A 72,089-nucleotide genomic window follows, 5' to 3' on the forward strand; every position below is an offset into this window, starting at 1 on the left:
GGCCGAGTTCAGGAAATGCTCATTTTTTTTTCTTCCATTGAAACTCAAAACTATATCTTTTTAAAAGTGAAATATTCTCTACCCAAATCTACATTTTAAAGTACTTAGAAGATACAGCCCTATTCATTACAGTGACATGGCAGGTGCCCCCCATCCCCCACCAAGCTCTCCCCACTGTGGCAGGACTGAGCTGAAATGAATGGGCATCAGGCACACTTGCTGGCACACTCAAGCAGCTCCATCCGGATGGCAATTCGGACATGCCAGCCCAGAGGGATCAGTCGGATGAAGCGAGAAATGATGGGGGGCCTCAGTAAATTCTGGACTGTAGAACTCCGGTCTGAATTTCCATAGAAGACCTAAACAGAGGGAGGAGGAAATCTGGTCATATAATATCCACACACAAATTGTGTGTCTGGGGGGGGGGTGCATGCATGTGTGGGTGTGCACATGCGTGCATATGTGCCACAGTATGTGTGTACAAGTCAGAATACCACTTTCGGGAGTCCAGTCACTTCTCTCCTGATATGTGGGTTCTAAGTTTTGAACTCAGGTTGCCATGCTTGGTGGCAAGTACCTTTATCTGCTCAGCCATCTCACTGGCCCTAGTCTCATTTTGGACAAAAGAGAATCTTAGAACATGGCTTAACTACAGAAAACCTGCAGCACCCCATAAAAATCTGGCTGGATGATTGCAAACAGCTACATGTTCTGGGGACATTGCACTATCCAAAATGGTAGCCAATAGCCATGTGTGCCCAGTTAAATTTATATGAAGTGAAAGTACATGGAAATTTAGTTTCTCACCCGTGTGTGTGTATGCACACGCACACACACGCGCGGTAGGATGCCAAGGCCTTGTATGTGCCAAATAATCACTCTCCCACGGTACCACATGCCCAGCCCACATCAGCTACATTTAAAGTGGTCAGCAGCTGCACATGATCCGTAGTCAGCATGGCAGCCAGTACAGATACGAGTATTTTTGTCATTACAGAGTTCGATTGGATGGTTGCTAGAATATGCATCTTGTCTCTTCACAAATTTTCCATTTTAATCCTTTGCCCTTTGACAAAAAAAAAAATTGAAAGGGTTCATCCCACACAAGAGAGGTGTTCACGTGTTCCGAAGATATCCAGGATGCACTCGTCAAACCTGCACTTGCCTCTGAAGTTGGAAGGCAAAGCTTAAATGTGTGTTTCTACTGTGTTCCAAGTGACAAGAGCCTTTCAGACTTGGAAGAATATTTTTTACAAACAGACTAAACTAGAGGGAAAATTCTGGAAAGGAGAAGGTGGTGTTGACATAGAGATAAAAGGTTTGCTTAATGTTTTTCAGGAAGCAACATAAAATGTTGTAGGTGCTTGACGCTATTTCTGAATTCTTCATACTCTTTCTAGGGTCACGGTGTTCTGCATTTCATTTCCTCCTGTAACTGTCTCTTTAAAATATTTAACTGCTGCACTTAGCTTTATCTAGCCACAAAATAGGCGGCCCTCATTTGCGGTGATCTTGCCTTTCTTCCTAGCAAGAAGGCCTGAGCTGCCTTCTCTTTAAGCTGTTTGTCCTTCAGCATATTTAAGAATCAGGAGGAAGTGAAGAGGGAGTTGATGGGATATGGCCTGAGACTTTGTGAATGGAGGTGGAGCGCCTCCTTCAGAGTGTCACCAAGGCCTTCACAAGCCCAAGGCTTACAAAAGAATTCTAATGTCAACTGGTAAGGCCAGAGAATGAAATTAGGAGGTGCTGGGGTGTGGCCCAATTGGTAGTGTGCTTGACTAACAAGCACAAAATGCTAGGCTCTGATCCCCAGCACCACATAAACTGTCCATGGTTACACAGCTACAATCCCAGCCCTCAGGAGGTGGATAGGAGCAGGAGGAGCAGAAGTCCAAGGTTATCCTCAGCCATGTGCAAATTAGAGACCAGCTTGGGATGCCTGAAACCTTGTAGTGTGGGATGCCTGAAACCTTGTAGTGTGAGATGCCTGAAACCTTGTGTCAAAAAAAAAAAGCATCAAAATGGTTTTTCCCACTGTGTCAGACTCCTCCGAACTTCAACCTGTGTTTGTCTTACTGTGCAAACTGCCACCATGGACTATAAGGCCTTCTGATTATCAGTCACACACATCTACATAATCCGATTAAATGTCAAAAATAGTCTGAGGAGAACTGGAAGCGGCGGCACACGCCTGTAATCCCAGCATTCAGGATAGTGAAGCGAGAGAATCAGGACTAGCCTGGGCTGCACATTGAGAGGGCAGGAGAGAGATCGGAAATAGCCTGAAGAATTCCTTACTGTTGGGCCGAAAAAAAAGGGGGTGTTAGCATTTCCATTTCCAAACAGCTAGTGAGATAGATAGATAGATGATAGATAGATAGATAGATAGATAGATAGATAGATAGATGATAGATAGATAGATAGATAGATGATATAGATATAGATATATTGCAAAGACAGCCAGGTGCTTAATGCGGTTAGTTCATAGTGAAGATCTAGAACTCAGCCTGCATGGATTAATAGATTAAGTGTGTCTGTACTGACAGCATCTTTTAAATAGCCATTTAGGCAATTAATATTAGTTCATCTTAATATTAGGAATTGCTAATATTTTCAAACTTGTTTTTAGCATGGCTTTTACTGTTCTGTGTATTCACACATGCCTGTGTGTGGCTATGTGCCAGGGAGTGCAGATGTCCTTGGAAGCCAGAAGCACCTGATCCCCTGGAACTGGAGTTACAGAACATTATGATCCGGGTGCTGGGAGCTGGATTCTGCTTCTCTGCAAGAGATTAATATGTATTCTTAACCACTGAGCCATCTCTCGAGCCTCAAAGTGGCTAACTTGCTAGGCTTCCTTTGCAGCTGTCAGTCTCGGTCAGTAGCAAGAAGAGGCCATAACTATGCAAATGAGTGCTAGCAAGTTAAGTCAGGCCCATGAAACCCCACAGTCAATGACCCAGTGAGTTTGGGACAGTCCAGATAGCCAGCGTAGTGTTTTTGAGTGATTATAGGCTGTTACTGAGGACTAGAAAACCACCTCTTTGGCACGAAAGTGCAGCATTCATTTACAAACTGCTAGTAGCCTGGGGTACCTCTGGGAAAGAGAGCAGATCATACAATGGAGATGGAACACAAATGACCCAACATGCAGAGGGGTCAGTCTTAGGACACACACATGGACAGCAGGCTGGGGCAAGTCTCAAGGGATGTGACCTGGAGGTGACTTGGAGTGAGTCCCACTTACCCGATTGTTCCCAGTCTGGTCCTTATAGTAAATCCAGTTCAGGCCTTCATCGGTCCTGTATTGCACACTGTACTTTGTCATCCACTCATCTATGTCACAGCGTCCCTGGGTAAGGATACCCGAAATCACCTTGATCTCCTTCAAATCTATCTGGAGCCACTGGCTACTGTCCTGATACTTGGAAAGCCAAGCACACCTGCCAGGAACACACCAAATTACCAGGAGCCATCCTCTATAAATCTCTACAAAAAGCCAGCAGGTGACAGATTTTTGAGGGACTCCTAGCACCAAGGGGCATCATCCCAACTCGGGGATCCTCAGGGTCTTTCCTTAGGAAAGACTTCCCTGGCATCTTTAGCTGACAAGGTCTTCCTTTCTTTCCCCATTTCCCCAGCAGTGTTCATCCCTTGAGCTGAATGGGTGTGCAGGACTGCACTTCCAGTCTGTCTCCTCCTCGTCACTGTGTGTGTCACCAATGCCAAGGAACTCACCAGTGCCACCATTGTACTTGCAGTCCTTGGCACAGCAAGGCACTCAGCTGGGGTTTGTTGAATAAGTGCTTTATGTGCCATCCGTTTGTGAAACGGACCTAAGTTTTCAAAGCACATCTTTTTATTTATTTATTTATTTTTTTAAAGTATGACTCCACCTGGGCTGCGTGCCCTACTTACCCGAAGCCTTGGCTGTTGAGCCGGGCCTTGTTTGCTGTCCATGAGGAGTACCAGCCAACATACTGCTCCGGGCTGGAGCAGGTGATCTGATCTGGTGTGACCTCTCCTGACTCGAAACCCAGGGGTTTGTGATAGGGGCATTCTGAGGAGGAAAAAACAACACACACTCAAACCCCCACAACTCTAACCAGAGTGGCGGCGTGTATATGTGGAGTTCCAGCTTCTCTGGGCCGCCCTGAGAAAGTTTTGAGATCCCATCTCAAAACTCAAACACAGGAATGAACCCCTTATCCCAGAACTCCAACAGGAAATGGCTTTAAAGAACAAAACGGGAACACTGGCACTTTGCAAGTGGAGGACATTTCGTGTCTCAGCGTGGTACTAGATGCAGCGAGCTGGACCTCCTCCTATTAAGTGTGCGCATGGGATGGCGGTGAACTGAAGTAAATTGTTTGCCATAGAGACATTCACTCAACATCCATAAAAGCGGGTTCTATGGCAACCCCGTGGGGGGTGTGTGAGAAATGCATTGCCTCCCTCATCCGTTTAGAGACCTAAATGCCAAGAGGTGCTCAGCAAAATAGCATACTGAAATGCCAGGCGGCCAGCTTTAGCTCCCTCATTATCACAGGTTGAACTGTGCTGCATACGAACATTAGGGTCTCTAATTGTTCTTGAGCAGCTGATGAAGCCAATTATAGGCGGAAAACAATGGTGAGCAACAGAAATGGCAATTACATACTGAGACTGACTTCCTGCTTGGGAATTGTCATTTTCTCCATGTCTGAAGAAAAATAAAGGACGACTATGACTAGGCAACAGCTGAAGGGGACGACTTCCTTTCAGATGGGGACAGCCAAAGTGGTCCTTAGGGGCTACTTGCCTGCTGCTCCCTTCCCTTTGTAAGTAAGTCCTCACATTAAAACCAGCCTTGGGTTACCTTGCCAATTGACAATGGAGCATCTCCTTTTTGTTTTGGCAAAAACAAAGCAGTTTTATTAAGGGGCAGCAGTATCACTTGCTTTATTTATTTATCAGTAAATAAATAAATGAAACACATACACAATTTTAAAGCCTTTCCCAGAGTTTCTCAAGGTTGGAAGTGACTCCGTGGCGTAACGTCTGATAGAGGACATACAAGAGAATGTCTGTAAGAGTTATCTAGTCCAGTTTTCTCTGTGTTCCCTCTTTGTTCCTGCTGCCTAGATAGCAGGCAGTTGTGATAACTGGGGTAACTACTGGTCACTTGCACTGTGCGGGGACCTTCAGGATCCTTAGGCTGCTATCCTTAGGTAACTCTCTAACCCCTAGTCCTTTTCCTGCATGTCTGTACAAAAGTAATTCGATAAGCCACTTAGGTAGACAACCTCTTACTCGAATGCTAATCCAGCTCCTCACTGAGATGCTATAGAAAACAAAAGATAACCTTATATACATCGATTCACCTCCATTCGCTTCGTTTCCTACCTGAGAACGATACATTCCAAATAAGGCAAAGGAAATTATGTTCTCTATTTGTAAATATAAGTTCAAGCAAAACATGTGTATATGCTGTGGCATCATCACCTGGAACATTAACTAATAGGGGATGTTTGAATCTTCTTTGTAGACACCTTCCCAAATTCAGTAAAAACAGCCTGGGGCTGTAGACCAGTGGTAGTGTTTTTGTAGCGTGCACAAGGTCCAACACACACACACACCACCTTCAGAAATGGCCATGCCCTGCCCTGAGGTGCCATAGACAGAATAGCCGCAGGCTTCAGGCTAGGACGGCTCTGCTTCTTTTCTACCTGTCTGTACACCTCAGCGGGCCAGGACCAAGGGGACAGCATTTGTAGTTTATCAAGTGCTCAAGGCCTTGGAGTCTATTAGAATCATGCCAGCTTTCAGGAGAGAGGATCGGTGCTTTATGAGCCACTCAATCACACCTGGTGTGGCCAAATCATTAGGGGAGCTTGTTAGGAATTCAGTGGCTAGGACTCCACTCCCGGAGTGGAGTATTTTTAACAAGCATACTTTGAGAGTGCATTTTAAAAGCTTTGGCCTGCCAGAGAAGACATTCTGTGGGCTGGTGGATTGAGAGAGCCAAACACCCAGCCCCCAACATCCCTCCAACCTGCAGAAGGTGGGAAAAGATCCCAATGGCAGAAAACAGGGTTTTAATGGGCCTTCACCTGTCACTTAACCTGTTTGGTTTGGTTTGGGGGGAACAAGGTCCCATGTAGCCCAGGCTGGCCTCAAATTCACTATGAACACTTGCTATAAAGTCTGGCCTTGATATCTCTGTGTCCCAAGTGCTGAGATTATAGGTGTATGCCCACCTGTCTCCTTGGGTTCTTTAATTTCTCAGATTTTTTTCTCTTTGTTTACCATGAAGGCACTTTACCAAATTAACTACATTTCCAGCCTTACTCTGTCTGATTCTAACTGAATATCTCTAAGTCAATTATGCTTGCAACATCTAATGACCAAATTCCTTTGCTTTCTGACCCTTTCTCTTCAGGGCCATGGGATAGAAGGGAAGGAAACGTGGTCCCACTTTCCAGTCCCTGTTTGTGGCCGTTTGCCCTTTCCTTTACCTTTCATGGACTCTGGTGCTTTGTTTCCGCATCGCCCACGTGACAGGAGTAAACTAAAGACCCGCAGTAGCAGCGGCTGTCATCCTACTTCCTGTCTGGGGCTCTGGCTCTTAGGCCTTGACACCTTCAAGCCACAAAGCAAAGACTGCAGGCAAAGCAGGAGGGATCAGTCTGAGCCGCACCTTCGGGTCACCCAGGGAGCTTCAGGCATGCCAATGTTCTGCCACATTGCCATAGATTCTCTGCTGGGATTGCAGTGGAGTGGGGACCCCAGAGCCACGGGCCCGATATAATGAGCAGTCAAGAACAAGGAGGCCTGCCCAGTGCCGGCGAACTTAGTTCTTAACTCCCTCTGAGCCTGTTTCCTTACCTTGTGAATGGGTGCCATAGTAATAGTGCCTCGAGCCACGTGAAACAAGATAAAGTGAAATCATGTTTGGCACCTGTAGACTTTGAGTACAGAGCCTAGCTGAAAAGGAGCAGGCTGTAATACTGGTTGGTGATGTCGGGTAAACTCGTGAAGCTCGATGGATTCTTTCTCGGTTTCGCATGTTTTTCTTTGGACTTACCATGGCAGAAATCCAGCCCCTTGTGCTTGTCTGTCTTCCCCGCCACCTACCCAACTGTCAGTATCTTTCAGCATGAGGGACTTGAATGATGAGGCGACAGACACAACTTAAGGCAAAAGGAACCTTGTGGAGGCCTGAGTTCACTGGAGACACGATTCCACTGAGGAATGGGACCAAGAATGAGTTAGCCCTCTGGACACCCTCAGGAAACCATCTAGGGACTCTAAGGAAGTGTGGCCTAGAGAGAGGTTCCACCATAAGCAGCCATATACTTCCTGGGGAGCTCAGACCTCACCCCCAGGCAGTTCTTGCAAGCTTCAAAGGGCTGATCTCTGTTGAACCTTCCCAAGTTTCTGCCAGTGATTGTGTTGTGAACAGCTACTACACTATCCAGTGTGTGTGTGCATATGCGCGTGTGTTGTATGCATGTGCGTCACAAGTGCACATGCTCATATGGAGAGCAGAAGAGGATGCGGGGTGAATTCCTTTATCACTATCTGCCTTAAGACAGGATCTCTTCCCACATCGGAGCACTGGACTGAGCTCCCAAAGTCCAGTTGAAGTGTGGGGGAGTGAGAATACGAACAAAGAGGTCAAGACCATGATGGGACACCCACTGAAACAGTTCACCTGAGCTAATGGGAGCTCACCAACACTTGCCAGATTGGGAAGGAACCAGCATAGGACCAAACTAGTCTCTCTGAATGTGGGTGACAGTTGTATGGCTGGAGCAGACTGCGGGGCCACTGGCAGTGGCACCAGGTTTTATCCCTACTGCTTGTACTGGCTATTTTGGAACCTATTCTCTTTGGATGGATACCTTGCTCATACCTTGCCTAGTAGGGAGGGCTTTGGACCTTCCCCAAAGAAATGTACCTACCCTCTCTGAGGAGTGGATAGGGGGTTGGAGTGGAGGAGAAAGTGCAGGGAATGGGAGGAAGGGAGGGAGTGGGAACAGGGATTGGTATGTATAATGAAAAAAGATTGGTTTTTTGTTTTTTTGTTTTTAAAAGACAAGAGTCTCTTACTGAACTGAAGCTCAGTGTTTTTTCTTGACTGGCTAGCTACCAAACTCCCATAATCCACCTGTCTCCATTCACCAATGCTGAGGTCACATACACTGTAATGCCTAGTTTTTGTGTTCTTGGTTTTGGTTGTTGTTTTGATCAGGTTTCACCTAGTAGTGCTGGCTAGCCTGGAACTCACTATGTATACAATGCTGGCCTCAAGCTCCTAAACCTGCCTGCTTCTACCTCCTGGGTGCTGGAATTAAAAGTGTGTGCCTCCACACCTTGTGATGCCTAGTTTTTGTTGTCGGTGGTGGTGGGGTTTTATGTTTGCTTTGTTTTGTTTTGTTTTGTTTTTTTCAAGACAGGGTTTCTCTGTCTAGCTTTGGCATCTGTTCTGGAACTCACCCTGTAGACCAGGCTGGCCTTGAACTCACAGAGATACACCTGCTTCTGCCTCCCGAGTGCTGAGATTAAAGGCGTGCAACACAGTGTTTAATGAGGGTGTTGGGAATTGAACCTCGGGTCCTCAAGCTTGCACAGAAAGAATTCTTCCTACTGGTCCATCTCAAGTCACCTGGCAGCCCTTATGACGTTTCCCATAGTCATTTCACTCTTAAAGGAAAACCTTACACCTTTTATGGTGCAAGTGACCCTTGATGTGTAAGGGTACATGTGGAATGGGTTGCTAAGGTACTTAACAGGGTAGCTTGCTTTATTCCGTCTGTATTTTGTGGCTCTGTATGAGGCCCAGTCTTGTTTATAAAGAATATTCAGGGCTAAAGTCAGAGTATGGATGTTGCTCAGTGGTAGTTCTTTTCAACACATACAAAGTCTTAGTGTATAGTTCACTGAGTACTTTGTGGCGTGAGGCTCTAGGATTAATCCCAAGCACCACAACAGGGAACAAAGTTAACCTAAAGAAACCCAAAGAAAACTTATCCGGGTGGAATCTGCTTACAACTGTAGTTCTCAGGACAATCAAGAGTTCAAGGTCCTCCTTGACGACAGCAGATACTGTCTTTTAAAAGGGAGGACAGGGAAGCTCAGGAACATTTCTGATAAGAAATTCCTGAGATGATGAATGTTACTCTGTGTTTGTGTATGTTAGAATTGAAAATACAAAATGATAATACAACATAGAATAATAAAACAGAAAAATATTTATAAAAGATTATATGCAGTTGCATAGCATATAAATCTGGAGCAAAAGTAAATTACTGAGGAACCACTGGGTTATCTTTGTTTTTATTTTTGTTTTTTGTAGTGCGGAGGATTGAATCTAGGATTTCACGCATGTTAAGCAAGTGCTCTACCACTCAACTATATCCCCAGCCAGAATCCCTGGATTGTTTAGGCTTTCTCATGCCCCGCCCTGTTATACTCCATCCTTGAGAGGCCAGGCCGATCTTAGCTCAGCTGGGGAAAAGGCAGAATTGGTATTTGTAACAGTTTTAGCTTCAGCTAAAGGTCCCCGGCCTTCTAGTCTGTGGGTGGAGTCTCTAGGCTTTAACCTAAGTAGCCCTGTGCACTCTCTGGGCAGCTCTGAGTGACAGCACCCATACTTCTGTGCTTTCTAGGATCTTCCCTCCTGAGGCAGGCCCTGATGGAAGCACTCAACATCAAGATCCAAACAGACGAAGTGGTATTCTTGGCATTCCACGAGAGACTGAAAGAAACAGTGACCAACGAGTGACTCCTGGAAGCTTGAGACTAGTCCTGCTGCCTTGAATCTTTTCCTTCACAGAAGAGCCAGTTAACACAATGGCATGGGTTTTGTTCTTTCTTCCTGAAGGTATCCGTGGTGTTAGAAAAACAAATGCTACAAAGAGAACACTTATGCCAAGATATAGTATCAGGTTAGAACCTCAAGTTCATGGCAACTCCATAAGGGACCAAATAGCCAAAGCAGGACCTTCTCAGCTCCTCAGGTGGTTGACTTAATAAAGGCAATCCCCATAAACAATCCCTATTCAATTTCTTTTCTGTTTTTCTTCTGTATTTTTAATATATTTACTTATTTGGGGAGGGGTTGTAGGGAGTGTACCAGCGCACACATGTGGAAATCAGTGTATATCTGGATGTCAGAGGACAACTTGAAGCAGTCTCCCTCTCCCGCCATTGTGTGAGTCTGGTCAGCAGGCCAAGCTGGTCAGCAGGCACCTTGGCCTGCTGACCCATGCCACGGGCCCTCTTCATTTATTTTCGACATAGTTTCTTATGTAATCCAGGCTGGCTTCAAACTCCCTCTGTAGCACTGAGTACAGTCTTGAAATAATGGTCCTGCTGCTTCTACCTCCAGGGTGCCGGGATCGTGAGCCCCAAAGGTCAAAGCCAGGGCTCTGTATGTGCTAGACAGGCCTCTCACCAATACAGCTACATCCCCAGCCCCCTGTCTACTTCCCAAGAAGCTTCTTTGGAATGAAATCCCAGTAGATCTCATAATCCTACGGAAACATTTTGGCTAACAAATGTTGGGCTCACAATGGCGAGGCCAGACACAATAAGAAAGGAAGAGAGCCTACGGCAGTGTAGATGGTGATCAAGCCGACCAGACAGGAGAAGGAAGGGACAAGCCTCCGAGGAAAACAGCAGACCTAATCTTGGCAGGCTCCACCTGGCTTCCAACAAAGCCCCTTCCCCCTCAACAAGGCAGCTACTCCCTTTATCCTTGGTTCCACCTTCATACATATTCCTGCAAGTGTAGCGGGTTGAATTGCGGAGAAAGACTGCTTCTAATAAAGCTTCCATCTTTGGCAACTTAGAAGTCTAGGCGCTAGAGACAGCCCTTTGTCACCTCACTTCCTGCTTTGCTTCCTCCCCCTCTAAAACCCTTGTGCTTGCTAGAAGAAACAGTGACCACCTGCACCCTTTACCTGGGCCCAGGTGTGATTCTTCCCCTTCGGGCATAATAATGGAGAGTGCCCTGCAGGATTAGTCCAGGGTTCTCAAACTGTGGCTCTCAAACCCTTTGGGGGATCAGATGACCCTTTCACATATCAGATATTTACATTATGATTCATAGCAGTAACTAAATCATAGTTATGAAGTAGCAACAAAATTGTCTTATGGTTCGGGGACACCACAACTTGAGGAGCTGTATTAAAGGGTGACAGCATTATTAGGAAGGTTGAGAAGCACTGGATTAGAGGGTCTTCCATTGGGAGGAGGCGTATCTCCCCATCCACAGCAGAAAAAAAAATCATTTCCACTAAACGGTAACTCTCACCATGGCGGAGCCAAAGCCTTTGTTCCTGACTTCCTATCAGTGCCCAGCACACAGTAGGTGTGCAACTAAAGTCATTGAACAGATTTATACATGCATTACTAGAGAATATCCTTTAAGACTGGGCAGATCACACCAGCATTTAACAGCTTCATGAGTCTCCACCAAGCATAGTGAAACAACATTCCTAAGGAAAAACCCCACTTCGCTGAACAGCCTTCCTGTCCCCAGCTCCCCATCCTGACCTCACAGTTCTCTGAAGAGACTAAGTTTCTGATGAGGAAAGGAGACTGAAGGGCACTATCATAACCGGGAGAGGGATGACCAGGCCAGTTTCATGCACAATTGGCCCTGAGCCATGGAAAAGATTAAGCCTTACAAATATTTGCAGAGACAGTGCAAGCCTCTGCAAGTCTGCTCTGATTTCTCAGCGTGAACTCCAAGGTCGTAACAAAACAAAAGAACCAATGTGTAATAAAGGCTGCTGTTGGCCAAGTTCAACACAATGACGCCTTGTCCTATCCGTTCCTCCTAACAGCCCCACAGAGCAGAGTCACCAAACTGTAACCTCTAAACCAAGTTCGATTCATCACTCCTTTGTTTTGTTTGTTAGTGACAGTGTCTCACTGGTATAGCCCAGGCTGGTCTCAAACTCATGATCCTCCTGCCTCTGCCTCCCAAGTGTTGGGAATCACAGGCTTGTACCACCATACCTGGGCTCACCAGTGCCTGCTTTATTATAAAATGTTACTGAGACACAGCCATGCTTATGCGTTTACATAATGTCTGTGGCTACTTCCAAACCCACAATGGCAGTATTTAGTGTTGGCCAGGACCATACCATTTTGTAGAGCTCCTCCATTTTGGCTAAACTCTGACAATCCAAGAAACAATAGTAATTTGGTTTCTAGAACTGAGCATCTTGTTTTTCCAGATTCTTGCCCTCCCTACCCTCAAAGTTGATTTGGAGACAGCCTGACTCCAAGTACATACTATGGACTACTCATCAATCACAGGACATAGAACCTGCTCCTTCCTCTGATATCCATAAGAAGGTGACTCCCCCCCCCCCCACACACACACACTCAGTTATTTTCAGATTGCATTGACAGTTGGGTCTCATCTGACCATCTCAGTCAAGCAGAGAGGGAAGAAGCATGTTGGAACAATGGCCAGTGTGAGATGTGATTCCCACAAGTGGGCATGGGAGAAAACACAAGCAGAGGAACTGGGCGTTGGAAGGAGGAATGGTAGGGTGTTGAGCCACTCACCTGGAATACAGTCTAAAGAGGCAGCTCCAGCCGACCACAGAGCATTGGCTCCTCCCTGGCAATCACATTTGCATGCTTTGTGGTACCAGGGGTCCTCGCCCTCATCCTGCAGGCAGCCAGAGTGATACAAGTCATAGAAGTCACAGTCAAAGACAATTGGCCAGTGTACCACAAGAAGCTTGCTTGCAAAGGTCAGACTCACTCCTTACAGCGTGTGCCTCTGAACGCACACGGTGGCCACTTTTCTTTGATTTCATGTTACTTTTTTCGCTTGGGTTGTTCTCGCTGCTGCTGCCGTTTTTAGACAAGGTCTCTCTCACGTATCCCAGGCTGACTTTAAACTCACTACATAGCAGAGGATGACCTTGAACCCCCGATCCTCCTGTGAGTGCTGGGTTTATAGATGGATGCTACCTTGCCCGGTTTATATGGTGCTTAAGATCAAATCAAGAGCTTCTTCATGCAGGCTAAGCAAACATTCTTCCAATGAAGGTACCCCTGCTCTATATTCCATTTTTACACCATGTGTATGTGCATGTGCACATGTTCGGGTGCATGTATGCTTGGATACTCATGTGTGGTGGCTAGAGAACAGCTGGGTGCCTTTCTTGGGAATTCCAGCTGCTTCCTTTGAGGCAGGGTCTCTTATCTGCCTGGAGCTCACCAATTAGGCTAGACTGGTTGGCCAGCATGCCCAGGGATTCTCCTATCTCCACCTCCCCAGCACTGGGATTACAAGCTCCTGCCAACATGCTCAGAATGTTTTCTAAGTTCTATTGAATGAACACAAGTCCTTGTGCATGAGAGGGAAGTGATTTACCAAATGAGCCATGTTCCTATTCCCTTTTTGTTTTGTTTCAAGTTAGGGCCAAATTCAGCACAGGTTCACTGTCCTCCAACATTCCGTGTAGCCAAGGATGGCCTTTTGAACCTCCTGCCCCTCCTGCTTCTACATCTCAAATGCTGAGTTTAAAGACGTATTCCACCATGGCCTTCTCATCTTTGATTCTAAATAAGTAAATGTCTGTCACTGTAGGCTAATAATGTTCACCTTCTTGGGGATGGAGTTCCAGTACAAGGTTGGACTCATCATGCTCCCTGGGGGGTCCTATCTAGGCATCCGATTTTAAAACTACCTGTGGTATAGTTTATGACTGTAGTCCCAGTACTTGGGAGATAGAGATAGGAGGATCAAGAGTTCAAGGTGATGGGCTGGAGAGATGTTTCAGAGGTTAAGAGCACTGATAGTTCTTCCAGAGGTCCTGAGTTCAATTCCCAGCAACCACATGGTGGCTCACAACCATCTATAATGCAATCTGGTGCCCTCTTCTGGACTGCAGGCATACATGCAGATAGAACACTGTGTACAAAATAAATAAATAAATAAATCTTTTTAGAAAAGAGTTCAAGGTGATCATCAGTTATATGTCAAGTTCCAGGCCAGCCTGGGCTACATGAGAATCTGCCTCAAAAAAAAAGCAACAATAACAACAGCAAAACAGATGCCAATCTAACTGGGTATGGTATCTGTGCTACATAGAAAAATTCTAAGAACAAAGAAGCCCCACCAGTCTTACTAGGGGTGTGACTAAGTGTTAAATCACTTGCCTAGCGTGAGCAAAGGTTCCTAAAATAGGTCTGGGTGGGTATTTTTTTTTTTTTTAGATTTTTGGTTTTGTTTTTGTTATTCTTATTTCCTTGAGACAGGTTCTCACATATTCCAGGCTGGCCTTGAACTCTCTATGTTGTCAAAGGAGCCCTTGACACCTGGCTTCTACCCTAGAGTTCTGGGATTATAGACCTGCATCACCGCATCCAGTTTAATGTCATGCTGGACCACGGATGCTAATGGATGCTAGATAAACACTCTGACAACTGAGCTCTATGTTCCTAGCTGCTCCCCACCCTCACCCTTCCTTCCTTTCTTGTTTCTTTTATCTCTTCTTTCTTTCCTTTCCTTTCCTTTGTTGTTTGTTTGAGTCAGGGTCTCACTTTGTAGCCCAGGCTGGCCTGAAAGTCACTGTGTAGCCAGGCTAACCTTGAGTGTCTCTGATTACTGAGTGCTGGAATGATAGGCCTAATTTTAGTCTAAAACTTTTTTAGAAATGCATTTGAAAAGGCACTGGGACGATGCCTCAGTGGGTAAGAGGATTTGTTGTGCAAATATGAGGACCTGAGTTGAAATCTGCAGCACCTAGGTAGGACGCTGGGTGTGGCTGCATGTGCCCGCAGTTCCAGTTTAGGGGAATAGAGACCGGTGATTCAGGGAGCTCTTGGCCAGCCCACCTAGCCTAAAAAGAAAGCTTCCAGTTTAGCGAGAGCACTTGTCTCAAAGCAATAAGGGATAGAACAATAGAGGATGACATCCAAAGTCTTCCCCTCACCTTCAAATGCATGTGCTCGGGTGTGCTCACCCTTACACTCATGTGTACACGTGCCCTACACACTCCACCCACAAAATAATATACATTTGAAAAAAACGCTCTCAGGCTTCAGGTGTGTGTAGCTCAAAGCAAATCACTTGCTTAGCTTGCACGAGGTCCTAGGTTTCATGTCTGCACGCTCCCCCAGTGCTAATACAATTAGTTTAACTTCAAAAGCAATAATGATGGAAATTCCAGTATTCTTACTGTCCCATACCTCTGTCGATGATAATCCCAATGTGGCTGAGCAAAAGAACAGGAGAGGAAAAGTGAAATTAAGAAAAGAGAGAAATTCCACAGAATCATCAATCACATGGAAAAGCAAACTGAAAATAATGCCCTGAAAGGTTAGAAGCTCATTCTGGAAGAAGTCCCGGTGAGGGTACATCCACCGGGAGAAGCTCCCACTGATGCTGGGAAACGAGCTGAGACAAGGATGACAGTTAGTATTTTTGTTCCTTGTAGAATTATGGAAAATACATCAGTATGCCAAAGCAGGGCACAATACACCTTTCTTTTTTAAACTACACTTATTTGTTTGTCTGCTTACTTGTTTATGTGGGGTGGGTGAAGCGGGGGGAGTAAGGTGACCATTGCACCAGTGTGAATTCAGACAACTTGCAGAAGTCTGGTTCTCTCCTACCACCACGCGGATTCCCAGGATTGAGTTGAGCTCATCAGCCTTGGCTTTACCTGCAGAGTCATCTAACAGCCCCAATGTGCTTTATTTCTCACTGTCCTTGTCAACACCATTAGCATTCTAATATAAATCTTCTCAGTCCCCTCCTTTTTTTTTTCCAGAAAAGCCTTTTTAAATTTTATTTATTTATTTATCTATTAATTTTTGGTTTTTCGAAACAGAGTTTCTCTGTGTAACAGCCCTGGCTGACCTAGAACTCACTATGTAGACTAGAATGGCCTCGAACTCACAGAGATCTGCCGGCCTCTGCCTCCTGAGTGCTGGGATTAAAGGAGTGTACCCCACTGCCTGGTTTATTTTTTTTAAGATGATAATATAATTACATTTCCTCCTTCCCTTTTCTCTCTCCAAACCCTTCCATATACCCCTCTGCACTCTCCTTCAAATTCATGGCCTTTTTTTCACTAATGGTTTTTGCATGCATAGATGTGTATATGTATGTGTGTGTGTTTGTGTGTACATATATACATACATACATACATACATACATACATACATACATACATACTCATTCCTAAATATAAACTGTTTGGTCCATATAATGCTATTTGCATGTATGTTTTCAGGGCCAACTGTTTGACACTGGACTGTTCTTCCCTGGGGCAGACGTCCCACTCACTCCCAGCTTTCCTCGGCTGCCTCCAGTCAGTCTTGTGTGCTTGGTTTGTTTTGTGGGACCCAGAGCCTGGAATATGCTAAGCCTCCAATCTACCACTGAATTACATTCTGAGCCCCTTCAGTCTCCCTCTGCCTCTTTCTCCCTCTCTTCCTTCATTCTGTTTTTTTTTTTTTGACAGTCTTATGTATCACGTGTCATGGCTTGCCTCCAATTTGCTCTTTTGCCAAGAATAATATTGAAATCTTGATCTTGCCTCCACCTTCCCTTTGCTAGGATTAAAGGCATGCACTTCTGTAGCACTATAAATAAAAACCCAGAGACAGAAATTGGGGTTCAACCTGAAGGTCAGAAAAGCAAAACAGCCAGACACTGGTTCTTACCTCTACCTCAGTCCAAAATGGCAATCCTGCCTCCAGGAACCTCAGAATGAGACTGTGTGTGAGAGCTGTCTCCTCACGTCTTATACTCCTCTCTAGGGCTGGGATTAAAGGCGTGCACCACTACCACCTGGATTCTATGGCAAACCTGTGTGGCTACTGGGATGAAAGGTGTGTGCCACCACTGTCTGGTCCATAAGGCTGACCAGTGGGGTTGTTTTACTCTCGGATCTTCAGGCAAGCTTTATTTATTAAAATACAGATGAAATATCACTGCACACTACCAAGCCTGGTTTATATGGTACTAGGAATTTAATTCATTCAAACTAGGCAAGCATTCTACCAACTGAACTACATTCCCAGCCCTTCAGTCACTTTCCCGTGTGCGTTTTAAAAAATACATTTGGTGTCGGGAATTAAATGGTGACTCAGAATCAACATGATCTCGGGAGACATATAGGAACAGAAGAAATTTTGGTTCTTCTTCAGTGGTATAGACCTACCATTTAACAAACTGGTCTGCATTTGTTACTTTCTCGCTGGTGACAAGGCACCTGCAGGAAGCACCCTACACAAAGCTCTCTCTGGGCTAGGAGTTCGAGGGTGCCATCTAGCATGGCAAGCAAGGCACAGTAGTAGTAAGAGTGGCATAGCTGTGGTAGCAGGATCCTGAGGCAACTGGTGACACCACACACCACCAACACTTACACAGCCACATTTCTTGAGCACTAGTTACAGTAGCCACGATATGGAACCAGCCGAAATGGCCTTCAACAGAGAAATGGATAAAGAAAAGGTGGCATGTGTGCACAATAAATAATGAAGTTATATCATTAAAAAATACATTTGGGAGTTTACTCTCTAAACCGGTGGTTCTCAACCTCCCTAAGGCTCTGACCCTTTAATACAGTTCCTCAGGTTGTGGTGACCACAACCCCAGCCATACAATTATTTTGATTGCTACTTCATAACTGTAATTTAGCTACTGTTAGGAATCATGAGATAAACATCTGTGTTTTCTGATGGTCTTACACAACCGCTATGAAAGAGTCATTTGACCCCCAAAGGGGGGGGTGACCTCCTGGCTGAGAACCACTTCTCCAGACCAGGTAACACCCCTATTTCCCTTTTCTTTTACTGATTAAGTCTCCTCCTCTTCTCCTGCTGCCTTTCTTCCCTTTCCATTCCTTCCTTTTCTCCTCCACCCAGTGTCTGCCTGAACATGCTACCCAGACATTGATTCCCAGTTCCCTCCCCGCGCCACCCTCGTGTTAAGCCCGGCATGGCCGCACAGGACTGTAATCTCAGCACTCCAAGAGGAAGAGGCAGGAGGATTGGGAGTCTAAAGCCATCTTCAGCTGCACTGGAAGTCTGAGGCAAGCCTGGGGTACATGAGATCATGTCTAGTTAAAAAAGAAAGTTTAAGACCAGCCTGGACTACCTAGCAAAACCCTGTCTCATAAACAAACAACTGGGTCTAGAATTCAGAACACTGGACACTCTTCCGGAGGACCCAGGTTCAATTCCTAACACCCACATGGGGGTTCATAGCCATCTATAACTCTTGTCCCAGGAGACCCTAAACCCTTTTCTGGCTTCTGAGGCATACAAGTGGCACCCAGACATACATACAGACAAAACACCCATACACATAAAAAAATAATTAAGACAGCACCTGAAAAGTTATTTTGGGTTGACTATTGGTTGAAAGTTCTTCTTGAGGTTTGTCTATAGTACACATAGTCTATAGTCTATTGTCTATTGAACCACAGTAAAATATAAATTTGGGAATCTGGGAATGTTGAAAGTGCAAATTTAGCAGGAGCAGGTTTAAGTCCTCCAGCGCAACTGTGGTAGCATTAGCATCCCTCCCAGGCCACCTTCTCTGAGACAGGGGCTCACTGGATAGCCTTGACTGTCCTGGAACTCACGAGGTAGACCAAGCTGCCCTTGAACTCGGAGATCTACCTGTCTCTGTGTCTGAAGTGCTGGGATTAAAAGCATGCACCACTATACCTAGCTAGCCCCAAACAGTTTTCTTTTTACCCTCCTCCTTTACTCCCTTCCCCTATTTTCTGCCTGTTCCCCTCATCCTCCTGATTCATTTTCTACCCTCAAATAACTAACTCCCCTTCTGCTTTCATGTCACACGTATGCCGTTATCCCCGTTCCAAGATCTCTCCTTTGTTCTTCTTCTCATCCTTTCCTCATGAAAGAAGACGTGCAGTATTTGTCTTTCTGAATCTGACATACTTTGCTTAGCATAATTTCCAGTTCCATCCTTTTCTTGTAAATGCCATGGTTTCACTTTGAGACAAAGTCTCACTATATCCATGGCTGGCCTGTAACTAGCCGTGACCCGGCTGGCCTTGAACTCACAGAGATCCACTTGCCTCTGCTGGGATTGAAGGCGTGCACCAATACGCCCTGCTTGTACCCTGTGTCTCTACCACAGGTTGATTTGGAGTCCTTTGGTGAGAGTGGCAGGCTAGGATCACATTGGAGCTCTAGTTTAAGATTTTTGGGGGGAAACCTCTACACTAATTCCCATAGTGGCTACACCAGTTTACACACCCACTAACAGTGAGTAAGTGTTCTCCCTACCTCAGCTTACTTAAGAAGTGAATTTGCATGCTTGCGTGTGTTACTGTATGTACTGTGTATGTGACCGTGGAGAGCCTCAGATGTTTCTTTTTTTTAAGATACCTTCCCTCAGTGGCCTGGAAATGAACAAATAGGCTAGGTTAGCTGTTCAGTAAGCCCCAGGGAGCCTCCTGCCTCCACACTGTGCCCAGATTTCTTATTTGATTTCTAGGGATTGAACAGAGGTCTTCATACTTGCATATCAGGAACTTTGCCAGCTGAGCTCTGTCATCAGCCCAAATTTGCATGCTTTTATTAATCTGTCATTTGTTATAAGCAGTCTCAGCCTTGAACCCTAGAATGAATAAGTAAAACAGATTCCTTTTCTCCTCGTTAGTGCCAAAGCCCCACTTCTTTTCAACAACACAAATCCCTTTATTTCTGTTCTGACTAGAAAACAATACATACCTACTGTAAAATTTTCAAAAGAAACCTGAGTGTAGACAATGGGGCCTAGAAGCCCCTCCTTTAACCTCTTTGCTTTTTAACAATAGACTCTGATGCCCACGAGAAGCTTACAACTTGAGAGAAGACACTTTTCATTTCTCTTTCATCATGATTGTAAAGGCTACCGGCTCATGAATACACATTCCCTTGTTCTGTGGCCACATTGGTGCGCTCACTGTGAGCCTGGCATTGGAGTGTAGGAAGCTTGATACAGTGGCGCAAGGTCCTAGAAGAGCTAGCAGTGTGCTGTCTGCCAGTGAAATTGCTGACCCTGACTCTTTCTAAAGACATATGCTTCCTTTACTTCTGTTACCTCCTCAGCATCAAAGTACACACCATGGGTGCTGCCCAGTGGTATGTCTTCTTCCAGGTCTTCAAGTCCTCCATTGTTAGTCAGCTGATACAGGCAGAATTGACCCTCTGTGGTAGCAGTGCAGGTGTAGGAATGCCATTGTTTGTTTTTCTGTGGTGCTCTTTTTTGATGCAGGATCTCATATAGCCCAGGCTAGTATCATCACACCTATTATGTAACCAAGGCTGGCCTTACCATCTTAATTATTCAACATCAACCTCCTGAGAGAGCTGAGATTAAAGACAATGAGGCTCCATGCTGGATTTGGGAAGGCTATTTTTATAGGCGGTCACCTGGTAACCTGGTACTCACTGTATTCTACTTGTTAGGATTCCCCTTCCCCCTAACTCCCCACCCCCCCACGCTCAATTCCTATGTTGAAATCTGTTCACCAATGCAATAGCATCAGGAGATGGAGGCTTTTGGGGGGAGGTGATTAAATCACTCTGGGGTTGTGGTTAAACTGTCTGACCTCATCAATGGGATGGGTGTGTTAATATGAGGTCCCAGAAAGCTAGATACCCCTAGGCTTTGACTTCCAGCACCACACAAACAAGTCATGGTGGCATTCACTCCTGTGATCCTGGTGCTTGAGAGATGGAAGCAGGATGAAGAAGCTCAGGGCCATTCCCTCTTCACAGTGAGTTCAAAACCAGCCTGCAGCCAGACCACTGAGCTATATATATCCTTAGACCTGGAGAATGAGCAATTAGTGTCTGTCTGACTTTGGGGTTGTTAATCACAAGGCATTTATTCTTTACCTCTCACCCTCAAATGAAGCTGGGATAGCTAAGAGACAGCTTCCCAGAGGTCCTACTGCTTACAGAAACATCAGTTTGCTAAGACTTTTGTGGTGAGATACAAGAGGAGGGATAGAAGCCCAAATCTGTCACTGAAAAACATGTACTAAACTTCAAGTGAGCCAGCCAACAGTTCACAAGAGGTTCTGCAAATCACCTCCAGGGACTTCCACATCCTTCCCTGTTCTTGAAGGAATAAGGATGGGACCTGACTACTAGGCAGCCGTGGTGTCAGAGCATATTCCTATGCTTCATTAAATTTGGAGCTGATTTCTTGCAGGTTCCCCCACCCACTGGCTCCCCTCCCTAGCAAGCATTTGTCTGCAGGCAGCCTGGGATTTTAAGGTGCCAGATTCCTATGAAAATGAGCAGAGAAAGAAGGAACAGCAGGCATTTTACAGAAAACACCGTCACCAAGGGAGCAAGGAACGAAAGTAGCTGTTGCAGCCCCCCCCAATGATTTAATCACCCAAACAACTGGGGAATAAAAGCATAAGCCTTTCTCTTTTTGTCTACAACGTACACCAGAATCTGACATTGTTTGGGAAGAGAGAAAGGGGGCGGGGAGGCAACCTTTACAAGAAAACTCATCAATGATTTCGATCATGTAGCTGCATCTTTTTCTGCCTACTCAGGTTGTTCTCATGCCCCCAGCACACGTTTAAAGGTGATGTCTGCCACTTGTTCATCCGAGATTTGTGCAACATGAGCTCGTGTGCCCTTTTTATCCAAAGGAGAAACCCTTGTTACCACAGGGGGAACAAAAAGGATAATAAGAAGTGAATCAAGGTATGCTTATTTCTCTGCACACCTCTGGACCTTGCAAGCCCACGAGGAAAGGTGTACATTAGAGACATCGAGGTCATTTTGGTCTTTTTGATTGAGTATCATTAAATACAGTATTCACTCCTATAGAAACACACAAAGCAGTGGAGAAAGGCGTAAAACTATGAATGATTAAAAAAAAGCAACCAGTCCCTTAATCTACTTTAGAAACACGAATAAAGACACCAGAGAAAACCAGCAGGCTGCAATAATGTCCCTCTCGGGAAGAAGAAAGAAGGAAATTGCTTCTGGTGTGAAAGTGTTGCTATTTTAGGCGACAGGCATATTCATGGGTAAATCTGTTATCCTTTCATGCTTCAACACAGATGAACCCCACAGACACACGGCAAGCAAAAGACAAAAGACCACATGTCGTGTAACACCATTTCAGTGTAAAGTCTAGAAGAGGCAAATCTATAGACACAAAGGGAATTTGTGGATGCCAGGGCCTGGGGTTGGGGGGATGGAGAGAGTGGGGAGTGAGTATTTAATATCTGTAGTGATGAAAAGGTTCTAATATTAGATCTTATGTGCCACAAACCTGTAAGTTATGTTAAAACTATTGAATTGTAAACCCTTTAAGTCGATGGATTAAACGGCACATAAACCACGTCTCAAAAAAAGTTGCTTCTGGCTCAGACTTAGAGGTTAAGAGACTGCTTTTGCAGGAACTAAAGCTCTCTTCTCAGTACCTGTGTCTGGTGGCTCATAACTGCCTGTAACTCCAGCTCCGGGTGAGCCGATGCCTCTGGCCTCTGCAGGCATCTGCACGCATATGCACAGACTGCTCCCCATATACACAGCCAAAATAATTCTGTAAAAAGGTTGCTCTTTACAAAAATATGCAATGCCTGATGGCTATTACACCTGTAAGATGGGGGCAAAACAGCTCCCTCTGCCTTTATACGATAAGTACAATCGAAGAATGGACTAACACTTTATTCGGATGGATGCTTTAATTATCATGAATAGCATAGGATCCACAATGCACAGTGGAAGATAAATGGGACCCCAACGTAGTTCTATGACGTCAGTGGTTGTCTAAGTGTGATCACATGTGTGTTTCCATATGAACCCTCATCCAGTGCAGAAACAAAGCCTATCTACTGCTCTGATTTCACATCACGCTGCTGCTGTCACCAAAGAATAGAAACGACAAAGAATAAATGAGCCGAATAAACCCTGTGCTTGGGTTCCCACTGCCCAACAGAATGTGTCTTCCCCATGTGCGTGGGCTTATGTCTCCATCTGGACTATAAACTGATTAAATGCAGCCATGGTGTCCTGTATTTGCCCTGTTTCCCACAATAACCACATTGGCTCTGGGCAGCATACACAAAAGGTCACCAGGTCATACTGGCCATTTTGGACTGGCTTGTGTTCTTCTAAGAAGGGTGACGAGTGGAGGGCCTGGGTTAGGTGGGTAAGAAAATGTATACTTCCCAACATTTCCCACTCGATCCTTCAACTTGGACAGATGGTTTCTATGGTCTTTGTAGATATATCTGGAGCTCCTCAGCCACGCACAAGGATTAGTGATTGTAGGACAGGAAAAAGTCCTGTCCTCTTCTGCTGTCAACGGTTTGTCTTTTGTTACTGATCATGGGAGGGTGGGTCTAATCTAAAGATGCATTAAGGAGCTAAAGAAATGGCTTAGGTGGTTAAGAGCATTTGCTGTGCAGCCATGAAGCCTGCAGTTTGGATTCTTATACCTCAGTAAAAAGCTGGACTTGCAACACCAGTGCTGTTGGGATAGTTGGAGCTAGGAGGATCAGATCACTGGAACACACACACACACACACACACACGTAAACATTTAGAGGACTTCTACCCATGGGGCAGTGTGAATGGCCCCCATTGACTCATATATTTGAATTCTTGGTTCCCAATCGGTGGAACTGTTTGGGAGGGATTAGGAGATGTGGCCTTGTTGGAGCAGGCACATCACTGGAAAAAGGCTTTGAGGTTTCAAAAGCTCACACCAGGCCTGGTTAGGTATCTCTCAGCTTTGTGATATAATATGTATAATGTATAAATGTAAGCCCCCAATAAACTGTCTCTTCTGTAGGTTGCCTTGGTCATGGTACATTAGCCCACCAATAGAAAAGTAACTAGGGGCCAGGCAGTGGTGGTGCACGCCATTAATCCCAGCACTTGGGAAACAGAGGCAGGTGGATCTCTGTGAGTTCGAGACCAGTCTGGTCTACAAGAGCTAGTTCCAGGACAGGTTCCAAAGCTGCAGAGAAAGAAAGAAAAAGAAGGAAAGAAAGGAAGGAAGGAAGGAAGGAAGGAAGGAAGGAAGGAAGGAAGGAAGAAAGAAAGAAAGAAAGAAAGAAAGAAAGAAAGAAAGAAAGAAAGAAAGAAAGAAAGAAAGAAAGAAAAGAAAAGAAAACTTAGGCAGGCAGGGAGGGCCAGTGAGCACTGTTGTCAGATGAGGGGACCTATTCTGCTTCTGAGTTCTAATGTTTACCCTGCTGCTGATATTCAGATATGGGTTTGTATTGCACAGGTGGAGGCCAAAGGACAATTGTGGGTGCCATTTCTCGGGAGCCATCTTTTACTTTTCACACCCTGTTTTTGAAACAGGGACTCTCCAGAGAGGTCTGGAGCTCACCCAGTAGGTCAGGCTGGCAGGCCAACAAGGCTCAGGCATCTGCCTCTCCAGCACTGGGATTATGAACATGTAACACTACATTTGGCTTGTTTTTGACTTATTTATTTTCATTTTATGTGTACTGGTGTTTTACTTGCATGCATATGCACCGTGCCTGGTGCCCGAGGAGGTTAGAAGAAATTGTCTGAGCCCCCGAAACTGGAGGTAGAGCACACTGAGAACCAAACCTAGGTACTCTCCACCAAGTGTTCTCAACTGCTAAGCCACCTCTTCAGCTCCCATGCCTGGTTTTTTTTTTTTTTTTTTTCAAAAAGGGTTCTGGGGATCAAACCCTCCGTGTGTGAGCTGTAAACACTTTACAGACTAAGCTATCTCTCCAAGCCCAGACAAAGGGCTCTCGAAAGAAAAGAGCAATGACCAAATGAATCTCAACAGCGACCATCTGAAAGCGAAATGAAGTGTGATCTCCGTGAATTTCTGTCTGAGAGCCAGGGATGTCTGGATCAAAGACTTTGCTTACAGCTTCTTGTGTGTGACGAAAGGACGAGAAACAAAAGAGAAGCAACAAAAAATATCAGAAAGCCTGGGAAAATTTGTGGGAGGAGTGGGTCCTATATCTCAAGGATAGAGCCATTGTTCAGCATGCACCGGGCCTTGGGTTCCATCTCCAGGCCTGACCAAAGAAATGAATGAATAAACAAATAAATAACTAAACAAAAAAAAGGCAGAATTTTCTGACTCTTAATTGCAAAGGGCAAGGATGGAATTCTGACAACCGGTTACATGAACTCTCCTTAAAAACCTATCTTAGAAATTGGGTGTGGTGGCTCATGCCTGTAATTTTAGCACTCGGGAGGTGGAGGCAGCTGATTACTAGGAAGTCACACTCAGCCTGGACTACATAGTGAGTTGAAGACTAGCCTGGGCTTCAGTATGGCATCTTACCTCAAAATAATGACAACACAAAGAATTTATAAAGAAAACTAAGAAAAAATCCCATATCTTAGGATTTGCAGTATGACCTTGAGATTTTATTTTTATGATTCTTTCTAAACACTAGAAATACAACTATATAATGAAAGTCACAAGACAGATAGATCATGAAAATGGGTATTATATATTATATATAATGGTTATATAATTATAGTCAAACCCATATAATTATACATGTTGTGTTATATTGTGTATTATAGTTATAATTATATCTTATAACTATAAGATATTTATATATTATATATATATATTTATATTTGGAGAAAACAGAAGAGAATGACATAAGCCAGGAATTCTGACCCTTATGTGTATTCATGTTGTCTGATTGACAGGTTATTCCCTCTAACACTCATAAACACACAATGTTCACAAGAATAATTCAACCTCCTTTCTTCCTCCCTCCCTCCTCCTTTCTCCTTCCTTGCTTACTTTTTTTCTCTCTCTCCCTAACAAGACCTTCCTATATAGCCTAGACTTCCTTCCTGTTTTGAGACAGGGTCTTATGTTGCCCAGGTTAGCCTCAAACTTAAATAGCTGAGGTCGGCATTGAACTCATGACCTTCCTGCTTTAGTTTGCCCAGTACTAGGATTGCAGGTATGCATAGCTACCCCAGATAAAGAATAAAATGGGGCTTTTATTTTTTTGTTTTATAGTACTTCTGGGGATTGAACCCAGGCCCTCAGGAAGACTGGGCAGGGCTGTACCGCTGAGCTACATCTCCAGCCCTTCAGCCAAATTTTAGTGTTTGAAATTATGAACTTTAGAAGGAATTCTGACTTGATGAGAGTTGAGAGCATCATTAACGAGTATGATTTCTAAGATTGAGAGAGAATTTAAAATTTATTTGATGGGCATTTTAGAAATTTGGCTTTAATCTATCCTTATTTAAGTATATTATGCCCGCTAGGGCCACATTTAGAAATTGAAAAGTGGCGGAGTATATGAGTGTTTAGGCTTTCTTGGCTCTCTTTGGATTATTTTATTAGACTCCCGTGGTACTTTGCCTTATGCTAATCCATATTTAAACTAGGATGACCCTTTGTCCTGATTTGCCTAGGACAGTCCTCATTTACACTTGTCCCAGTGGATTTATTAATAGCTTCATCCTTAGCCCTCAGTAATAGTCGGGTTTAGGATATGAAATTCTACAATCGCTCAAACTTTGCCTCTTAAACTTTCCAAGAACACATGATCTCGCATTAATTGTTGCAATTTACACTAGTTTTATAGAAATTTGGAGGCCTTTCTTTCTGTTGGATTATAAACACCATTTGAACTTTAGAAAGCTCCTCACGGAACCAGCATGTTAGTAGTAAGACAGCGACAAAATTGCCACACAAAAATGACTTTTAAAATTAATAAGCTGTTAACTAATTCACACGGTGCTATCCAATAATTTCTATTATGCAGGTTGTATTTCGATTTTTCATCTATTTTCTTAATTAAATAACATTATTAAATATTAAATAAATGTCAATGGCAGAGTGACACATACCTTCATAGCCAAAGAGAAGTAATAAGAAGAAGCCTTTGATCTTGTGTGGCATTTTCCCCTTGTCCTTGGCCACAGCTCTGCCTACCTGAAGTGGGGAGCTGGCCTAGGAGCAGGCGATTAACTTGAGCCACTGGCCTCACTAAGCATCTTATTCCAGTTGGGTCTTATGTCTTCCACTCAGCCCACCTCTAGTTAACCCACACAGTTCCCTGCCTCAACGGGAAGCCTCAGAAGATATTGTTGAACCGTACGTTGGTTTAGCAAAGAAGGGACTGGGGTTTGTCCCTTTTAAGGTAAAGCGAGCAAGGGAAGGAAATGGAAACTAGAATCGGACCTGGGTCCCTAATTCTTTCTCCAGCATTGTTTTCTAGGGAGTGACCTAGCCTCTGTTTGTCCCAGAAGAAACTGGCACTAGGCTGCCATCTGCTCACTCAGGAAAACACTATCTTTGGTGGTGGCGGCTCATGTATACATAAGGATGTGCGGTGTTGAGTTACTTATGATAATGACAGCATGGGGACAATCAGAATGTCCAAGGTTCGGAAGCTGGCTAAGTGCAAAGATTCCCAAGTTGAGCTGGGAGGAAACTCCATAGCATCCACTTGTAACTGAGTGACTTGAAGGCAAACTCGCTGCCCGTAAAATGATGGCAATATTATTGCCATACTTCCCAGAATTCTGCCGAGGTTGAGATGGGATGAGGTCACAAAACACATAGTAAGGGAAGGTGGAGTGTGGCTTAGGATGGCGAGCCTTGCTTTGATTATGGGGCAGGAGGCTCACATTTGATTCTGAGTATAACTAAACAAAACAAAATACTTAGGTCAATGTCTGGTATACTTAGCCACCATTATTACATGGCCGTTAAAAATCGAGTTGATGGGAGGAACAAGGTGAATGGATGTGGAGTTTCAATTTTGCAAGAGAAAATTCTGGAAATGTGTTCACAGTAATGTAAATACTTAACAGTTCCTCACTGCATTTTACTGGATGAGGTCTAAAAAGAGTAAATTTACTGTTAACCGGAAAATCATTTCATATTTTTGAGTTAGAAAAAGATGTAAATTCATATACTGTATAATCGAAACTGGGGGTGGGAGAAGGCAAGAAAAAAACAACCCTTCCTCATTTAGTTCTCGCCTACCATCATCTGACCCTTGACCCCCAGGACCCCAGAAACCTTTCTCTCATACTTTTGCCAAAGATAAAAACATCCCTTCATCCCTAGAAAGTTCTCCCTGCAACAGAACTCTAATAATAGGAGCAAAAGCGAACTGAAGAAACATTTAGGCGTCCATTAACACATGGGTGGGGAGCGAGACTGGTCAGGATGCATTATATACATGTATGAAACTGGCAAAGACCACATTTAATTAATAAATTTGAAAGCATGACACTTACTCTAAACTGTATGTGAATTCTTATTTAAAGAGAGGAAAATTCGTTCCACTAACCCTCCAGCTACATGGGAAGGGTCCTCCCTTTTGTTCTTGCTCCGTATTTTAGAGTTGAATAAGCTATCAAAAAGTTGAGTCCTAAATCTTTAATCATAATTAACTTTTAAAACCTTAGTTGCAGTCCAAGCGTTCTATGCTGATGTATTTTCGTGGGAAGTTTTGGAGGTCAACTTGTTCTGGCTGGGAGGAAGGGCATGCATCCCAGAGCACCTCGGAGGTGGAGTAAACAACAGCTAAAGCTCCAACCCGCCCTGCTTCCACTCTGGGTTATTTCTCCGACCTGGTAATAGTGGCTGCGACCTTGGTTGAGAGGAAGGAGGTGTCTGTCGTTTCGCTTCTGAGATAGAAAAGTGTCAAGAAAAATACAGGTAGAAGAAAGAAAAAATATTGTTTCAGGCTTTTGGTGTTATGCTGACAATAGTGTTTAGAGAAAAATGCAGAGCTGTGGTTCCACTGGGGCTCGAACCCAGGACCTTCTGCGTGTAAAGCAGACGTGATAACCGCTACACTATGGAACCCTCTTACCTTCCCTGCCGGATTACAAGCCTTTTCAGAGGGTGCAGCCAGACGCGGAGGCACCACAGGAAACCCTTCCCTCCGCCGTGGCTCCGCCCCTTCTCAGAGGCGCGGAGTTCAAAGCCGGATTTTGACCCCTTTGGCTCAGGAGTAGAAGCTAGCAGATAGCCCACCTCGTGGCCCCAAAGTCGCGGCCACCTGAAACCCGGCTCCCCCTAACTTCCTGACCCCAAACATTTCCTGAGCAGTGGCGAGGCCGTCTGAAGGATGGGCTTTTCCGTGTTTAGGCACCGCTGCCTCTGGTACCTTCCCTCGGCTGTGTCTTCCTTTCCCACTTAAAGCGGCTGGACTGACTAGCGCTGCCTGAAGGAAGTCCTGGGAAACGGCGCCGCTCGCGGCAGCATCTAGATTCTTAGCAAGGAGGATTAGAACGGGACTGCCCAAGATGAAGAATCAGACACTGCAGAGTGTGCTTGGGGTCATGTTTATGATGGCATCTGACTTGCCAGGATTGAAAAGGGACCAAGGCTGCAGCCCTCTTACCTCTCCTCGCATGTTCCCCTTTCTGAAGTCACCAAGGGGATAAGATTCTCAGGACTTTTCCTTCAGTCCCATTTGTCTAGGGCTAGAAGTAGTGGTTGTGGTATGCAGGGCAACTCTTGGTGGTTGTCACAGAACAGCACGAGCCACATAACTTGAGAGGTTTGGTGCAAAATGAAAAGGATCGTCTAGTGTTTGTGAGGTTATGAATGAGTTAAATGGTGGCCACAGTGCCTTACATCCAGCACGCTGACCCTGCTTCAAGGAATGTAAGATTTTGGGACTCTCCATCACCAAGGCTCTCAGGTTGCTTGCTTGCTTTGCATTGTGTCCTTTTGCCTTTTCTAGGGCTTCTGAATAGACCTTTGTCATCATCCTAGCATTGCTGAGCACCCTCAAGCTTTAAAACCTACTAAAAACTATTTGGGGATGTCTTTAGCCATCATGGTGGACATGACCTAGGCGTGGTAGTTGTTGTTTCTCCTGGCATCTTCCTCTGCGGCTGGCAGGATAATGGAGATATCATACTGATTATAAATAAGACCCTCCCACCAACCTCTATTTTGCTGCTAACACTGAGGGAAGCAACGGGGTATAGTGGGGATGAGGGTGAGATGAACACAAAAGTGGAGGTGGGTGGAATCTTAGTACCGTTGTCGCTCTTCACCAGCTGTGCGCCCAAGCTGATCAGTTCAGCATGCCAATCCTCTTCTCCTTTAGGAAGTACAAGGGCTGGAGTAGACACCTCTACTCTCACGCTGTATCTAAATATTAGCTTCCTTTTCCAGACAGAAAAATGAAGACAGTTGTCATCTTTTGTTTCTCCACAGACCTAGTTAAAGGCAAGCTTACAGTTGGTGAAATGATCTGAGTTGGTTATGTTTTAAAGGCCGGATGTTATGTAGTCCAGACTGTCCTCAAACTGGCTCCGTAGCCAAGGATTGACTTCAGATCCGCCTGCCTCTACAGCCTGAGGTGTATGATTACAGGCCCATGCCACCATGGCCAGTTTTAAGAGGTGGAGAGTAAGCCCAGGGCTTTATGGATACTAGGCAAGGACACTACCAACTGAGCTATGCCCTCTGCTCCAGCCTGCCTTTTCTTTGATACATTTTTGTGAGGCCTTCTGAGTATTTGGTGCCTAGTTGTGTGCTATCAAAGAATCCTGAGTGGCCAACCACCAGGTATAGGATGAAGTCACAAAAGCTGTGCTTCCTGCTCACTAATGGCTAGAACCCACCTATTTCCACACTCGCTATGAATCCAAAACAACTGCTCAAGAATCAGCCCTAAAATTATACCTACCAGTTGTGTTTCAGGCTGTGTCTCTAGGGAACGCTTTGCTGTGCCCCAGGTTTCCGACTCTGCCCTTGACTACAAGGGTCATTTGCCAGGTCCCCGCACTTGCTCTTGGCAGACAAATGAGCCTGGAGCTCCACTAATACACGTAATAGAGATTCCTTCTACTTGGAAGAAAATGTTTTCTCTTCCTTTTCTCCATTCTAGCCAGAAGGGGATACTCCCTGTCCCTCTCAAAGTACACTCATCGCGACTATTATTAGTCAAGTACAGGGCGGCTTACAAAGGATTCTTGGGTAATAGCCCTGCGAGACAGCCTTGCATTGCTAGCTCCGTTTTTTATGTTGAAGGAACTGAAGCTGAGGAGTTGAAGTGCCTTGTCCATGACCTTGCAGCTGATGAGGGGTGGGGCTTGGTTGGTACTCACACTGCTGATGCTTAAGAGATCAAGTCCATAAAGGCTACATGTTTTCCTAAGGGTGCTTTGACCTCTTGTATATTTTCTCCGTGTGAAAGTAGGGAAGTGGATATAAGTATCTTAATCTTTTGCAATTTTCAAACAAGATTCCCAAAAATAGGAACTATGAACATGCTAGAAACAATTGCTGATGACTTTGGTGAGGTCTCCGGGAGTGATTGTTTTGCCTGGAGTTTCCGTTTTCTAGGTTAAATATGTGAGGCCTGACACCCCCCTCCCCAACCACCATGTGTACTTACAAGTATCTGAACTGCTATAGGAACCTACGTAAATAAATTAATAATGAAGGCAAGAAGTCACCTCAGAGGTTTGGAGTTTCCTGCTTTCTCAGACGGTTTGTGTTGCTTCCCTAGTATTTGGCTTTATTGATGGAAAACAATTTCATTTAAGAAACCCTAGCCCCAGTTAGGATGCCTAGTTTATCAAATTGCCTTTGCAGACTGTCCCACTCCGTCCTTAGTGAAAACTGAGAATTTTGTTGGGAAAGCAAATCACTGCTATAGCATGGCAGAGCTTACCTTGCCTCTTCTAGTTCACCATGTTCAAAACACTTTGAAACTACCTGCTGTTATATAGTCTTGTTGCTTTTGAGTCTTATTTTTCTACAGTCCTTATATCCATCTTCTCATTCAACTCAGATTCTCTAACCGTTTTTATCACTTCTTGCCTGCTTCATTACTTCCAGATATATATGAATGTACATGTATGAGTATACATATGTGTGTGTGTTTTCACTTTATTAGTGTTTTGAGACTGGGTCTCTCTATGTAGACTTGGCTGGCCTGAAATTTGCTGTGCAGACTAGGCTGGCTTTGAACTCAGAGACCACCTGACTCTGCCTCCTGAGTGCTGAGATTAAAGTCCTGCACCACCATGCCTGACTGTTTTTAGTTTCTGAGACAGGGCCTTACTGTGAAGCTATGGCTGGGCTGGAACTTGGCACGAAGACCAGCTGGCCTTGAACTTATATTGATACACCTGCCTCTGCCTCCCAGATGTTGAGAGTCCAGGTGCGTATCATCCCACGGGGCTGCTTCCTTAAACTGTTGACAAAAGTAGAATCTCTTCACTTCAACTTGATCCACTGCCTCTGGCCCAAGGAAAACAGAAACCCAGGCCCAGTGGTTTTCTACTGACCTCGTTACTACATAGCTCAAGTAAGCCCTGTAGCACAGCATGGCGGCTACTTCTGGTATTCATTCTCTACCACCCTATGGTGGCTTGAATGAGAAAGGCCTCCAGAGGCTCATCTGTGTGAATGCTTGGGTTCCAGTTAGTGGAGCTGTTTGAGAAGGATTAGGAGGTATGGCCTTGATGGAGGAGGTGTATGGGTTTTGAGCTTTCAAAAGCCCACACCAGGCCTACTGTCTCTCTCTACCTGCTACCTGTGGATCAGGATGCAAAGCTCTCCGCTACGGCTCTAGTGTCATGCCTGTCTGGTCCCCACCATGATGATCATGGACTAACCCCCGTCCCACCTCCTTCCCAAATCTGAAGAGAAAAAACTGAAAGCAATCTGAAGAGAACTACAAGGAACCCCTGCCCCTGCCTCTGGCCTCATCCACTTCTTTCTTTAGTGCTGGGCACTGAACTATGTAATAAGCATTAATGTGCTTTGTGTCCTCCCCAGGCTCTATTCACTAAATGCCTACAGCACCCATCCTCGGCTGCTGATTGTGACGATTCAAAGTGCCCTGGGGGAGGGGATGTCTTATAAGGCCTCTTTGACAATGCTCGGGATCCTCCTGTTTGTCATGGGAGAAGGATGCTGTTGACACTCAGCAAGGGTGCTGTTTAATATCCTCCAAAACACAGAAGATCTACTCACTGGAGACAGTTACCTGGCCTCGATGAGAGCAGTGGCACGGTTGAAAGACCCCGCTTGAGATCAACATTATGGAGAGAGAGAGAAAGAAGGGGAGGGACAGAGGTCAGAGAATGAATTAACTCCTGTAATCCTCACAACAGCCCTAGAAAAAAACAACCATTTAAGTCTGGTTTACAGGGGACAACTCAACTCAGCCACACAGTGAGTAAATAAATGAGCAGGGTTTGAAAACCAGGCCATGTTTAAACACCCTAAGATGTGTTTAACTTCTACATTACACAGCTTAATTTTGATCTTGCAATGTTTCACTAAAACAGTTTGATTTCCCATGTCCTTCACAGCTGGGAGAGATGAGGTGACATAATTCTGGCCAATCGCAGGTCTGTGGGCATCCAAAACCTTTTCTTTAGAAGGAAGTAGACTGTTGGCATGTGCCTCTTTTGCATTAGCTCTGCACACTGAGCTTGCTGCATTTGAGAACTGCTGTGAGCTAAAACATTATCCTCCTAAAAGCGGCCATTCTCATTCTGTCCAGAATGTGCATGTCATGCTGCCAATGGATGGGCCGTTGTGATCAAGTGTGGACAAGTATTAAGAAGCAAACTACGTGGTTTGGTCAAAAGAAGGAAAGTAGCTGCATCTCCTACTATCAGACTCCTTGTTATACGATGGAAAATAAAAGCCCCTCATTTGCAATTTCACGGTTATGTGGGAGTTTCAGTTATATGAGGGAAAATCCAAGCCCTACTGATTGACGATCCCCACATTCCCACTGGCAGCTCTTTCCTACATCACGTTGACAGTGTCTTTAATCTGCTCTCCAGCTGCTAATGGACTGTTTTGCGTCCCTGCTTATGTGGGGAAGATGTCTTGCATCAGTGTTGGATGGTGCGGGAGGTCTTTTTTTAAGCCTAAGACATGGCCCATTTCAAGAAGTTTAAAGAACATTTTTTAATTCAAAGGACTAATTTGTTCTAAGATGTTAATGAAAGATAATGATTTGTATGGGTTTCCTAATTTAGGATGATAAATTGATTTTGTTAATGAATGATTAGGGTCATGTGTCCTTTCTCTTAAAGAAAAAAATGCAAAGAGAAAAAGGCAGATGGGATAGGAGACAGCGTGATTGATAGGCAAGAGCCTGTCTTTTTTTTTTTTTTTTTTTTTTGGTTTTTCGAGACAGGGTTTCTCTGTGGCTTTGGAGCCTGTCCTGGAACTAGCTCTGTAGACCAGGCTGGTCTCGAACTCACAGAGATCCGCCTGCCTCTGCCTCCCAAGTGCTGGGATTAAAGGCGTGCGCCACCACCGCCTGGCCAAGAGCCTGTCTTAATAGTAAAGTACTCTGCATCATATTTCTCTCGAGACTAGGTATCTATAATCTTCAAAACTATCTACAATCACATTCAGTGTGATGAGATCATATATAAACAGCCATTCTAAAAAAAGATCAGGCCCAAATACTTTACCACCCCCCTCTCACTTGTCTTGATCTACCTCTAATGCCTAGGGTCGCTCCCTGGGGCCATGTAAGTAGACACAAGAAAAACTGGCTACTCCCCACTTCCATAGTGCATGATTTAAAGGGAAACATCTGGAAATGTGCCAGTCCCTCTACTTTCTCAACATTCACTGCCTCATTCAAGTGGCCACATGAGTTCAACTGTGCACACACTCGAAACTGCTGCTAAGCTCTTCTCCACAGCCTGATAGAAAGATTTCAAGGGTGGTGCAGGTGTTTCCCAACCCAAATCATATGTGTATTTCTATTAGCGATTTAAAATATTTGGGATTTTAAAAATACAATTAGAGCTAATCTGAAGGCTATGTACAATAATAATAAAACCAAGATCAATGGATAGATTAAAAAAAAAACCTCGGTTAAAGGCTGTCTTCAGGCTAGCAGTTTTCTCTGTTAAAGCCTGCTAAAATGCAATGGGTTCTATTTTGTGCAAAATGAGCCAGCTGCCATGACAACTGTCTGTGAATATTATTTTACTATTCATCATTAGTTTCCAGTAGCTGCCTCTGGGTCCAATGTTCATTCTAAAACCCAGATGCACATCCATTCTTAATGGAGTTCTCCTGAACATGTTTACAAAAAAACAAAACCACACTTGCAATTGACTGGCTCTGTCTTTTCAAAGAGAAATTTGAATGAATATATACAATTGCAAGTTGATTATGGATTTTTATTGCTGATTTTTACCTTTCTCCTGGAAAAGGTGATTTGGACATAAATTTATATTGAGCTCAACTGTAGATTTCATTAAATAGATGCACTCGATCAGAGTTAAGGAAGAAGTTTCCCTTTAGAGAAGCAGTTCATGTGTTTAAAAACTGTATTTTGGGGTGAGGAGATGGTTCAGTTGGTAAAGTATTGCTGCTATACAAGCATAAGGAGCTGAGTTTGGATCCCCAGCACCTGTGTAAACAGTCTGGTGGAGTGGTAGCTCCCGGAATCTCAGTGCTGGGAGACAGAGACACTCAAAAGATAAGGTGGAGGATGGCGAGAGCTTAACAGCTACAGACACTTGCTTGTAGGCCTGACAACTTGAGTTTGGCCCCTGGAGCCCATATAAAGATAGAAGGAGAAGAATTCCACACAGCTGTCCTCTGCTCCACACATGCGACATGGCACACGGAAGTCCACACACTCACCACACACACACACCACACTCACCACACACACTCACCACACAAACTCACACTCACTACACACACACCACACTCACCACACACCACACACAGCATACACACTCACCACACACACACCACACACGCACCACACACGCACCACACATGCACACACACTCCCCACACAGACCACACACATCATACACATTCACTACACACACACCACACTCACCACACACTCACCACACACACACCACACATACCACATACACTCAACACACACATACCACACATGCACACACACTCACCACACACACACACCACACATCATACATACTCACCACACTCATCACACACATACCACACACACTCACACTTACCACACACACACACCACACACACACCACACTCACCACACCACACACACACACACACACATACACATGCACACACATACTAAAGAAGATATTTTAGAAAATAATAAGATGGAAAAATGTTTAAGACACCTGATGTTTGACTTTGACCCTCATTTAGACATGTGCACATGCATAATCTTATACATATAAGTACAGCAATTTCTGTAGTTCCAAAAGACTGGGTATCCCATACCCAACTGACTTTGCAAAACAAACTTCAAACAAATCTGTTTTGAAATTTCCAAAGTAAGATCTGATATAGAGATAGAGGATCTGACTCCATTTCTCTGACCTTCTTTTGGTCTTCCCCACGTACCAAGTTCACCCTCTCAGTAGACTGTGCTTGTAGTGACAACATTGCTCAGAGCACCATACTGGCCTGAGTACGCTGAGTCTTGGTCCCAATTCTCTTTCCAGGAGCCCTGAGATTCATTCATGTTCCCTTTCCAGTTATATTTTTGCCCCAACCCTCTAGCAGGAGAAGAGCATGTACTAACTGCCTTAAGTCTGAGATATATGCCCAGCCCTGAACAATCTCCATTGCTTGGGAAGTGGACATTATTAATTGGCATAAGTCATCAGAGCCCACAGTTAGTGTGGAATGGTATTAATCTCATGCAAAAACACACATCTGAGAAACTGGAGAAGGTTGGCTTCAAAAAGAAAAGAGGTTCTATTGTGAGGTGGTCAAGGGAATATTTGCTGGTCTTATAACAATAATTGTAGTTATGGACTAATATAAACCAGATGCTACTTATACCATTTTGCAAATCTATTGGTTAGAAAAAGTATATGGCTTCAAATAGTAAAATGGCAGAAGATGAACACTGAAGGGTTGTATTTTTAATCTTATGTTATATGAAGCCAAGAAATAGGCAGTTTCACCTTGTCCTCCATATCTCAGGCATATGTAGCACTTTATAATGTATAATAAATTTCTACTGAAATTTTTTTAAATATACGCATTAAATAAAAATATTTTTAAATAAAAATAATATTTAAAGATATTATTAAAATAAATAATATTTATTATAAGACCTGAGTTTGATCCAAGGGAATCACACTGAAGGACAAAACAGACACTGGCAAGTTGTCTTCTGACCTCCACACTCATTCTGTGGCACATGACCCCTCCCTCCACTCCTCCATCCGCTAAGTAAGTGTAACAATGTTTAGAGGGAGCCAGGCATTGTGGCTCCCTCAAGGTCTTCAGGCTTGTAGGGAGGTACCTTAAATCACTGAGCTATCTCTTGGGGTCTTCACCTCCCTTTTAAATCTCTGTTGTTTACTACTGAACACAATTCCTGCTGATATGCCATGTTCCTGCTAGTGTGGTGACATGAAAAGGACACTATGCAATCAAGCTGGTAAAAGATTCAAGATTTTTTCTTAATTGCTTTTTTGCTAGGAAGATCGTGAAGTTACTATAAGGCCTAGAACAAAATGCTGTCTTATTTTTTTAATTAAAAATGAAGTTCTCAGTACATGAACAAGTGGGAAGATTAAGAAAGAGAATTAGGATGAAGCTTTTGTAATTTCAAAACAGGATTGGTTCTGTCACTTATAACCTTTAACAATTTACATAATCTCCTTTGGGGCTTTGCTTCCTCATTTGAAAAATGAGCACTGACTGTCCATGCAGAAGGCCTGGGTTCTATTTCCAGCATCCACATGGCAGTTCACAACTGTCACTCCAGCTCTAGGGGATGCTATGCTATCATCTGGCCTCTGCAGACACTGCATGTACAAGGAAAACTATAACTATCTATATATTCTTCAACTGCATCAAAGACTCCAGAAGGATGCAATATTACCTAAGTTAACAATAAGTTCATTGCAAGCAACTTCCAAAACTCTAGAATTGACAGAGACATCTTACTGCCTGGACAGTCACCCAAAGTTCTTCTGTACCATTGGGGTATCCATCTTCAGCCTACAGGTCCATAGTATCCTGGTGTGGGAGGTTCTTCTGTCTATGTGTTGCTTTTATTGGTTGAATAAAGAAACTGCCTTGGCCTTTTGATAGGGCAGCACTTAGGTAGGCAGGAGAAGGGCAGAGAGAGAGAGCCTCCATGGAGCTGCCAGGTCAGACATGCTGAATTTTTCCCGGTAATCCACAACCTCATGGTGACATACAGATTATTAGAAATGGGTTTAATCAAGATGTGAGAGTTAGCCAATAAGAGGCTAGAACTAATGTGCCAGGCGCGTTTAAATGAATACAGTTTCCATGTGATTATTTTGGGTGTTAGCTAGCCAACAGTCAGGATGAAAAGCAGGCCCTCTCCCCTTGTAACAGATGGCAGTCCAATGTGGCCAACTAACTCCATGTAAAACCTAAGAGGATGACTATATGATTTTCTTTGGGTTCACTTTCTTATTTAACTTCTATAGGATCACACATTATATGCTTAATGTCTTTTATTTATGGCTAGAAACCGATTATGAGTGAGTACATCCCATGTTCCTCTTTTTGGGTCTGGGATACCTCACTCAGGATAGTGTTTTCTATTTCCATCCATTTGCACGCAAAATTCGAGAAGTCATTGTTTTTTACTGCTGAGTAGTACTCTAATATGTATATATTCCACACTTTCTTCATCCATTCCTCCATTGAAGGGCATCTAGGTTGTTTCCAGGTTTTGGCTATAACAACCAATGCTGCTATGAACATAGTTGAACAGATACTTTTGTCATTTGATGTGGCATCTCTTGGGTATATTCCCAATAGTGGTATTACTGGATCTTGGGGTAGGTTGATCCCAAATTTCCTGAGAAATTGCCACACTGATTTCCAAAGTGGTTGCACAAGTTTGCATTCCCACCAGCAATGAATGAGTGTGCCTCTTTCTCCACAACCTCGCCAGCAAAGGCTATCATTGGTGTTTTTGATTTTAGCCATTCTGACAGGTGTAAGATGGTATCTCAAAGTTGTTTTAATTTGCATTTCCCTTATCGCTAAGGAGGTTGAGCATGACCTTAAGTGTCTTTTGGCCATTTGAATTTCTTCTGTTGAGAATTCTCTGTTCAGATCAGTGCCCCATTTTTTTATTTATATAATGTGTGATCCTATAGAAGTTAAATAAGAAAGTGAACCCAAAGAAAATCATATAGTCATCCGCATGGAGAGGGGGAAGTAGACAAGATTGCAGGGCAAAAACTGGGAACTTGCGGGTGAGGTGGCATGGGGCAAAGGGGAAATGGGATGAGAAACATGAGAAGGGGAGGATGGGAGGAGCTCGGGGGATTGGGATGGTTGGGATATAGGAAGGATGGATACGGGAGCAGCGAAGTATATATCCTATCTAAGGGAGCCATCTTAGGGTTGGCAAGAGACTTGACTCTTGAGGGGTTCGCAGGTGTCCAGGAATATGTCCCCAAGCTGGTACCTTGGGCAACTAAGGAGAGGGAACCTGAAATGACCCTATCCTATACTGATGAATATCTTGCATATCACCTTAGAACCTTCATCTGGCGATGGATCGAGGTAGAGACAGAGTCTCAATTTGGAGCAACGGTCTGAGCTCTTAAGGTCCAAATGAGGAGCAGAAGGAGGGAGAACATGAGCAAAAAATCAGGACCACGAGGGATGCACCCACCCACTGTGACAGTGGAACTGATTTATTGGGAGCCCACCAAGGCCAGCTGGTCTGGGACTGAATAAGCATGGGTTGATTCCGGACTCTCTGAGCATGGCGGTCAATGAAGGCTGATGAGAAGCCAAGGACAATGGCACTAGGTTTCGATCCTAATACATGAACTGGCTTTATGGGAGCTTAGCCTGTTTGGACGCTCACCTTTCTGGACGTAGATAGAAGGACCTTGGTCTTCCCGCAGGGCAGGGAATTTGGACTGCTCTTCAGTATCGAGAGGGAGGGGAATGGAGTGGGGGGAGGAGAAGAGGAGTGGGGGTAGGGGGAGGGAAGTGGGGGGAGGGGGCAATATTTGGGAGGAGGGGAGGGAAATGGGAAACGGGGAGCAGGTGGAAATTTTAATTAAAAAAGAATAAAAAAAAAAAAACCTAAGAGGACTTGAAAAGGAATTCTAGACACAAATATAGAGTTTAACACAGCTTTTTACTGTTTGCTGGTGGTGTGCCAAAGAGAGATTTTTCTGACTCAGCAATAGCACCAAAAAAAAAAAAAAAAAAAAAAAAAAAAGCCACGCCATTTTAAAACAAAGCTTCCTGGGCCCTGCTGCCAGTGCAAACTCCGGAATGGAGCATTGGTGGGTCTGGGTGTTTGTGTACCCACTCGGGATAAGGAGGAAAGTATCTGAGATCATGCCTGTGGCTCACCTCTTCCTGCCTGGGCAGATGGCAGGATCAGGCTTGGGCAGACAGGAGAGCATGACAGATTCCTGCAACCATACAGAGAGATGTTTCCAGGCTGCACAGTGCTCTGTGTGACAGATTTGGCTGTAACTCAGATATAAAGAGCTTATGTGCCACACGCTCAGTCTCAGAGTTAAGGTGCTCAGTGCAGCTCTTGCCTGGTGGCCCCAGAGCTAACAGAAACGGTACGTCTACCGTTTTGAAATTGGAGCCAACATCCAGAGCAGCTGCAACCAAGCTGCTTAGCATTTTAAAAGCTCTTCAAGACAGTAGAAAATTAAAGGCAATATAATAGGACAGATTCAGACATAAAAGACCTCTAAATGGGTCATAGTGTTAGATAAACATACGTAGGCTTGGGAGAGAGAAGAAAAAGAGTATAGAAAGTCATAAAATAAAATTAATACTTTAAAAGGGGTAAAGTCTTTAAAGAGACAGAGTGCAGATAATCATAGATTAAAAAAAATAAGCCACGTAAAAATGGAAAATTCACAGAAAGTCTGGATTTTGTGTATTATTGTATTTTCTTGGAATTTTTTGTCTGTGAATGAGCTAAGTACAGAGAGACTTTTCATTGTATGGACTGCTAAGTTAATCCAGCACGTAAATTATAAAGGTATCTTGACTTCGGAATTTGGGTCTAAGGATATGATGCTTTGGAAAAGAGGGTCTTCTTTTGTTTTCACAGAGGATGAGACCCTGTGGATTACTTCTATCCCAATATGGTATGATAGACCATGCCCTCCTGAAAGGTTGCCGTAAACACCCTGAAAAACTTTCTTTGCTCAACTGCCAACTGAGATAAACCTAGCATACAGGATACACCATGAAAGACCTGATTAACAGTGCCCCCATACAGCATAAAGCAGTATAGAGAAAAAAACTATGCCCATATTCCCAAATATTGTTTATAAATGTTCTTTTACATTTAAAGGGGTATGTGATATAGATATGAATAATTTGCATTAGCATGGATTTTGCTTTATTGATATAAATTTAAAGTCAATCTTGTTATATGTATATTTCTGCTCTTGGTTAAGGTATTGTGACTGTGCAGTTCATTTAAAAATATAATGTCTAATTAGGAAATATAAGTTGTTAATGGATAATCATCGATAACAGTTAAGTTTGTAGTCATGTTAGTTAGATTTTCTAGATATACAGAGATGTATTACAGTTAGATAGGCATTCTTCACATCTTTCAGAGACTACAGAATATGGCATTTAAAATGTTTTAATAACTTAGGGCTTTTCATGACAATGAGACACATCTGCTCTACGGAGCACCAGCTACTTCAAGAAGAAGATAGGCATTGAAGAGGCTCCTTATGGAGTTTGCTAGCCATTTGGGCAAGAAACTACTCTTGCCTGGACTGTTGCATAAACTGGACACAAAGAACCCGCAGAGAGAGAACTGCTGAACTTGCCTAAAGGTGAGATGGTCCTTCAGGGTTCCTGATTCATGAAAGAGTCTGCGAGACATTCTTCAGGACACAAAAGAAAGTGACTGAACTGTCTTTGGAATTTCCTGCTTTATGGAAAAGTCTGCTGGATACTATGGGCCTGTGGGATGAGGATGGGTGCCCCAATGGTACAGAGGAACTTTGGGTGACTGTACAGGCAGCGATATGTCTCTGTTATTTCTAGAGTTTTGGAAGTTGCTTACTTCTTGTTTACTTAAGTAATATTATCTCCTTCTGAAGCCTTTGATGGAGTTGAAGAAGTTATAGATATGATTTTCCTTAGTTATGATAAGAGAGAAAATAGATATAAATATTGTAACTGTAATTCTTGCTTGATAACTGTTTTTGTTATATGTAATTTTACTATGTTAAAATTAAAGCCTTCCTTTTTGTTTAAACAGAAAAGGGGGAAATGGTGTAGGAGGTTCTTCTGTCTATATGTTGCTTTCATTAGTTGAATAAAGAAATTGCCTTGGCCTTTTGCTAGGACAGCACTTAGGTAGGCGGAGTAGACAGAACTGAATTTTGGGAAGAAGGGCAGAGAGAGAGAGAGCTGCCATGGAGCTGCCAGGTCAGACATGCTGAATTTTTCTCAGTAAGCTACAACCTCGTGATGACATACAGATTATTAGAAATGGGTTGAATCAAGATGTGAGAGTTAGCCAATAAGAGGCTAGATCTAATGGGCCAGACAGTGTTTAAATGAATATAATTTCTGTGTGATTATTTCAGGTGTAAGCTAGCCAGACAGCTGGGATGAAAAGCAGGCCCTCTCTCCTTGTAACAGTATCTGGCAGACTTTTCACGAAGCAGGAAATTTCAAAGCCTATATTAACAGTTTGTCAGTAACTTTCTTCTGTGTCCTACAGAATGCCTAGCAGACTCTTTCATGAAGCAGGAACCCCGAAGGATCATCTCACCTTTAAGCAAGTTCAGCAGTCATTTCTCTGTGGGTCCTGCATCCAATTCATCAAGCAGTCCAAACAAGAGCAGTTTCTTGCCCAAATGGCTAGCAAACTCCATAAGGAGCCTCTTCAATGCCCATCTTCCTCTTGAAGATATTGGTGTTGCCAGGAGCAGATGTGTCTCATTGTCATTTAAAGTCCTAACTTCTTAAAACACTTTAAATGACACATTTTGTAGTCTTTGAAAGATTTGAAGAATCCCTATCCATCTGAAATACATCTATTAATACATATTTCTTAATTATGCATTACATTTTTAAATGAGCTGCACAAACACAATACCTTAACCAAGAGCAGAAATACATGTACACAGTATAACAAAATTGACCTTAAATTTGTATCAATAAACCAAAATCCATACCCATGCAAATCTCTAGAGTATATCCCCCTTTAAATGTAAAAAAAGATTTATAGACAGTATTTGGGAATATGGGTATAGTTCTGTCAAAACTTCTTTCTGCTGTTTATTGGGCAAAGTAATTTTTTGAGGGTGTTCACAGCAATCTTTCAGGGGCTCTTGGTCCATAAAACCATATTAGTCTGGAAGCAATCTACAGGTTCTTATCCTCTGTGGAAACAAAAGAAGAACCTCTTTTCCAAAGCAACATATCCATAGACTCAAACTTTGAAGTCAAGAATCCTTTATAATATCCATTCTGGTTTAGCTTAGCAGCCCATACATTGAAATGTATCTCTGTACTTAGCTCTTTCACAGTCAAAAAATTCAAAGAAAATATAATAATATAGATAATCAACACTCTGTATATATTCCATTTTTACGTGACTTATTATTTCTTTTACTACTTTAATCTATGACTGTCTGTACTGTCTCTTTAAAGACTTTACCTTTTTTAATACCATTTACTTCATTTTATAACTGTCTATATTCTTTTTCCTCTCTCCCAAGCCTACATACATTTATCCAACACTGTGACCCATTTAGAGGTCTTTTATGTCTGAATTTGTCCTATTGTATATCTGTAATAATTTACTGTCCAGGTGCCCTTCTTAAAATGCTAAGTGCTTCTTAAAATCTTAATCTGTGACATGGTACTGTCTGCTTGCCCAGTCCAGCCCAGCATAGTGGAGCCTCCAAGATCCATGCATACTGCCCCATCTCTAGGCACACAGCCGGTCCATGTTGCCACCAAGCAAGCCATGGCATGTTGCTCACAAACTCAATGTTTGGTCTTCTGACCGAGCCAGAGGTCGCACTGGCAGCAGGGCCCAGAAAGCTGGCATTTTAAAACCACTGCTTTTTTTTCTGCTACCACTGAATAAGGAAATCCTTTCTTAAAGGAGCTGCAGCATGCCACCAGCAAACAGCAATAAGCTGTGTTAAACTCTGTATTTTTGTGTTTGTAGGATTCCTTTTCAAGCTATCTCAAGTTATAAGTGGATTTTAGTTGGCCACGTGGGTGCCAGTTTGTAGTAAGGAGGCCGCTTGTTCATTCTGGCTGCCCAGAACCAAAATAACCACACAGAAACTATATTATTTAAATCACTGCTTGGCCCATTAGTTCTAGCTTCTTATTGGCTACCTCTTACATATTAACTGAACCCATTTCTAGTAGTCTGTGTATCGCTGCATGGCTGTGTCTTACCAGCTACAGTTCTGGCATCTATCTCGGATAGGGCTATATGGCGTCTCTCTGACTCTGCCCTTCTTTCTCCCAGCATTTAGTCCAGTCCTCTTTGCCTAGCTCTGCTCCACCCCACCCTACTCTGCTATAGGCTCAAAGCAGTTCTTTATTCATTAATGGTAATCACAACATACAGAGGGAAATCCTACATCATGAAAAGAGCCTGAGTGAACTCAGAGAATATTCAGTGTTCAACACTTTGAAAACAACAGAGACTCTGTCTCAAAGATCTATCAGGGAGGGGAGAGTACAAACAAGTACTGGTAGTGGTAGAGGTTGTGGTGGTGGTGGTAGAGTGCTAACCTAACACATATGAGGCCCTGGGTTCAATCCTCCATACTGAAAAACAACCAATCAACCAACCAACTAACCAACTCAGCTTTAGAAAACATCCTATGTTGAAAGACCTTAAAATGAGAGACTTCATTTACCTACTCTAGGTAAGAGGCCTTGACTTGTGTCTTGTGGGATATTTGTACACTTTGTGAATACATACTGCTGTGATTGGTTTAGTAAAGAGCTGAACAGCCAATAGCTAGGCAGGAGGTATAGGTGGGACTTCTGGGCAGAGAGAGAGAGTAAGTAGGAGATTAATCTAAGCATGCATGAGATGCCAGGAGACACAGAGAGAAAACAGGAGGTGTAAGATGGAAGAGAGGTAATGCCATGTGATAGAATACAGATTAATATAAATGGACTAATCTAAGGTATAAGCGCTAGTTAGGGACAAGCCTAAGCTATAGGCCAAGCTTTCATAATTGATAAGAAGTCTCTGTGTCATTATTTGGGAATTAGCAGGTAGGACAAAAAAAGCCTTTTTACTTATGTACATCCCTTTCATAATACCTTCATCCTTCAGATGAACCTTCCCTTACCTCTTTTTGTTTTCCTTCTTTTTTTAAAAAAAAAAAAATTTGAGACAGGGTTTCATTATGTAACCTTGGTTGTCCTGGAACTCATTCTGTAGACCAGGCTGGCCTCAAACTCACAGAGATCCTGCTGCTTCTGCATCCTGAGTGTTGGGATTAAAGGCGTGTGCCATCATGCAGAGCTTTTTCTTACCTCTTAATTTACTCTCACAATATACATCCCTGATTTGCTGGTTTGGGTTTTTTTTTTTTTTTTTTGCGACTTCAAATTTTAGTTATTTGATATGTATTTCCCCCACAAGATTTTAAACTTCAAGATGAAAGAGACCTTGTTAATTTTATTAACTGTTCTACCCTAGGGGTTACAACAGTAACAATAGATGCTCAACAAATACTTGTTGATGAATATGTGAATGACACCAAGACAAGAATATTTGTTCTAAAATAAAATGCTTTAAAAGCTTTCTCAAAGGCCTTTTCATAAACTCTTAGTCATCGAAGAAGTAGAAAGAATTTTCAAAACAAAGCTATGACTCTTCCATAGGGCATGTTTTTACTAATAGTTTTGACATTTTCCTTAGAAACAAACTGTTCTTTATGTTCATATAAACATGTGTACATGCACACACACATACACACAACTGGTTGTTAGGGAGGTAATGATGACCACAGAAAGCTTACGGAACCTTATCATAAGCCACAAATAGTTCTCTCATCTGGGTTACATTGCCCACATGTCATTGGCAGATATTGTCATATCTCTATCCTACATTGTGGAGTTGCCAAGGCAACCTATTTAAGAGTCATTCTAGAATTTCTCTCTGAAAGATTCCAGACAAGGCCAGGGAAACCTAAGTAAGGCCTGTAAACGTGAAGATGGATTGTGTCCTGGGCCTGCAGGTCAGGCTGAAAGTTTTAGCCACCAGGAAAATGAAGATCTAGGAGTCTCGCTTCCTTGAGCCTGTGTGGAACATAAAACCTAGAGGGAACGGTAAGAGACCTTAGTGGACAGATGCAGTGAGTGAGCACTGGCTAGGCAAGGGACCATTTTAGCTTCGAATCTGCTTCCTCTCTGGTTAATTCGGCCCAACTCTTGTGAACTTCATGTTTTAGGTATATGCTTTAATGTATATATATATATGGTAGAAATTGTGTCATCTTGATGGGATGGAAAAAGTACCAACTAGCTACTAAGTTAGAAGACTTTGATTTCAGGGAGGCTGTGTAACTTCTCTAGGCCTGTTTCTTTCTTTCTTTCTTCTTTTTTATTTATTTTTTTATTTTTTTGGTTTTTTGAGGCGGGATTTCTCTGTAGCTTTGGAGCCTGTCCTGGAACTCCCTTTGTAGACCAGGCTGGCCTCGAACTCACAGAGATCCGCCTGCCTCTGCCTCCAGAGTGCTGGGATTAAAGGCGTGCGCCACCACCGCCCAATGCCTGTTTCTTTTTTTAATGTTTTAAATTACATTTGTGTATGTGTGCGTGTGTACGCATGCGTGGGCAAGTGCGTGTGCACGCTTGTGCACAAGTCTGAGTGCATGTGGTATAGCACAAAAGGTCAGAGGACAACTTGTGGGAGTTGGTTGTCTCCTATCACCGTGTCGAGCTTGGGAATCAAACTCAAGCCAGCAGTTGTGGTAGCATATGCCTTTCCTCATGGAGCCGTCTCATCAGCTCTAGGCCTGCTTCTTCACGCTTCTAAATTGGAGATGTCTGAACAAGTCTAAAAGACCAGAGGTACCCTCACATATCATAGGTTCAAGATTGTGGTCAAGATGGTCTCGCAATGCTACCCAAGGGACATGCATTCCCACATAAGCTCCGCTTTCCTTTCGTCTTGGAATAGGCAGATTTGAGCTCCCACAGAAGGAAAATGAGAAGAAATAGGAAATTGCTACCATTCTGCCATTGACTCATATTCTAGATGTCAAACTGAGATACATGCAAAATGTAAGCACTTACGGGATAAAGGAACAGATTGTAGCAATACTTAAAATATCATAGCTCTTTAAATAAGAAGCAGTTCTGATAAACTTACTTGGAGTTCAGGCAAAACACGCATGGACTCTGAAAATCGAAATTGTACATTGCCAAGTAATGACTTCTGTGCTGAATTGTAGATAAAGGAGGTGTCACTCACACAGTACTGAGAGTCTCCCTTAGTTGACAGATACCACTTGCATCAATCTTTAACTTTGCAGATTGTTTTTTTTTTGTTAGCATCCCTGTCTGCTCCTTTCTCCTCCTTCTCCCTCCCTCCCTCCCTCCCTCCCTCCCTCCCTCCCTCCCTCCCTCCCTCTCATCTTGGTTCCCTCATGTTCTGTTTTTACACTATTATAGCCTTCTTATTTATTCATGCTCTTCACAGCCATATTATTTTTCCCTATGTATTTCAGCCGTTATACATAACCCATGAGCTCCTTAATCAGACCTTGGTAAGTTCCTGGCCTTGAAACCTAGGCTTCTGCTGCCTATGGGACATTGGAACAGTGAAGTCTCACCAGCACCCAAATCAAGTTATTGTCTCTTAGAACTGTAATTTATAGGAAGGCAGGGACCATGTTTGTCCACCCACCATTATACCGCCATTACCCGACACATGGTAGACACTTAGGGAGTACTGTAGGACAAATAATGAACCTTGGCATCTCCATGCTGTTTCTGTCTTTCTCACTTCTCATCCGCACGTGTGAACTTGTGGGAGTTGTGACATGAAAGTCTTACATTTGACCCTATCCTCTTCTTCATGCCCACAGCTAGGTGGTTAATTATTCAGTCTTTATCACTTATCTCCTGGATTATGGCAGGAGCCTCCTCATTGGTCTTCCTGCTGCCAGCTTTCTCCTAGTTCATCACCAGCTGACCCCCAGAGTGACTGTCCTGAAGCTTGAATTTAATCAGATTACCCTCAGGATCCCCCGGATTTAAACAGAATGCAATCTGGCAGCTTCAAAATGAATCCAAACAGTCTATTCATGGTTTTGAGAAAATGAAAAGTACTGTATTCTGTTGATTCTAAGATGCATATTTTTTCACATTTTAGCATCTCTGATTTGGGAATGCCTTTAAATCGACAGTGTCATGGTTTGATTGCTGATGGTTTTCTTTCTTACCAGTACATAAAATAGTGATGTATCCTGTAATCTATGGCATCCTGATTGTGCTGAGATGTATTCGTGTGGACATTTAAAAATAGAAGATTGTGCATATAGAAGTATGCTTAGCTCTTCTTCTTCAAAAAAAAAAAAATGCATTAGGCAACACTGGCCCAGAATCTCTGGTAGCCTGAGATGGAGTTCCTGGCAAGTGGTGGCTGCCTTATTTAGATAAAGATTCTCGGCAGTGTCTGTAGTTTCTACCCAGCTTGTTATCTACTCCAGCTCCATTAAGAATCTTGAAATTACCTTTCCTGACCAGTAAGCTAATTACATTTTTTTTGGCTGTGATTTATAAGAATGCTCACAGTTGTCCCTAACCTACCTCCCCAAGTTAATGCTTCTGTCTCTGTTCTATACACTTTTTATTCCTTAATCTCAGGAAGCATTACTTACATATTAAGATGCGTTCATGACCCTTGGGATGCCTTTCCTACCTTTTGTTTTTCATGAAATATTTCCTGGCTCTCCCAGGCATAGCTATTTTATTTCTGGACTCCAATAGTATGGAGGCATATTGCTATGCTTACACCTCATTTTAAAAAATTGTGTGCCTGCCCCATGCCCTTTGTCCTACTGTGAATATGTAGGAGAAGGCACCATAAATTGATTCACCACTGTCTCACTCTTTCATAGCTGCAAGAGATTCGGCAGTTATCTATTATATGAGACAAAGATGGGCTGCACCTTTTGTGTTTTGTCTCTTGTTCTTGTTTTGCTTTGAATTTTTTTAAAGATTTATTTATTTTGTTTTGTGTATAGGAGGATTTTGCTTGCATGTACGTATGTGCATCACATACATATTCCTGGCATCCTTAGAGGTCAGAAGAAGACACAGGTTTTCCTAGAACTGGAGTTACAGACAGTTGTAGGTCATTATGTAGGTGTTGGGTATTTAACTGAGGTCCTCTGTTAGAACAGCCAGGGTTCCAAATCACTGAGCTATCTCTCCAACCTGTTTTTTTTTTAATTCATTACATAGTTGAGGTTAGCCTTAAACTCCTGATCTTCTTGTCCACACTTTTTAATTGTTTGATTTACAGTTGTACATTACTCTGCCTGGGTACGCTGGTTGTTTTCAGTATTTGTTACCTGAACCTGTTGTCATATGGTGGGTAAATGTTCAACTTTATAAGTAACTATCTGTGCTAATTGGTTTGTTGTCAACTTAACACAAGCTGGTGTCATCCGGGAAGAGGGAACTCAACTGATAAAACCCCTGTCAGTTTAGCTTGCAAATTGCAAATCTGTGGGGCATTTTCTTGATTAATGACTGATGTAGGAGGGCCGAGCCCACTGAGACCAATACCATTCCTGGGAAGGTGGTCCTGTGTTATGTAAGAAAGCAAGCTGAGCAAGACATGGGAAGCTGTGTTCCTTTATTGTCTATGTTTCAGTTCCTACCTCCAAGTTCCCATCCTGCTTTAGTTCCTACCTTGGCTTCCTACTGTGATCCAGGCGTGTATGCCATATAAAGCCTTTTCTCTTCAAGTTGCTTTTGGTTACAGTGTTCATCACAGCAATAGAAACACTGGCCAGGATACGACCCAACTCTTTTTCAGGGTGATCATACCACATTGTGTTCCTACCAGCAAGGTACTAAAGTTTCCATTATTCACCATTCTAGCTAGTTCTGGCGATTGTTAATATATTTTAAACAATTAACTATACTAGTAGGTGAATCATGTATCTTCTTCGGGGTCCAAATTTGAAGTTCTGATGCCTTGAATCCAGTCCGAAAAAATTGAAAGAGAAAACAAAGCAAACTCAGAGGCACTTCAAACTGATTTGTTGACTTAATCTACCTTTTACTACTTAATTTCCAGAGGAAGCCTTATAGTTTTCTATGTAACAGGCTAACGTTTTACTGACTATTGGTTGGCTTTTAATTAACTTAATACAAAACGAGACACAGCTGGGGAGAGGGAGACTTAACTGAGAAAATGCCTCCAGTAGATTGTCCTACTGGCATGTCAGTGAGAACATTTTATTGATTGGTTGGTGGTTGCTGTGGGAGGGCCCAGCACACCATTATGCGTGGTGTCATCCCTGGGCTGGTGGCCTTGGGTAGTTTCAAAAAGCAGGCTGAGCAAGCCTTGGGGAGCAAGACAGTGAGAGCCGTACTCCTCCATGGCCTCTGCTTTAGTTCTTGCCTCCAGGTTCTCGCTTGAGTTTCTGCCTTACCTTCCCCTGATGGTGTACTGTGTAACCTGTAAGCAGAAATAAACATTTTCCTCCACGATTTGCTTTTGGTCATGGTATCACAGCAGTAGAAACTTAACTAAGTCAGCCACTGGAAACGACACACATTGGGGATTGCACTGTTTCTGTGGGTTTGGACTCAGGCACAGCTTATCCGGCCCTCTACTTCAGGATCAGTGCGAGCTATTGAAATCAAGGAAGGCTTGATTGAGGAAGGACCCACTTTCAAGATTAAGTTTCTCAGGACCTGTTTGATTTTACATCCTTTTCCCACCCTAAGGTGGTATCTGTCATTGACGGTAAAGTGTGCTTCTTAGAGGTAATACAAAGCTAGATCTTGTTTTTATTAGGCCTTCAAGACAAGGCCCCCCAAATGACAAAGCTAAGAAACAGAAACCTGAAGCACTTCTTGCAAAGTCTTTAATGGCTGTGTAAGCACTCCTGACCGGAACAGGCATACTTGAATGCTTCTGACCGCAGCTGACCAATCTTCTTTGTCTAACAAGAGTCTCCATACTAACCCACCTGGATAGTCTAGCATCTGAGATGCCCCCCCACACTATTTGTCCCATTATAACCCAACAAGCTTTCCTAGCCAGACACCATCCTGTACTATCTGAGGAGGCCCAGAAGTTTTGTCTATTAAAGCTGCTATTTCTTTTCCAAGGAGTTTGGTTATGCTTGGTGGTTTCTTGCTGTGCCTACTGATGGTTTTCTGATCCAATCTGCTAGTCTGTGTCCTTTTATTGGGTCATTGAGATAGTTAATATTCAGAGTTATTAAGAATGATGAATGTTAATTCTTATCCTTTTGTTGATTTTGTGGTGTTTCCTTTGACTTTTTTTTTTAAATTAACTTTCCTGGTACTGTTTATTTCTTGCCTGTGACATCATTGGGTGTGTTTCTCCTCCTGTACACACTAAAGTATTCATTCAAGTATCCTCTCTAGTGCTGAATTAGTGGCCATAATTTCCCGTAGTCTGTTTTTATTTTGATTTTTATTTCTCCTTCAATTTTAATAGACAATTTTGTTGGTTATAATATTCTGGGTTGACAGTTGTGATCTTTCAGAACTTGAAATACATCTTTCTAGGCCTTTTTGTCTTTGATGGCTCTGCTTTTATACAAATGACTTGATCATTCTTGCAACTTTCAATACCCATTCTTTATCCTGTGTTTCTAATAATTTACCTATGTCATGATGTGGTGGTTTGAATGAGAATGACACCCTTAGGTCCATAGGTTTGCAAACTTTGTCCCCAGGTGGTGGAACTGTTTGGGAAGAGCTAAGAGGTGTGATCTTCATGGAGGGAGTGTTTCACTGGGAGTGGGATTTAAGGTTTCAAAAGCCCAGGGTATTCCTTGGTAGCCTCTACCTCTCGTCCTTTTCTCTGTCTCTCTGCTTTGCACTTGCTGAAAAGGATATAAGCTCTGAGCTACTGCTCCAGCACCATGCCTGTCTGCTTCCTACCATGCTCCCCACCATGATGGTCATGGACTCATCCTCTGACACTATAAGCCTCAGTGAATTCTTCTGTAAGTCTCTTCACAGCACTAGAAATGGAACAAAGACACAAGAGGAATTTCTTTTCTGATCCTGTCCATTTAGAGTTCTCTAGGCCTCTCATACCTAGCTTTACATTTCTTATTCTAGGTGGAAGTTTTTCTTCTATGATTTTACTGAAAATATATTCCATGTCTTTTTGCATGGTGGTATTCTTCTCCTTCTATTTCCATGATCTGATGGCTATAGATTTTCATAGTGTCCCAAAGCTCTCCCATGTTCTGCTCACAGATTTTTATAAATTTGTCATTGACTTTTACTGACTGATATAATTCCTTTACCTTGTCTTCCAACCTTGATACTCTTTTCCTCAAGGTCCATTCTATTGATAAAATTTTCCACTAAGGTTTTTATTTGGATTATCAAGTTTTTCATTTCTAGTAGCTTTCTGGTTTGGCTTTTCTTCAGTAATTCTCTTTACTGAATTCTATTTTAATATCTTATCTTGACTTCTTTATTTCATTTATCTCTTTGCCTTTGTCTTCTTTGAGTTGTTTGAAAAAAGTTACAATCATCTTTTGAATTCTTTCTCTGGGAGTTTTTTGAAGTCATTCTCATTTTGGTCCATATTATCGTAAGTTCTTTGAAGTCATTCTTATTTGGGTCCATTTTATGGGAAGTTCTTGGAAGTCATTCTCATTTGGGTCCAAATTACAGCATTAGTAATTTTTGGAAGAGACATGTTTTCTTCGATTTTCATGTTTCTGGTTTGGGACTGAAATTTGTGCATTTGGAGTTGATTGACTGAGTGTTGGGCTAGGACTGATGGTTTGGGGGACCATTGTCTTTCAGTGTTAGGAACTAGGGAATCTTCAGAGGTGTGAATAATTGGTTTGAGGTTGAGGACTTCTTAAAAGTCAGCACCATGAACTGGGCAGATAGGGAAAGTTTGGGTCCAGTGATTTGGGTCTGGGGGTCACTTACCTGTTGGCATTGAACACTTGGTTGCCTAAGTAGTGTGGGCTGAGTTGTTGGTGCCAGGGGCCCTTACCTACTTGGGGTTGTAGCTCAGTGGACCAGGAATGCAAAGTGAATAGTTGGGTCTCAGGAGGGCCCTTACCTGTCACTGGCAAGAGCTCTTTTAATTACTTTCTGGGACTAGTCAAATCTAACCTCTCACTTCTCTTTTGCGGTCTGATTGTTTTTTCAATACTTAGAATTCATCCTTGGAGATATGCTTAAACCCTTTTATTTATTTAAATACAATTACTTGGTATTCTTTTAGTCTCTTCAAAAAGAGATCAGACCTTCTGTATCAAAGTTCTTTGCATTTTTTGGATAGATTAACTCTGTTGCCATAAATGTTTTTTGAGGATGGATCTATGATATAGACATTTCTGGTTATTTACAGCCAGACCACTAAAGTCACATTTTGTATACATGCTAAAATGCACATAAAAATAGAAAACTTAATGTGAAAGAAAACATATATATATTAGTATTTTGTTTTCTACTAGCAGATCTCTATTCATTTCTAGGGGTCGAACTAATTTCTCATCCCTTTGGTGCTATTAAACTTGAAGGCATCAGGGACCATGAGTGGATAGACTCCTTGAACACTTCCAGTCAAACAGATAGGTGAATGTTGCCATTGTTCAATCTATTCAAGCCTGCCACTGTGCCTAGATTCTATCATATTCCTCAGGGCATGTCATGATTCATAATGGCAGCTACCTATTAGAAATACTTTCCTTTGGCAGAAATTAGAACTGTGGCCAGTTCCAAAAAGTATGCGAAATAGGAGAGCGCTTCCTGCAATGCTCCCTCCTGCCTCGGCTAGCACCCACCATTTTCTATTCTCTTTCTGTCCTTTTGAAGTTTGTTACTATCATCTGATGAACCAAATATCCTAGTTTGGGGACCCTCAGTAGCAGAGCCTGAGACCAACATTTTAGAACAATAAGTTTTGTGGGCTTTTTTTTTTTTAAAGGGACAGTCGCACTATGTAAACCCTGGCTGACCTAGAACTCACTATGCAAACCAGGCTGGCCATGAACTCAAGAGATCTGCCTGTCTCTGCTTTCCAAATTCTGGGATTAAAGGTGTGTGTGTGTGTGTTGTGTGTGTGTGTGTGTGTAACCCGTAAGATGAAAGCAAAACCAGCAGGGAAGTCAGGAACTGAGAAGAGGGAGACTGTGAAGCATCCATTCCTCGTGTAGAGATGGGTAGGACAGTTTTTCTATTATTATTATTATTATTAATAATATTATTAAGAATGTGATTCGTTCCGATTTTTTAGTTCTCCTCTCCCATTCCACATCCTTGCTAAGCACTGTAGAACATGCATATCTATGGGAACATCGAATCTTTTTTATTCTATGTGTTTTTCACATCTTGTGTCTTTAACCCATTTCCCTGTCCCTTCGCATCCACCCTCTCCGCCTCTGCACACACCCCCGAATAAAACAAAATTCAAGAGAAAAAAGGAAAAGTCAATAAAATGAGAAAAATAAAAAAGGGAAGGAATTCAAAATCTCATCATGGAAGCTGCAGTGCAACCCAGCAAGTCATGCAGTTGCATCTCTACTTGAGAGTGTTCATTGCAGAGTCATTGGTAGGTTCAAGGCCACTGGTCTTCACTGTATGTTCAGTTCAGGGCCCCCACTACGACTCTTCCTGGATAGCCTGTTGTTGTCCTCTATTGTAGAAATACCGTAGCTTTGGGTCTGTGGGTCAGGTCCCTTTACATGCTCCAGCAGATCATAGTCTGGGCCTGGGCAGCTACAGAGCTGGTCCACCAGATGGGACAGCTCTCCTGTGCTCACAACTTCAGGGCTGGTTCACCCACACCTGCGCTAACAGGGCAGGCTCTACTGTGTTGCCCTGGTGAGATGCAGGGCCTGCTCTCCTAAGTGTTGCAGCTGGTGGGAATCAGGGATAGCTGTTCTAATCTTAGGACCACAAGACCAGCTCTCCCACCTGCCCAGGCATTGATGGCAGAAGAGGCACTTCTCCCTGCCCATGATGCCACCAGACAAATATGTAATGGGAACAACTCTCCCATGCTCACATTTTTGGGCTTGTCTCTCTTATCCTCACCTCTTCTAAGTTCTGCTCAGTCTTCTGGTCATGTGTCCCTTCTTTTAGAAAACCTTCTCACACTCCCCTCTATGGACTGTTTGTGCCCCTGTAGTGCCCCGTATTTGTCCTATTATGGATTCATCCTACCATATCTTTCATTTATTTATTGATGTAATATTGTTTTTGTGCCCAGCACCATTAGAGGTACCTGCAGCTTATAGAGCAACAAGGGAGGAAGATTTTTGTTTATAATTTTATGCCATTTCCCGTCTACTTATGTGTTTGCTCCACAAAACACATAAGATAGAGTTATTTTAGTTACCATCTGTGTCCTTTCCTTCGGTGTACTTGAGTGAACTGGCTCCTGTCTGTGTGTCTTTTGAGGGAGAGTCTCGTGTAGTCCAGTCTTGCCTGGGGGCTCACTATGTATACAAGGATGATCTTAAACTCCTGACTTCACCTCTCAAATACATAGTGTGTACCACCATGTCCATCTCTCCATTCCATTTGTCTGTGCCTTTGGCAATGAAATCTCTGTCAAGATTAAAGCCTTGAAACCTTTGCTGTTATTCCAAGAAGCTTTTTATTTTCTTCTCAGGAATTTTATGGGCACAGGTTTTTCATTTAAGACTTTAATCCATTTTGAGTTGACTTTATTTGTACATATTGTAAGATAGAGATCCAGTTTCATTCTTGTGCATATGTATATTCAATCTCCCCTGCTTGCGTTCCTGTTCTGACTTCCTTCTGTGATGAACTGTAATGTAAAACTGTGAGTGGAAACACATTCTTTCCATTTCAAGTTGCTTTAAGTCATGCTGTTTTATCACAGCAATAGAAATCCTAACTAAGACAGACATACCTCTATGTCCATGCCTATTTAGGGCTTTAAATATCTTGCTCTTGATAGCCACAGACTTAGGAAATTTTATATAATGATTTCATTGAATAGATATCTATTCCTTTAGCTTTTATCTCAGTTACTATGTCTACGTCATGGATTCTTAGGTTTGGCTTCTTCCTCATGTCCCAGAGTTCTTGACCATTGTAGTCACGTTTGTTCATTTTTCTTTGTCCATGTGTTCATGTAATATTTCCCTGCCATTGTGTTCTATCTCTAATATTCTTTTTGGTTCTTTATCTAGCTTACTAGTGATGCTTCCCATTGCGGTTTTGCAGGATAAATTGAGTTTTAGTTTTTAATATTACCTACCTTCAATCTCATTCTTTCCTTGCTGAAATTTTCATCTGTGTTTCTTTCTCTTTTAGTTGCTTCTCCTTTCTTTTCCTTGTATCTTAGTTACTTTCTAATGATGTGATAAAACAGCACAACCAAGGTAACCTATAAAAGTAAACATTTAATTGGGTTTACAGTTTCAGAGGCTTACAGCCCATGATGGCAGAGCAAAGGCATGGCAGCAGGAACAGCTGAAAGCTCACATCTTGATCCACAAACGGGAAGCAGAAAGAGGGCACTGGGAACGGTGCCAGTCTTTTTAAACCTCAAAGTTCGCCCGAGCATCACACCTCCTCCAGCAAAGTCACACCTCTTATTTCCTCCCTAACTGTTCCACCTTCTAGTTACCAATATTTCAAACTTATGAGTCTATGGGGGCCATTTTAACTCAAACCACCACACTTGCTGGCTTTCTTATCCATGTCTTGAATTGACTTTTTTACTTAATTCATCTATTTTCCTCTTTGAAATAAGTGAGATATTATTTTAAACAGAGTCTCATCATATAACTTTGGCTGTCCTGGAATTCATTATGTAGCCCTAGGTGGCCTCAACTTGTAGAGATCTGTCTGTCTCTGCTGCCAAAGCTCTGGGGTTAAAAAGTGTATGTCACCACACTCAGCATTATTGGCTGATTGTATAAAATAGACCTTTGAATGTTTTGTTTAGTATATCAACCGTTTCAGTATCTTTGGATTCAATAATGTTTTTTTTGGAAGGATCAGACTGCATACATTTTCTTATTGTGTTTCTGTGCTGTGAGATGTGCATGTGTTGGTTTGAATACATCCTGCTTTCTTTGGAAATAGTACTTGTGAGAAACCTAGAAATTTCTTTTCTTTTCTTCCCAGTATTGAGATACAACCTAGCTACCCATGCATGCCAGGTAAGTCCTCTACCTTTGAACTATATCCTCAGCCACCTTCAGACAGAGGATCTCAGTAAGTTGCCCAGGTTAGTCTTCAGCTCACTCTCTAAGCCAGGCAGACTTTAACCATGTGATTCTCTTACCTCAGCCTACAAAATTGCCGGGAATATAGGCCTGTGCCATCAGGCCTGGCTAGCAACCCACTCTCTTCAAAACGTTTTTAATCAAAATATAATTGCATCATTTTCTCCCTTTCATTTCCTTCCTCTAATCATTCTAACTCCCTCTCCCCAGTTTCTCTCAAATTCACTGCCTCTTTTTCTTTATTTTGTTACGTGTGTGTGTGTGTACAAACCCATATGCATATATATATATATACACACACACACAAATATATGTATATGTGCATAAAGGACCACTTGGGGTAAAGGCAAACTGCTTTTATATGAGGTTCTGTCCCCTCCCCTCTCTTGGGAGCTATGCTGGGAGCCATTTTCCTTTTTGGTTTCTCTATACTCTTTGATTACCCTAACTATCCTATTTGTGATTTCTCATATCTATTCTTTGTCACCCTGACCGCACTCATCCACATAGAGGCAGCTTCCAATCTGCTGTCCTACCTTAGAAGTTACCCTATGTTTTTTAAAAATTATATTAAGGATATAGCCAATCGAATTCATGGTGCAGAGACTGGCTGTTAAAATAACCATGTTAGTTCTTTTCCTTCTTTTCTTTCTTTCTGTGATTAAACAAATAATTATTGAGTACCTTTTGTGTATCCAAGGCTATGGATGCCAAGAGGACTAGCATGAACCCTTTCTCATTAGGGTTTAATTTTGTAAAAGGACAAATCAGAGCACACTTTGGGAAACTCTGTGATTGGCCATGCCCATGGGTTTGCGAGACAGGAGACAGAATGACTAATTCCCCTTCGGTGATTCAGAATAGGCTTCACACAGAGGAGGTGACATTTGAGCAACTACAGCTAGGCATAGCCATCATTTAATCACTGTGGATTGAACAGGCACTTGGCTGGAAAGCTAGCCGTAGCTACATGGTTCACAATTTTGCGGGGGAGCCTGGGTAATTATGCTATCATTTACAATGTGTATGGCAGCCTCATCAGATTCTAGCTTTGGCATTTCTGCCATGAAAACCTGTATGGTTGTAGTACCTCATAATGAGACTCTCTGGTAATATTAAATATGCTAATAAAATACAGAAACTTCAAACTGCCTTCCCGGTTTTCTTTTTAAGTGACTCCATTTGATTAAATAGAAAACTAGCCACTATTTTGATAGTTCTCCTGTGGCTCTCAACTGTAGAAAGGCATTGGACTAAAGAACAGTTTGGGTAGGGTTATAAAATGGTTCTATCCAGAGTCCTGTCAATCTTGGTTGCCAAAGCCTAAAGCCAGTTAAGTGTGAAAACATATATGGATGTAACCACCTCATGAGAGCTTGAGAGAAAAATTGCTGGTGGTGTAGCCAATCGCCAGCATGAGCCTCTAGGAGTAGAGCCTCTGGGAACGATGGCCGAGGATTGTTCCAGAAGGTAGATGGGCTGCTGCTACTGGCATCTGTTAATGATATTGTTGCTTTGAATTTCCACCTCTTCCTTCTAAAAACCCCGCAGACCACAGATCAGGTTTCTGTTTCCTTTTAGACAATAAGGAGTTAATTGAACAGCTGAAGCAATATGAATGTCGCATGAAATAGGTTTTGACAGTGTTTTCAAATGCATTTCCTTTAAACCCATGTCTTTCTAGTCTTAAGGAATATTTTCCTATTTCTTTCTCCTAATTATCCACAAATTACATCAATGCTTTCTAAAATTCACCTTCTTTTGACCCAAAGAACGATTTTTCTCCCCCTCATTTATTGAATTTTTCTTTTCTATTTTATACTGATGTGGCTTGCCTTTGCAAACAGCAGTCTGGTCCTGCCTGGGTGGAGTGTGGTCCCCTTGGAAGTAGTCATGTGACTGCTGAGATTGCAGCCCATTACTTGGGCACACCCCTCTATAGCCAAGCCAGAAACAGCAGGGTTGTGGCAGACAGCCACGCCTTAGAGGCTTGATCAGCTTCTCCAGGATGTGTATATCCGGGTTTGCCTTCCACACTGGAAGGCACAGTAGTTGGGCCTAGTTCTAGCTATTGCTCTCTCTCTCTCTCTCTCTCTCTCTCTCTCTCTCTCTCTCTCTCTCTCTCTCTCTGTGTGTGTGTGTGTGTGTGTGTGTTTATTTAAGCAAAAACTTACCCTACAAAGATGTGAAGCGTGGCTTTGTGTGTGTGTGTGAGGGACACTCTAGACAGTGATGAAACTGTACCTCTCTCTTTTCAGACCTCTGAACTCTTTCACAAGCAAGGCTTTTCATCTTTGCTCCTCCCAAAACACCTGGAGAGAGGAAAATCTCTGCAGTGGCCCAGCGGAAGATACAGGTAATAGGTTTCTTTTGCACTTAGGCATTGTGGGTCAGCAAAAATCATATACTATAAATGTCTATCATATGGAGAGAGGGAAAGTACTCCTTAGAGTATATTTTATGGCTTTGTAATTTCTCAGAATGTTTTTTTTCAGCGTTGCTGTTTGTAAAGCAAGTGGCATCATTTAACAAGAGTGTACTTTGTACTCTAAAGACTTGTAGCCTAGCCCAAATGAATTTGATTTTTGGAAAAACTCTGTGGTTTCCTTGGGTAAAGGATAAGAAATGAGGCAAGAGATAAATGAGGAAAGGACCTTCAAGGCAGGTCCTTCATGGAGTATTTTCCTCATTCATCTATCAAATTTCATATTTGGAATTTTCCCTTTCCTTTGGCCCCATATAATCTCAGAAATGGCCACATTTCTATCTGTGTGTAAGAATTGGCGATATTTCCTTGCAGTGGTCAAGAATTCCGTTTATTAATTTAGTTCTTCTAGAGAATGACAGAGCAGACCCTGAAATGAAGGCCTAGCTAGCCTTTAGTGGGCAAGCCTTTTCATTTTTGTTTGTTTTCCAGACACAGTTTCACTTTAGAACACAGATTGACCTGGACCTTACAATGTGGCCTGGGCTGGCTTGGAACGCAAGGTGTTTCTCTGAAATACAGGGATTATAATGTGAACCACCATGCCCACCCCACAACACTCCCTGACTGCCTCTTTGCCGTGGCTTACGTATACCAGGCTGACTTTAAACTTACTGAGGCTGTTTTCGAACTCCTTATCCTCCTGCCTCCACCTCCCAAGTGCCAGGTTCATAGGCATGGGCTATCATCCGTCTTTAATGATTGCTACCACTAATAACCTCAAAGAATATGATATTTAGTTTGCGAGTCTTATTTTCTTCATAAAATGGAATGATGATTCTACCTTGAAGATGTGTTCTGAAAATTCACTAGAATACTCTAAATATAAAGCACCTACTACGTGAGTAAATAGTAGTGACTCAGCTTATTGTCATTATGGTTAGCACAGATTTTTAGTCCCCTGCTGGGGACTAGGAGATCCCATTTCTTTGTGAATCTTCGGTTATCCCAGATTTTTTAGATACCCATGGGGGTTTAGCCTCTGAGAGGCCCCTCAAAACTCCTTCTGAAGGAAGTGAGCTGAGCACACACAGCCCCTCCTAGCTTTAGCCCTCGAAGAAGGGTTGCTCTTTGTTTAAGCCAGCTTTGTTTTCAGCAAGCTCTTCACTAAGTACCGAGTACAAGCCCCGTCAGGTACGTGCCCTTACCCGGTTTTCTTCTGCACGATCTGAGGTATGAGGGAATTAAAAACAAGCTGAATTCAAATTCTAGTTCGTCAGACTTTAAAACCAAGGTTCTCTGGGCCAGCGTTAAGTGGTTAGAAACAACAGTTTTTCTGAGATGCTTTCCTTCAAGAGTCCCTTGCTAGGCTCTTTGGACAACAGTGATGGGCTGACAGAGTCACAATGCCTATTATTGTGAGAAGTCCTACAGTAAGGAAACCTGTTAACCTTACCCTCTCCTGAACTTCTCAGATGGTAGGACCTGTACCTCTACACAGAGACAATCGAACTTTTGGTAACCCGATGCCAGTGCAAACTGCTGCCTGGATATGATAATTTCAGATGCACAAACAGCTACTTTCAGGCCCTTTCCAGGAGCTGAGACAGTTTCCTGATTGTTTTCTATTCTTTCATCTGATGGGTTCAAGGAAGAATCAGCACATCAGTCTCGCATGTCTCTCCTTGTTCATCTAAGACCCTGAACATAGGCAAATGGTATGATATTCTTGGTAGAAGAGAAGCTGCGGAAAGGAAGTACTTAGTGCAATCTGCCAGCCAGTTCTCTACCTGAGTCCATCTCCCTTAAGTATATCTAGACCACAGACAGCAGGCTGCAGAACCTCTGTTTCAGCAAGTGGTAGTAAAAATGCAGAATGAGAGCCTTATGAGGTACCTGTCCCTCTTTCTTACCAGTGAATGTCTAGACATTTCATGGAGAAGAAATTATGCCTTCCTGCCAAATTCCCATTATGATGGCAAGGAAGGGCTTGATGACAGGGTCAGGTTCCCGATTTTACTTCCGTAGGGCCAGAGGTTGAGTAGCAATTTTCCACCAAACCAACCCCTTTAGGAAAGAAAAGTTGTACTTCTGACATAGTGGTGGAGCAGGGAGGGAGCTGCAGAGCTGACATCCAAAGCATTGTCAGAAGGGGACTCATCGTCAGGGTGGCTGAGCCAAGGTGTGGGAGTTGGACAGAGATACACTTTGTAATAAAAACGAATGCCAAGAAGGAATAAAGGCAAGTTGAGGAGGCTGGGCTAGCACTTAGGGAGCTCTGGAGATGAAGCTGACTCCAGGGTCAGCTTTTGTTCTTTGCACACATTTTCAGCCTTGCAATTACACTGGAAAGGGTGAAAACAATGGACGACACCAAACAGTCCCACCCTCCAGGCCTCCCGAAGTACACTGTACAAACTTAGTAGAAGCCCTTCCTTTTGCAGACTGTCCATGACTGTCCCGTGACTCATTATTTTGCGTTCGCTCTTTTAAAGCATCCTTTGTATGGTCTTAGAGAAATTTTCACGGTACAAGTTGTCAGCCCAAGTGGAGCTTTAGAAACGCCTGAGAAACCCATGTCCACCCCCCCACGCCCCCCTTTCCCGCACCGAGCCTGAGAGTTCCTCAGGGAATCGCTTCTTCAGGCTGTGCTAGCGCCGACAAGGGGTGGGGATCGAAGCAGCTCAGGCTGCACTGAGGAGTGGCAAGTCTCTAAATCATCTTTATCAGTTGTTCAGTCAGAGGTGTCCTCGGAGGCACATGGACACCAGGCACAAACCGTTTCCCCCTCTGCTTCAAAGTCTAGGTTGGGTAGCCTGAGTCAGCTTTTCCAGTCCTGATTTGGCTCATGTTCTGGTGAGAGCTAAACAGAACTGTTTGTCTCTTTGTCCTCCTCCCTTCCTTTATTCCTCGTCCATTAATGGAGAGAGAATAATAGGCTTAAAATAATTTAATAATTTATAACATGCAATTATAATAGTCAATTACTGTTTCTAACAACCAAATGATTCTAGAACAATTATTTCTTTCCATCATGATTTTAAAATATGCTTTCACAAAGGCTAGATAAGGACTACCCACTTCTACTTTAATAAAAGGCTTTTATACCATCAAAATAGCACATATTTGTGTATACAATGATGCAATAGTAATGATTTTTAGTAATTAAATTTTAAGGAACTCTGGCTTAGAAATATTCAGCATTTATCAAACACAGTCTATGTGAATGCATTGTACAGGTACCTACGATTCAAGGGGCATTCAGGGAGAAAGCTTTGAGCATGGAGCCCACAGTGTGCAGAAATGGACTCAAGTTGGCAAGCTTTATAAGTTTCTAGTGACTCTTTTGTTCTGTTTTTAATTTTCGAGACAAGCTCTTCCTGTGTCTCTTAGGATAGCCTCAAATTCTTATTTTTACAAATTGATGAAATTTCTTCTCTCAGAAGTTCTTTACATTTTTTTCTATTGCATATATTTATTTTGTGTAAATGTGTGGGACCGGTTACAACATGTATTGGAGATCAGAAGACAGGACTGTGAAGTTAGTTCTTTTCCACTGTGTGAGTTCCAGGGATTGAATTCAGGTCATCAGGCTTGGTGGCAAGTGCCTTTCCCCATTGTGCCATCTTGCCAGCCCTTTGGGACAGTTTCATACATGTATGTAGTACATCTTGATTGCTCTCATCTTCACTCTCTCTTACTGCCGTCCCATCCCTGTCACACGCTGTTCTCCCTGTTGGTCCCTTCACCATGTTAATGTCCTTTTATTTTGTTTTGTGGCCCACCGAGTTTAACCAGGGTCGTTGGTGTGTCCTTGGGTAGGGAACTAGCTAATGAAGTCTGACCGGCTGACTGGGTGACTACATCACTGAAGACAATGATTGACCTCATCCAGAACCCTTCAGTAGCCATTAGTTCAGCAGTGAGAGATAGGGCCCCGTGTACCTATCCTCCATCTGATACTGGGTACTGACAGGGTCAGTTCTTTCCTGCACTTCAAACTCTTGAGTCTGAATGCTGAGATTATAGGCATGTGGTAATGAATCTTGTGTCATTTTGTTCTGTGATGAATTAACTTTGAGGGGGCTTAGATCCAAATAGCTTTGGAAATGCACTGCTTTTTGCTTTTTAGGCAAAGAAAAACATCGGTATTAAGCTATATCACTTCCTGTTATCCAGTCTGTTTGTTGCCTGCTCAAGGCCCAACTCTTAAAAGTATTTTACAAGTTATTTATATGTATTAGTGTTTTGCCTATATGTATGACTATGTACCGTGTGAATGTCTGGTACCCATGGAGGCTAGAAGAGACCATTGGCTCCTGGTACTGGAGTTAAAGATGATTGTGAATCAACACGTGGGTGCTGGGAATAGAGCCCAAATACTCTGGAGGAGCAACCAGTGATCTTAACCACTGGGCCATCTCTCCAGCCTCTCAAGGTCCTACTCTTACAATTCATAAAAAGGGGTAAAGGAACTAGCATAAGGAAGGAGCAAAACCTAATAAGAATATGCATACTATGGGAAGATAGTGGTTTTGGCTTGGGAAATGTAGGTTGCCTCCATCAAAGTTCCCAGAAGGGTACACTTCATTGTTTCTTTTAATAGTTCTGGGGATGGAACTTGAGGTTCTTGGGCATGCTAGGGAAGAGTTCTACCACTCAGCTACACCCCCAGCCCATGGCTCTGGTTCAGGGCAGATTCCAAGACCCCAGGTTTTTTTTTTTTTTTTAAAAAGTCTGATTTTATTGGTAAGGCCTGGGGATCTGCATTTTAATCCCTTTCCCCCATTGGAAAGCACTAAATTGGAAATGGCTGCTAGGTCTAGAATAATAACTTCAAAGGGTGGGGAAAGAACTTGCTTTCTCATAGGTAACCACAAATGACCTTTAAGGAATTCCTGAGAGTGGAAATGGCGCCCTAATTAAAAAACTTAGAAAAGAATAGGTGCCCCAAGCTACAGGCTTGTAATTGCAACTGGAGACATTCACTTTCAAATAGACAGACTGAAAACATTTCTAGGCAAAGGATTGCTAGGTAGAATTGCCGGTTTGCTAACATTCACTCTCTAGTAAAGACTGTCAAACTTGGTTGCATATTAGAATTATTTGGAAAACTTTAACAGCATCTTTATTCTAATATCTATATTCTAATATATAATATATATTGTATATATAATGAGTATGTATATGTACACACGTTATATATTATTGTTTAGGTAGGTGTGTGTATATGTTAATCTATGTGTAGGTACACTGTATATGTTGTGGAGACCAAAAACCAAAGGACAATTTTTATGTATTATTTCTCAGAAGCTGTCCACATTGTTTTTTTGAGACAGGGTCTCTCATAGGCCTAGAAATTTTTGGTTAGCCTAGGCTGGCTGATCACCAAGAGAGAGGAATCTGTTCATATTTTGCCTTCTCATTGCTTGCTTTACAAGTGTGCAATACCATACCTGGTTCGTTTTGTTTTTAACCAGGGTCCTGGAAATGGAATCCAGGTTCTTCTACTTGCACAGCAAGAACAGTACTGACTGAGCCATCTCCCTAGCCGCCGCCTCTGCTGTCTAATCACCATCCAGTAACAAATCTCCTGGGCATCAGTCTTTTTTAAACTCCTAGAGATTCTGATTTCATGGTTCAGGCTGAGCATTGGGAGTTTTAAAAAGCTCATTAGATAATTCTAATTGCTAACAAAATTTGACTATAGGTCTATATGACACTAAGCAAGTTGCTTAACCTCCTTATACTTTGTATACATATTAATTGTAAAGATCTTTTTTACACCTTTAAATGTCTGTGACTCCTTTATTAAAATCTCAACAAACTGACTGTTTTCCTCCCTCCTTCCCCAGACTACCTCCTCCTTCATCGCCTCTACTTCCTCTTCCCCACCTCCTGAACAAATATTCTTAGGCTTATAGATTATGAATGTAGTGGATCTATAGTAATCCCGAAGAACGATGTGGACTGTTGTAAGGCTCGTTCTGCCTTTGAACTTGAGCTCGTAAACATTTTTATCCATGTGTTGTGTGACAAAACTTTTCCGGGAGAGATGCAACACACAAGTCTACCCACCCCAGATAGGAAGCCCATGACAGACCAAAGTATGGATACCACCAAAGTCCAACTTGGTAAACCACTGACTTTAATTGGGGTTACTTACGGGTATGGGTGAGAGGTTATAAGAGCAGAAATGCCTTGAAGACAGCTGCATCACAAAGTCCACCCCAGCGTGGGTGACAGCTTACAAATGCTGGTAACCTGGAGCACACTGCACAGCCTGCAGGCAGCTCAACCGGTTGGAGAGTCCTTTCCAGGTGATTCCATTGGTCTAAACCTCTTCCAGGCAGCTTGGCTAGTTTCTGCTTCTTTCAGGCAGCTGGTCTGGTCTCAGAGTCTTTACTATTTGGCTCCCCTGACAATGAGAAGCTTGTCTGAGACGACTCTAGTTCGTCTTCCTTGCTTACTCTAGCCACAAGGAGCCTAGTGAGAATCTGGTCAGTTTCAGGGACTTCCTAAAGCTATTTTGAGTTGTTTACCTCCCTGCATAAAGAGCTTCCCTGCAGGATAGGCTATTTCAATCTTGGTAGAAGCTGTTATATAACACCATGATTTAGAAAACAAATATGCAAAGGGGGAATTTAAGGATTTCAGATTACGAATTTGGGGGAGGTCTTGGGCCTTGGCTGTTTTGTTGTTGTTGTTGTCTTGTAAGGAGCCTTTGTCCTTAGTGTTTCTAAGGAATAGCCAAAATTTTCACTTTAACTTGGTTTTTTGGCATAGTTAAATGTTTTCATCTCATAGTCAGCCTCCAATTTGTGGTTAAAAACATTGATACGTTTAATTGCTTTTAACTTAAAGCCAAAGAAATTGAATTACATTAGCTCAATTGGTAGAGTGCTTGCCTAACATGCACGAAGCCTCCAGCACTGCATAAACTGAACGGTACATTATCTGTTATCCTAGGGCTTGCGAAGTGGAGGAGGAAGATTAGGAGTCTAGGTCATCTTTGATTGCATAAGGAATTTGAGGCAAACCTGGGTCACATAAAACTCAATCTCAAAATGAAGCAAGACAAGCCCCCAAATGCAAAATCAAAACCACCACTAACAAAACAACCCACAAAAGAAATTCCCATCCAACTTGAAATGACCCTATATTTAGAAGGATTAATTCATACAATATATAATGAAATCAGTTCTGATTAGAAAATCTGGTTGGCCGGGCAGTGGTGGCGCACGCCTTTAATCCCAGCACTTGGGAGGCAGAGGCAGGCGGATCTCTGTGAATTCGAGACCAGTCTGGTCTACAAGAGCTAGTTCCAGGACAGGCTCCAAAACCACAGAGAATCCCTGTCTCGAAAAACCAAAGAAAAGAAAAAAAAAAGAAAATCTGGTTGTTAAGGTTATTATTGATTACGAATAATTCCATAATTAAATTTTATTTATTTGATTTTGGTGCTTGGACTTGAAATTAAAACATCAGGCATGCCAAGAACATGAGCTAATTTCTAGCTTGGTCATCTTAATGTTTTCTTTCTTTAGCTGAGTTGAAAAATTTTTAAAGTTTTTAGTGAAAGAAAAAACACAGTTGTTCTCTGTGTCATAATTGTCAATAATTGTAAATAGGCCATCTGAAAGTATCACAAAATAACAGAAATGAACCCCAGCAGCAAACAATGAGATAAGGAGATGCTATGTTGTACAGAGGAAGCCTGTGGAAAGCCTTCATCAGGCGATACCAAAAGCACTGATTGGGTGGCCTTATCTGAAGAATGTAGTAAGTATAAGGGGAGATGGCAAAGCTCTGGGGGCTGCCTCTGCCACATCTGGAAGCTTGTTTAAGGACACACTCAAATTATGACTTACAAGTTTTAGGGGAGGCCTTGAGCCTTCTGTTTTGCCAGGAAGGCTTTTCTTGACTGATTCTAAGGAACACTGCCAAAAACTCACTTTGATTTGATTTTTGGCATAGTTAAATGTGTTGTTTCTGTCTCATAGTCAGCCTCCAATTTCAGCTTAAAAGCCTAGATAGATTTAATTACTTTCAGTTTTAAAGCCAAAACAACTGAATTATGTTAGCTCCTCCATATTCCATCCCCTGTATTTTAATTAGAAAATTATACACTCTTGCATTTCAATGTTTCTTTTCAGTTTTAGTGCCTGAATTTATACAAAGCTTAAAGTGACCTGAACATGGGAAACTATCATTTTGGTGTAGCAGCAAAAACTATCTATAGCTGTTTTATAGCTCTTCCTGTGGTTTGAAAAATAAACAAGAATCAGATGATATGTAATCACTGTTCACATCCCATGATGAACGCAATTCAGAAGCATAAAATGAATCGTGCTGGGCAGGCAGGGCCTTAGCTACCACGTTGTTGACGGGTGCTTTCTCTCCCTTCTTTGTCTTTCTCATTAGTATCTATGGACTAAAGGGAATCAGTTGAGTGACTTCTTGAAGCACAAAGGGAGGAACTTCACACTCTCTCTTGGAACCAGAAATTGAATTTGTAAGCATAATATGATCTAGAAGACATGGGCTGTAGGAGTTCTTCAGTGAAAGGCAACAAATCGGAGAAAGGTGAGTGCTGGGAACAAGCCAGTTTTTATGAATGAAAAAGAAGGATTAAGCTGGACCCACAATCCTTTCTGTTTCTTGTTTATTCCCATGGTTCTGAAAATGCCCTGTAAAATTCTGTACTAAAAGATCAATATGTGAACCGAAGGTGAAATATTGGGGGAATATGGGAAAACACCTGTAAAAAGATGTAGTTTTTAGTTTATGATATACTACAAAGTATTATTTAAGACATGTGTTTGATTTAATTTCAGTTAAAATGTTCCAGTAGAAAGTATCAATTTATATCTCAGTGACAGGGAAACGGAAAGACAATTGAATTTGTATAGCTACATCTTCTATTATTCATGTAATAGGTATCCCATACCTATGTGACATTTAGTGGTGGCATTAAATTTAATTAAATTTTATAGCTCAATGATTACATTTTTAAAAATATCTATTCATTGCAGAACTTCATGAGAATTACCTTATAATTTAAAAATATTCTAGTGAGAATGCCAGGTAATCTGTATCCAAAAGAAGTCCATTGCTTCTGCATCTATGACATACCCACTTCTACCTTTAAAGAGAGACTTAGATGTTCCCTTTGTTTCCTTTGTGTGGAGGTGCTTTTCCATGGCTACTGGAATCTAGCTGAAACTCACTTGCAAGTTTAAGACATCTAGCTTTTGCAAGCAAACTAAAATAACAAGGTGGGGCAGCTAGATGAACGCTTTGCTCTTAAGTTCCATTCTTTCGTTATCTAAGTTACAAATTCTTTCATTGGTTTTTATCCTGTATCTTGGTTCAAAGTTTACCCTAGATTGATGGCAGAGAGTTTTGGGTGCAGAGTATTCTATCCTAGTTAGTCTAGGGTATTTTCCTTTGGGAATCAACTGTTGTTCTCATCAACTGAATTGTGCGAGGTTTGCAGCTAATTTCTGAGAGTCGGAAGGAACATGAGAGGTGCGCTGTTTGGAATCTAAGTATGCCAAACACTCATTCCATAGTCGTAGTTTATTAACACAAACAGAGGAGACTATTTGCCTTATTTGTTTCTACAAAATGATTGAACAAATAAAGGATTTTATTATGATACCTTTCTTTTTTTCTAGCTAACTCATACATTTTAATTTTTTATTTATTTATTTTTATATTATTTAATTAAAAATTTCCACCTCCTCCCCTCCTCCCATTTCCCTCTCCCTCCTTCCCATCCCCCTCCCCTCCCTCTCCAGTCCAAAGAACAGTCAGGGTTCCCTGCCCTGTGGAAAGTCCAAGGTCCTCCCCCCTCCATCCAGGTCCAGGAAGGTGAGCATCCAAACAGATTAGGATCCCACTAAGCCAGTACATCCAGTAGGATCAAAGCCCAGTGCCATTGTCCTTGGCTTCTCAGTCAGCCCTCCTTGTCAGCCACGTTCAGGGAGTCTGGTTTGCAGAGAATTATGATACCTTTCTATGCACATCATTTGCTTTATTATGCTCACATGTATTTTGCTCGCAGTGACCTTCATATCATCTTCTCCTACCAACTCCTTTACATTTTGTCTGATTTCTCGGTTTTAGAAAACAATAAGCTTAGTCTGAAGAGAGGGCTCAGTGGTTAAGAGTAATCGCTACTCTAACAGAGGACCAGGGTTTGGTTCCAGAACCCACACAGTAGCTCACAACCATCTGTAACTCCAGTTCCAGGAAAAATGATTGTCTCTTCTGGCTTCCACAGGCACCACATACTTATGGGACACATATACACATGCAGGCAAACATATGCATAAAATTAAAAATTAATAAATATTTTTAAAAGATCATATGTTTAAGGACTAAAGAGATGGTTTAGTGGTTAAGAGCACTTGTTGCTCTTACAGAGTGCCCAGATCGGTTTCGCAGCGCCCACACGATGCCTTCAGTTGCTGTAAGTCCAGTTCCAGGAGACCTAAGTAAGTTCTAGCTCTTTGGATTGCTTTTCAACTTTTCAAATGTTATTTATAAATGGAAATATTAGCTTAGGTTTTCTATTGATTTTTAAGTAACGTATTGAGATAAAATTCACGTAACATGAAATTATCCATCATAAAGTAAACAACTCAGTGGCACTTAGTGTATTTACAATACTGTCTAGCCACCGCCCTTGTCTAGTTCCAAAATGTTTCTATGACTTCAAAGTCAAACCCCAATAGTTTTTGTCTATTTCCATCTCCTCTCAATCTATAACAACTGTCAATTGTGATCTATCTCTATGAACGTATACAGTCCAGACGTTTTATTTCAATGGAACCATAACACTATGTGGCCTTTTGTGTTTGGTTTCACTCTTGTAACATCTATCAGTATTTCCTTCCTTTTTTTAGATACTACTTCACTGTAAGAATAGGTCATATTATGTTTATCCCATTTATTAATTAGTAGATGCTAGGTTATAAGTTGTTTATGCTTTGCACACTTTTTGCTATTATGAACAATGTTTCTATGAACATTCATACATAAGTTCTGTATAAACATAGACTTTCATTTTTCTTAGGCATATACCAATGAGTAGACTTGCTGGGTCAAAAGGCTTAACATTTTGAGAAACCTCCAAACTATTTCCTCAAGTGACTAAATCATTTTGTTTTCCTACCAACAAATTTTCCACATCCTCGGCAACATTTTTTATTGTCTTTTTAAAATTATATTAGTGGGTATCAAGAAACATCTCATTGTAGTATTTATTCATACTTGCCTAATGACTAATGATTTGGGGCTTCTTTTCATGTGTTTATTGACCACTTGTACCAGTCTCTTTAGATAAGTAAATATCTATTAAGATCATTCACACCCCCACTTTTTTTGAGCCAGGATGTCACTAGGGAGTCCATGGGGCCTGTAACTTACTGTTGCAAAACAGATGCCCTCTGTTACCTGCCTCCTGAGTGCTGGAATTACAAGCATGTGCTACCATGTCCAAACACCCATTTTTATTATTTATTTATTTATTGGTTTTTTTTTTTTCAAGACAGGGTTTCTCAGTAGCTTTGGAGCCTGTCCTGGAGCTAGCTCTTGTAGACCAGGCTGGCCTCGAACTCACGGAGATCTGCCTGCCTTTGCCTCCCAAGTGCTGGGATTAAAGGCGTGCACCACCACCGCCCGGCAAAACACCCATTTTTTTTTTTACAGATTTTTTTTTTTTTTTTAAGTTTTTCGAGACAGGGTTTCTCTGTGGTTTTGGAGCCTGTCCTGGAACTAGCTCTTGTAGACCAGGCTGGTCTCGAACTCACAGAGATCCACCTGCCTCTGCCTCCCGAGTGCTGGGATTAAAGGCGTGCGCCACCACCGCCCGGCCAAAACACCCATTTTTAAAAAGTCATTATTTTATGCTATTTTGTTGTAAGAGTTAATTTTGTATGCTATAAAAAGTTATTATCAAATATATAATTTGGAAAGTAGCTATACTTACCAATGTTTGCCCACCTATCACTCAAATATGTAATTGTAAGTATTTTTCTCACTCAATGACTTGTCTTCAAATTTCCTCACCCCCAACTCGTCCCAGATCCTCCTCACCTCCATATCCATACCCATATCCTAACTTTATGTGCTGGTTTGCATTCTCTCTCTCTCTCTCTCTCTCTCTCTCTCTCTCTCTCTCTCTCTCTCTCTCTCTCTCTCTCTCTCTCGTTATTCTAATAGGTTG

General features: G+C 42.6%; 2 protein-coding genes and 1 non-coding gene across 3 annotated transcripts in view; 1 reads left to right on the plus strand and 2 right to left on the minus strand.

The window, feature by feature from the left end:
• Positions 1-206: 206 nt before the first annotated feature.
• Positions 207-29,744, minus strand: Rs1 (retinoschisin 1). The gene is made up of 7 exons (XM_057760793.1): positions 29,612-29,744; positions 29,006-29,236; positions 15,211-15,236; positions 12,571-12,676; positions 3,919-4,060; positions 3,248-3,443; positions 207-359 (listed from the first exon to the last, which is right to left on the minus strand). Exons 1-7 carry the CDS (start codon positions 29,742-29,744, stop codon positions 207-209), a joined length of 987 nt encoding a protein of 328 aa, XP_057616776.1.
• Trnav-uac (transfer RNA valine (anticodon UAC)) lies at positions 28,762-28,834 on the minus strand. The gene has a single exon. It is a non-coding gene; the product is annotated as a tRNA-Val (tRNA).
• Positions 29,745-68,331: 38,587 nt separating the features above from the next.
• The window catches only part of Ppef1 (protein phosphatase with EF-hand domain 1), a 99,660-nt gene continuing 95,902 nt past the window's right edge, over positions 68,332-72,089 (plus strand). Inside the window, exon 1 of the mRNA XM_057759943.1 lies at positions 68,332-68,440. Coding sequence (XP_057615926.1) covers positions 68,395-68,440 — 46 coding nt within the window. The 5' untranslated portion in view covers positions 68,332-68,394. The remainder of the gene's footprint in view (positions 68,441-72,089) is intronic.

This window comes from Chionomys nivalis, chromosome X, assembly GCF_950005125.1.
Source record: "Chionomys nivalis chromosome X, mChiNiv1.1, whole genome shotgun sequence".
In the NCBI taxonomy this organism is placed as follows: Eukaryota; Metazoa; Chordata; class Mammalia; order Rodentia; family Cricetidae; genus Chionomys; species Chionomys nivalis.

Coding starts and splice junctions, on each gene's coding strand:
- Rs1 (XM_057760793.1), bottom strand. CDS start 29,744: ATGACAAAGGTCTATTCAGAAGCCCTAGAAAAGGCAAAAGGACACAAT. Junction 12,677..15,210: donor TGGGATTATCATCGACAGAG/GTATGGGACAGT, acceptor GGCTGCCTGCAG/GATGAGGGCGAGGACCCCTG. Junction 360..3,247: donor ACCAGACTGGGAACAATCGG/GTAAGTGGGACT, acceptor CCCTCTGTTTAG/GTCTTCTATGGAAATTCAGA.